Source organism: Ctenocephalides felis, unplaced genomic scaffold (assembly GCF_003426905.1).
Source record: "Ctenocephalides felis isolate EL2017-DRISC unplaced genomic scaffold, ASM342690v1 CF-g0.4_SCAFFOLD_01886, whole genome shotgun sequence".
NCBI classification, from domain to species: Eukaryota; Metazoa; Arthropoda; class Insecta; order Siphonaptera; family Pulicidae; genus Ctenocephalides; species Ctenocephalides felis.
In genome coordinates, this window is record NW_020538040.1 from 154,255,890 (window position 1) to 154,327,978 (window position 72,089).

General features: G+C 29.4%; 1 protein-coding gene across 1 annotated transcript; it reads right to left on the bottom strand.

The window, feature by feature from the left end:
- Positions 1 to 31,377: 31,377 nt before the first annotated feature.
- On the bottom strand, positions 31,378 to 33,071 carry LOC113374555 (homeotic protein antennapedia-like). Its single transcript, XM_026614530.1, has 2 exons — positions 32,324 to 33,071; positions 31,378 to 31,708 (listed from the first exon to the last, which is right to left on the bottom strand). Exons 1-2 carry the CDS (start codon positions 33,069 to 33,071, stop codon positions 31,461 to 31,463), a joined length of 996 nt encoding a protein of 331 aa, XP_026470315.1. The 3' UTR covers positions 31,378 to 31,460.
- Positions 33,072 to 72,089: the final 39,018 nt, after the last annotated feature.

Below are 72,089 nucleotides of genomic sequence, written 5' to 3' on the forward strand. Positions count from 1 at the left end.
CTGGAAATGTAAGAAATTTATATTGGTATTTTATCACTATCATTAATTTATTATTTTTCATGTTAGCTACATTTTATTTTCACACCTTTTCTGACATTGTTTTATCATACCTTGGTTTAAATTAATAATACGTTTAGTATGGACAGTCCTTCAGATTTTTTTATTTTAGTAGTCAGCCTAAATTAGGTAACTAACCTTTCTTATACTAATGTTTATAGAATAAATATAACAAAAATTTATAGAAAATACTATAATTTTCATTTACTCACCAATCATAAGACAACAACTCACGGTTCGTATTTCTATATTTTACCTATATTTATAGGCACATTTATTATTGAAAAACGAATAATGCGCTTCTAAATTTTTCTCTACCACATAGGACATCTTTTATAATATTAAACAAATTGTAATTTTAAATTATTATTTTTAATATCATAATGTCAATTAAATGCTGGATAAGTGATTTAAGAGAATCGAAGTTTGTTTGCTTAATTGATCCAGATGTTTATCTTTAAGAATTTATTATTATTACTTTCTACATTTTTTGTGTTTACTTATTGATTACTGCATAATAATTAATTCTTCATAATATTAATAAATTTGCAATGGTTGTGTGTTTTATATACAAATAAGGAATATACGAAAAAATGTGTTGATCACAAATAGGTTGATCACAATAATATAGGTATTATTAAATTTAATCGTTGCAAATCATCATTATAACTTAATATGACGTTTATATATTTCTTCATTGAAATGTTGATTTTTAAGAAAATCTGGAATCAAAAGCTATGAATTTTGAATCAGAAATTCCAGAGGTGATACCTACCTCGGACAACCTGATGTCAAGCAGTAGTGACATCAGCTTTTACTTAGCAATATATAGCATAACAATATTTTCTCTTATAAATTTTGCCTCTCCGGCATTGCTGCATCGATAGAAAGTGTCATCAGTACTATAGAAATTGTAATAACAATTTTATCACATAGATACAGGGAAACCGTTTAGGTTGCGTTTGGCTTACCCTTTGAAAAATCAGCATAAGAGTTTATATGACAATTAGAAATATATACCATATCAATATGTTTTCACGTGAATTATTTCTCTCCGGCATTGCTGCATCGATAGAAAGTGTCATCAGTACTATAGAAATTCTATTAACAAATTCATCACATAGATAGAAAAACCGTTTGGGTTGCCATATGGCTTACCGTTTAGAAAATCAGCATAAGAGTTTATATAACAATTAGAAATATATATCATATCATTATGTTTACACGTGAATTAAGCCTCTCCGGCATTGCTGCATCGATAGAAAGTGTCATTCCTTTAACTTTGCAAAAATCTTAACCGGTGCAAAATCATTGTTTCCGTGACCTTGTTTCCTGGTGGCTTATCAAAACACAAAAGTCAAAACCCTTCACCTTGGTCCTTTCGTAATTGCTTTCCGAATACAATAACTTTAACCTGTTCGTGTTACTCTAGATTTATGTCGAATATTTAAAATTCGTACACAGGTACCGTTTGTTGTGATTTACGAGACCACCGAAGCATATAAAATTTTTACACCGTATTTAAAATAGTGCAGTAAAGTAAAGGTTTAACATAAAGGTCTCGCCACCGCACAATGCACAACTCTGAACCATTAATTTTACAGCCTTGCTTATCCTCCGCGCATGATGATGGGAGAAAAATATATAAATTCGCAACACTTCGTTAAATAGGTATCATTAAATTTAATCGTAGTCATTTTTAACTCTTTAAAGCGCTGCAAGAATGCAAAAACGACCCTGTTTGCAAATATGCGGATGTTATATTGTTCAAGGACGAAGCTTCGAACAGGTATCATTTTTCTTAGATATGCAAATACAGTTTTCATTTCGCTAAGATGAGTCGGACGAATATTGTCACCCCGTGCCTGAAGTACTGAGTGTATGTCATTTTTGTTTTTGAAGTAAAAGTATCAAGTTCTAGTTTTAATAAATCAATATATTTACTAAATGCCCTTAACTGGACTAGTAGTGAATAATAAAAAAGTTCCAGTTTTGTTCATCTTCTTAAAACAGATAGAAAAATCTAAACATAAGTTATAACCACAAAATGAAAAAAGTATTAAGTGTTAAGTGATATTTATTTTAGTGTTACTTTCGTGTTCTAAAACATTTTATGTGTTGTGTAAATAATTAGTGTAAAATACAAGAAACAAACCCTAGAGTTACAATAGAGTAAAAGACAATAATTCTATATTGTCATAGCTTTCAAAATTTATTGCATAACATTGCTGTATTTTTTAGTTTTTAAATACCAATTAGAACTTATGAGCTACATTGATGTAGTATCCTAGGATTATTAGAATGCAAACCTATTATAACTTAAGATTATTAGAAAGCAATCCAGTGTTTGTCCATTTCCTTTAACAATTATTATTAAATATATTGTAATGATATGTGCATGCAGCAATGCACCGCAATTTCACTTGAAATCCTACTACTGCTTGATATCAGGTTGTCAGTCACAAAAATTGGACCAGGATTTTTTTGGTTTGGGGTCAAAGCTCGTTACCACATTAATAAATAATATTTAAATTTTAACCATTTTTCTGCGACTTAAAAAAAAAACAATGCATCCCTATAAAAATCATTAACTAGGAATAATCAGTATTTGCTGTTATAATAAAGTTCGTGAAACAGATAAATAGATTTTCCTGAAGAGTTTATTAAATAAGATAATTTTCTTCGTCTAACCTTTATGGATTAGGTTGACTTGTTTGACTTGCCTCATCATTGTCAAATATTTTATATTTCTTTGTTACGTTTTTACTCAATTTTATAGAAACGTTCGTTCGAAGTTTGTTTTTCTAGAAAATTATTCATTGAATTATAAAATTCGTTAATTAAAACTAATGAAATATAATACGTTTTAAATATTTTTATCACTACGTGTTTTAAGTATTTCATAAATTACATTTTAAATTAATTATTCAATTACATTTAGTACATTTGTACTTAATTGCATGAAACTATTTAAAATTTAAATATATAACTGCTTTTCTTAACATAAACTGGAAAATTATTCCTTCAATATTATATTTAAAAATTATTAGTTCTATTCAATTAAAATCTACCAATTTAAATTTTTGAAATTAAAGAAAATTGATTAAATTTGCGGTTTATTATTATACTTAGCGTCAAGGGTAATATTTTATATTTTTAAATTTGTAGCAAAAGCTCAATTTTTGAATCAAACAATTTTTTAACTAAGACTTAGATGATATAGAGATGTATATAACTCGAATATCATCAATATTACTTTAGTTTTTCAAGCGTTTTGGAGTCTTGCTTTAAGTATTGCATATATTACATATGAATTAAATATTAAATTACATTTAGTATATTTGTACTTAATTGCATAAAAATATTCAAAATTTAATTTTAAAACTGCATTTCTGTACATAAACTGCAAAATTCAAATTACTTCATTACAATATTAAAAAATTATCAGTTTCATTCAATTAAAATCAATCAATTTAAATTTATGAAACCTAAAGGAATTTGAGAAAATTGATTGAATTAATGGTTTGTTGTCATTAATAAGAGTTAAAGAGAATATTTATGTTTGGATTTGTATCAACAGCTCGATTTTTGAATCAAATAATTTTATTTAATTGATTTTTGATATTTGTTCAACTAAAACTTAGCAAAAATACAATACATATTCATAAAGTAGAGTTTATAGATTATTTTGATAAATAACAAAATTGAAAGCATAAATTCTAATAAAATGAAATCCGAAAATACGAAACACAGTTAGCTGAAATCATTCTAATATCGCATGATTTGTTTAAAGCTACTTCAAAAGCTATGATATACATATATTTACAAAAGCAACATAAAATTATGAATAACGCGTTGTAAAAGTTTTTTGCAATTCTAACGCATATTAGAAAACTTTGATAATTCTATTACATTATCTATAACTTGAGCCTAGTTCCTAATGATTACTAAATGACTTCAAAACTTTTTTTATCCATCAACCGCAGACATACGACTTCATTAAGACCTTAAGTAATTCATCAAAACTTTGATGAATAGATAGCACAAGAAAGACTCGTATCTCATCGGCAAAACAAAGGAAAATTAAATCGATGGAAAAAATCTTACAAATATCTTATGTATGGAACTGTTAGGGTATGGTATGATGGTTACCAACTGTGGTTTTCGCAAATGCACATCATTGATTCATTTGTTCTGACGAAATGATTAATTACTATTTCTGGGAACGCCTCGCCTTACCTAGAGCAGTAGCTTTCTTATCATCCGCTAATCAAACCGTCGACAGAGGCGTCGTCGTGTTGAAATCAATACTATTTTAGGGGATGGGGGTTGTCTTATATGATTTTGTTATCAGAAAACTAATCTTTAACGCTGTAGGCAATTTCTTGAAGAGTTGCTTTAATTAAGATTTGAGATGCTTAAATATTACATTAATTACAAATCGAGAAGGTATTTAATTAGTGCAAGCTGTACATGGTTATTTATACAGGTTGTATCAGACCTTGACATCAGCCAATCTTTGTAGTAAAATTGATTAAATGTCCTGAAAAAAATAAAAAAAAGTTTTTACGTGATTTGGAATATATGAGCTTTCAAGTGCAACCTAGAGCTTTAGTAAAATTATGGCCAATTAAATTTTCAATAATTTATTAATCAACGAAAATTCTGTTTTACCATCTATCATAATTAAATCTTAGATATAAATTCTGACTTCAAAAAAAATTCAATAACTAGTAGTGTATGGCTTAAAATTGCTGGAAATTCTAGTACCGTAATGAAATATCCAATTGTTTTGTTCAACACAAGCAGAAAGTTTCTTGAATCATTCAAATCGGATGCTTAGTTCTCTCAAAAATTGTCATTTTTGCTCTGTATCTCCGAAGTGGCTGGATTTGCCTTTTTCAAAAACGAATATCCACTTTTCCCCATCATTACGAATTGAATGTTTTTTGAATCATTCAAATCGGATGCTGCGTTCTCTCTAAAACTTGATTTCTATTTTCTGCCTTCTTTGCTCCGTATCTCTGAAACGGCTGAACCTGCTTTTCACTAAAACTAATCAGCACATCTCCTTATCAATATGAATCATATGTTTTTTGAATTTTTCAAATCGGTTCATCCATACGCCCGAAACTTCAACAATTAATAATAATAAAAATCTAATCATTTTTAACATTCACACTTCTCTGTTTCACATATCACGTATGTAACTTATCATATTTTTCAGACACATAATAAAGTTTTCATGGAATTTTATTTTGCTGATGATGCTTCATTTAATATTAAATAGTTAATCGATATTTTGAAATGTGGTATAAATATAAAGGATATATAATAAATAAAAATATGATTAAGGAAACAATTAGGCTAATTTGAGTTCAAAAATTAGCAAACACTGTGATGTACATAAAATTACTATATTGTCCATTGCGGTCAAATTGCAGATGATTAATTGTATGCTATATTTATTAATATTACTATATTTATATTCTATATGAGTCTTATTTTAGCATCTAGTAATAAACATATCAAGTTCTTCATACATATATAAACTAAAATAAATAAGCAATTTATAAATCAACTTTTAACATATTTCTTTACACGCGTGCGACGCTACGCTTTTATATATCAAAAATAATAACAAGTAATCATAAGCAAACCAGACGTGAAAATATTGTCGTGTATTTATAATTCAAAAAAGACAGGAATGTGTTTTATATAAATTATATCTTGAAAGGTCTAATAAATTGTTCACGCTATCATAGTAATTTGTGCGTACGTGTCCGAATAGATATATAATTTCTGTTACGTTGCTTGATGATTTGCTAACTGTTGGATTTTAAACCTTATTTGAACTCTTTGAAAAATGTAGCTTTGCTGTTTTAAATAAAAATACTGAGAAACATAAAATTTCTATGTTTTAGTGTAATTATTCAAATTTTTTACTTATATTATAAACAAGTGCGTACATAAAACACAATAATTCAATGAAACAAACGATAATTATGTTTAACGATTAATTTTATATATCAAAATTGTAAAATAATGTTTGAGCTATGTATTTTAAAAAAAATTGGTTAAATGCTTCCTAACCACAATCAACGACAATGCGACGCACGGTATACATATACTAAATAAAAATCCAACAACTGTTCAATTATAAAATTTCATTACATTTTTTTTATAAATATTAATTAATTATATTAATTATTATTAAATATTATATTAATTTAGCGACATAGATAAGAAAATCCTTACTAAAAGTGCACTATATTTTAGCTTTTATTTAATTATGTATTTATTTGAAAGCATTATTCATAAAAATAACCAAATTTATAATATCTTGAAATTTGTGCCCAATAATTGTATGTTTCTTACAAATCTTTTTTTCGTCGAAATGTTCTACGAAGTTGTTCATCGTTTGAGATACAATTAAAATACATGGAATTTAAAACATAATAAACTCAGTGTATAAAACCTGGTTGTTGTCTATATAATAATAAAAGTGAAAGAAAAAATTCTATTGTCACTGGAATAAATTTGCTATTTATACTGAATTGAACAATTGGGAATCGTAGGCTTATTTTTGTAGCATTCCAAAATCATAGGCTCGTTTTCTTCAACTTTATTAGCATTCAATAATTTATTTCTGTGAATTTAATAAAATTTACTAATAAAATACTAAATACCGTTAAAAAATCAATCTGAAAAAAGTCCAATATTTCAGAACAAAACTTTATACTATATAGATATTAAAAAATAATTTAATTTAAAGAAAATGTGAATATTGCTGTGACTTCCACTACCAAAGCAAGCAAAAATAATTTCACGAATGTTGTTTATTATTCCACCAATACGAATTTTCTAGAAAAAGTGTGGTGTTACAACTTACCCCGTATTTGAGGTTAGTTGTAATATCTATTTTTCAAGTAGTAACGATGAAAAAACGAGAATAATACCTGTGATAATTTATTCTTTACTTATTTTTAAGAAAATTGACTTGTTCTTAAGTAATTATTCTTTTCATACATCAACGCAAACTATAATAAATACAAATGAAATATGTCTTCTGTTATATAAATTTTTATCATAAAGGAGCGTGAACTACAATTAAAATTATAATACAAATAAAAGACAGTGTCTACTGTAATACAATGCGCACAATTTACAAACTATCTATTCCATCTAATTTTCATCATTTGAATCTGTAAATAATTCTTTTATGTTATAACTAGCCCCAAAGATTTGTTTCAACTAAGCTCATGTGAGTTTTTTTTACAATAATTAAGATAAATAGTTAATTTATACATTTTAGCAATCACAAAAATTGTTACACATTATAGAACATCGATAAATTTGAAACGAAATAAGATGTATAAAATTTAAAGTTAGTTATTATAATAATGCAAACCGAAATTTTGTGATAGATCAATTCTATATTACCTATCAAAAAGGACGAATCTGCACAGTTCTGTTTATTGAGTTGGCTTGCGAGAGAGTAGCTAGGTACTGGCAATATTACGCAGGATGGCTTGCATCTTTATTTGAGAAACAAAAATATAGTTTATTATATTTTTGTAATATAATAATATAGTTATATAATAATGTAGTTTAAGATCATTTTGGAAAACGCCTGTTACTAGTTACCCCCATTACTGATAACCTCTAGCTTCAAAGATATATACAATTGATAAATTATTACAATTTACCATGTAATCGGCATTAATTGCAATAAAATTACTACTACTCTATCACCATAGATAAGAATTTATTTTACCAAAAATAATATTATTTAAGATCCTATTGGTAAACGCCTGTTACTAGTTACCCCTGTTACTGATAATCCCTAGCTTCAAAGATATATACAATTAATAGATCATTCAAATTTTCTATGTAATCGGTATTAATTACAATATTACTGCTATCGCGATAGATAAGAATTTAGAATCCAGGACCAGTTTTCTTTGGTTTTCGTAATTTTAAAAAATTTGAAGTGGATAAAATATATTCATATAAGAAAACTTATTACAGCCCTGCCGATTTTTTTCATAATACTAGACAATTTATCTAATTTCAACTCCAGCACTGCATGTCGAACTCTATAAATGATTCCCTTGTTGTTCAGCGCACTGTGAAACAAAAAGACTAAACGAGAACAATACGGATAACATCATCCGTTTGAAAAGCTCGCGCACGGCTCCGGCTCACGCCATCATTAAATTTAGTATTTAAAATAATAACTCAATCAAACTCATGTATCGGGAATACCTTCGAATCTGTTATAAAGATCGCGTTCCTATTACATCAGCCATCGCCCGATGGACGATAAAGGGCAGCGAACGGAGGAACAACCGAAACAAGAAAAATAACAAACATCCAAAAGGTAAAAAAAAGTAGAAAAGGAAGAAAAAAGATCGAAGAAAAAAAGGAATCGAGGCGATTGGCCAATGACGGAGTAAGGGTAACCGGTTGTTGCTCGGCTTATGACTTGTTTAACTTGGATCTCGTTCTCGATGCACCGCGGCTTCTTCATCGACACGGACATGGCTGCTCGATTCTCGAAATACTACATTTTACCTAGGAATATAGTAGACCTTTGTCGTTCGAAAATTGTATGATTTATATGCATTATAATCTCAAGAAAACAACAATGTTAAAATTTTACGGGAGAAAATTAAAAAATTTAGTGCTTCGTGAAAACGGAAAGCATTTACGGAAATTTAAAGCATTAATACATCAAAAATAATTTTATATTGTAAATATGAGTTTATATTTTTCATATTGAAAATATCAATAACCATTTCATCAAACAAAGAAAATATTAACCCTTAGCGAACGAATGCTCGCGATATTGTAAGTGTTCTAAAATAATCCAAGAATTTTGGGCTTTTCTTTCTATAATTTTCAATATTTTGTTGGTCAACAAACAATATTAGACGAATTCCATTCTATTCAATTGTAATAATAAATAGATATTAATTATGCAACTTATCTCGCTTTGGAAATTAATCACTTATTTTTTTCAAAAACCATCGACCTACTAAGACAAATATAAAAAATAAAAGTTGTTGGGCAGGGCGAGGCACAAAGGTATAATTTGACTTTAAGTAATTATACTGTCTTAAACGAACTAAACTCACAAAACATAACACGTACCAAACAAACAACTATCAAACTATATTCAGTAAAATTTCCATATACGAGGTCTGTTCAAAAAGTACCCGGAATTTTCGTTTTTTCAAAAAAATATTTATTTATTCGTCTACATTAATGTGGTCCCCTTCAAAGTAGTCCCCCCCAGATATAATACACTTATGCCAGCGTTTTTTCCAATTTTCGAAGCACCCTTGATATTCACTTTTTGATATGTCCTTGAGCACTCTCAGCGATTTTCTTCAATCGAGGAAAACCGCCGTCCTTTCATGGGTCTCTTCAACTTTGGGAATAGGAAAAAGTCACACGGAGCCATATCTGGTGAATTTTTGCACTTTGCAACACTTTATTTCATTTTTTACGCAAAATTTAATACAAATTCTTTGACTTTTCAATTCTTCCATTGTAAAAATCGCCGAGCTCAGAAAAACACGTCGAACCTTAGCGACTACCACAGACAAAGTAAACAGTGAATATAGCTGAAAATTTCATCATACTTTAGGGGCATGTATACCAACACAATAAAAAAAAATTTTGACAATCAGACACTCCAGACCCGCGAAATTTAATTATTAGTAATTCCGGGTACTTTTTGAACACACCTCGTATCCTAATTATAGAAATCTGTTACATTTTCTCAAATTTGTCATCTGTCATTGATCACCAATGCAAAATATAAATTTAATGGGTTTATTTTTTTACAGAAATAACACTGTGAATAAACTTGATCTGGTATTTTGTCAAAAATATTCGTCAGCAGAGTTGAAAAAAAAATTTAGTTTGTCTTGTAAAATGAAGGCTCAGGTGGTCTTTTTTTACCCCCCACATGTAATCTTATATAAGGCTTATATAAAAAAAACTGTTATTCTAAAGTAAACTCAAGTAACATCATTCGGTATATGAATTGAGAAAATAGTAAGAGTAGGCATTTTATAGCAGACAATATCTGTTTCATAGAAATATTATTATGCGTATAACGAAGTAATGAATTTGAAAATAATATCTGCATCAAAATATGATTATACGATACAAAGCTCAACAGTGCATATAAATATATCGAAGAAGCAAAAACTAATTTAATTTAATAAAATAGTATTTGGCCTATAATGCAAATATGCTAATTAAACTTAGTTGTAATTCCTGCTAATTATTTAAGACGTCCAAATTCTATGTAATTAACAGTTAAAAATAATAAAAATATATCTATTGCCACTGACTTAAACTTATTGGCCATTTATACTGAACAATCCAAAATTATAGGCTCGTTCTCGTAACTTGCCCGAAACTATTGAATATATATTATTTTACTAATTTTCTTTTTAAATATCGAAAATTAATTGCTAAGAATATTATTAAAATTACCAATTCAATTGTAATATTTATAAGAAAATTCGTCTGATAACAAAGTAAGATATATACTATGCTTATTTTTAGTATTCCATACTTCTTTTCCTAACTAACATCATGCATATCACAAAATTGAATTACTTGATAATATATCAATACACATGAAAATAGTTATAATAATACAATTAAGAAGTGTTTGTGTTGCAGTAATAAAGCGTCTGGCCTTGCAACCACAAGAAAAATTAAATGAATTTTCTGGTTCAAATTATTGCTCAAAACCTGGTATCCGAAAGTGGATATATTCATTTTCTTCTGTAAATCTAGATAAAAAATATGTTTCCAAGTGAAATAGCTTTTCTGTGCATTGCTGCAAAATGAAACAATCAAAAAAACTAATTTGAAGTATGTTATATGTAATACAATTACAACAAGAATAGATGAACACTGGATTGTCTTCTAATAGACAGTTGTTAATTAAAGCTAACGAAACAATTGCTAAATATCTTTTTTAAAAATTGAGATTTCAATTTATATGGAAAAAAAATTATGTACTCTATATGTAATATACGTAATATACTCTCTACGTAATAATATAAGTATATTAATCTTAAAGTGTAATTTTTAGATTTTCAAAACAAATGTGCTTTAATTTTTTGTCTGTGTATTTTTTTATAAACAGCGGTAAAACAATATTCCAAATTTTTAAACTAACTAACCATTTGGTATAAAATGTCAATAGTATTTATACTTTACACATTCCATTCTAATGAACCTGTAAAATTCGTACGTTCATCACTGCTTTGCACCGTAAGTTTTCATCAAATATAATAATGACAATTAATCTTCGATGATTACGACTCCCGGCTATGAAGACTCGAACGACACGAAAATGTATATTAATTGCGACGTAATATTTTTTTCCTCTGAAATCGTAAAAACAAAAAACAGAAGGTTCAGTGAAATAAAATTAAGCGTTGTCATATAGTATTCTTGCGACAGGGACTCCGCGGTTTTACTTAATTTATTAGAATGATTATGATGAATATCATAAGTTTATTTTTCATTAGAATATACCATTTTAGTTTTCTTGAGCGCGTTTATTTTAATTTATCTTGGCGTATTATGTAAAAGATGCACGTTTCAATTGACGCTAATTTTATGTAACCGTTATATAATTTTTTATTTAAGCCATTAATACATACTAAAAGTAATGAGGTACAAAATAACAATTCATGTCAAGCTTAAAGTTTAAATATTGTATTAAAAATGAATAAACTCTAACCTTCTAGCTTATCGAATCCCACATAAGCTCCGTATTCAGCGTTTTCAAAAAGCTTTATAACTTTTTATTGTTTCCTGATTGAGCTTTAGATTCTCCTCTAGATGTTGGATTGATTTTCATCATAATTTAATTTCTCTTCATAAGTTATTTTGAAAATAAAAATGACAAAACCAAGATTTTCATGTCGGTGTTAAATTTTCGGGTGTTGTGTTAACTCAAATTGCATTATGCTTTCACAAAAAATTAACTTTATTGGGATTGCCAATATCAAAGCACTGATGATGGTTATAAATAATATTTATTTTTATTAAATATTATTTTATTTATTAAATATAGTTAATAAAAAAAGTTAATATAAAGTTATTATAAAGATAATTAAACAAACTTTAATAAAATAAATTAATTTGAAGCAATCAAAATTTATATTTCAATTTTGCTGAAATGTTTTTTTCTAATAATGATTTACCATGAGTATGCCCAAAAAAAATGTATATATGTTCATCAATTTTTCATTATATAATTATGAATGTTTAATATGATATACATACACATATATATGATATATGATATATGATATAAATAAACACTTATAAATATTTCTTTCCATTAGGAAAATTGTATTTTGCTATTGTTTATTTCCATATAGATTCTCTACATCACTATTTCTTATAATTAGCACAATGTTAGAATGCAATACCTATTGATTGCAGAAAAATCATTTCTTACTTTCACCAACTCTCCAGAATACCCTCAAAAATTGTATATTTTTATTTTTTATATATTTTTATTATTATATACCATTAAGTGTATTGTAAGAGCAAATACTAAAAGAGAAGTAATTTTCAAAATGAATTCGATTTTCTGAGAAAAGCTTCTTGATCAGTTATTAGTAGTTACTTGTTATTTTATATGAAGTATAATAACTGAAATTAACCATTATGTATAAACGTTTTCATTCATTCTGTTATTAAGACAAAATTTTCCAACAAAATTTATGATAGATTACTATAATAAATGAGTAACCGTTGCTCTATTTACAAACGTGTTAAATTAAACAAAAAAAGCTAAGCTAAACTAGAAAAAGCTTTGTATGCTTTTGAATTACTTTTAATTGTTGTATAATACGTTTTATTTATTATTGGTAATATTAATTCAATAAATTATTATTAGCCTGTAATTATTGTAATTTCTTACAAATATTAGATGACTTGTAACAAACTCATCAATGAGTAGTTTATATTTAGTTCATGATTTAGATGTTTTAAATTTATTTGAACTATCATTAGTGATAAATCTAATATTATAAAAATTATTGCTAATAAAGTGCCTTATAACAGCTCTTTATGCATTGCTTGAAAAATATATTGTTTTTTATATTGTTGTTCAATTATTTTATAAAATAATTTAATACATTGCTTATTTATGCTAAATGTTACTATTTCCATATTTCAGAATTTACTATACTACTGCAAAACATAGGTAAATAAGTAATGCGTATATTCAGCCTAAGTCGTTGATTTAGTAAATATACTTACATTTTAGAATTCTATTGTCCATAGATAAAATTTGCTTATTGCTTTTATTAATGAAATTTTTTAGATCAATGTAATACGTCTGGGTATATAATATATATATATATCAGAAATAAGATTTTGTATTAGCAGTTATCCACAATTAGGAGTATTTAGTATTCCTTCATTCAAAATTAAGTCATAATTTCTTAGAACAGAGTAAGTAATAAAACTTTGCCAGAAATGACAATTTATTCGATGTTCTCTAAAAAAAAAAGCGAATGCTAAATTTATGCAATCCTATTATCTCTGATTTATTATGTTTGATATTAGATAGCCATTGTGTAAATTATTGTAATAAATGAAATAATCGATTATTTAAACAAAAATGAACAAAATGTAGTTAGTATTCTTAGTTTGTTTTCTTATATATTATAAAATGTATAGAGGCTGTTAATAGGAAAAATAGAACTTGCATAAAAAGCTAGTATAAAATAAAAATGTTGTAAATAGCTAGGTGCTCTAAGTAATAAAATGCAATAAGAAAAAAAAAACAAGCATTTAATATAATAAATCCAATAGGTTATCTCTCACATAGATATTTATATTTCTTTTTATGAATATAATTTATTCTCTTCTGTTACAATTTTCTTGAGCAATAATTGGAGAACGGTTGTATAAAAATACTTATTTTATGAATAACTTATTATTATTGTTTTTATGTCAATTATTCTAAGTATATGTAAAAATTTAGTTATACTTACAATTTCATATAATTTGCTCAATATTTCAGCGTGCCATCACATACATCACATAAGTTTATCTATTCAATTGATTATTATTTCATACATGTTTTATATAAAAATTATTGTACAAACTCTAAAAAAATATAGTTTGGAAAATATATTAATTTTTAATATAGAATTTTAGATTTTTTAAATGAGGAACTTGCAGTACCGTCGGATTCTATTCACTAAACATTGTAGTATTTTGTGGGTGGTAATACTTTTTACAAAACATTATAACAAATTCTTGCAATTTACGATAATATTAATAAATATTAAAAGAAAATTCATAAAAACAACCGATTTTATTACATATCATCTTATCCCAGAGAATGAATACTGAGTGATTTTTTAAAAAAAATAATGCAGCAACTCAAAATGGATTTACATTTTAATCAATTTTAATGGTTTTTTCCTCACAGTAATAATAGATAATTTATCTAAAAAATTATAACAAAATCGCAATTAACAAAGGCCACTTAAATTTTCCGACGGCTGCAGAAATCATTTTATAGGTTGCAAAAATAAATTACTTAAGAATTTTCGTAAAATGATGTAAAATATTTTGAATAAATTCATGAGAAACCTTATAATTTATTCTTTAAAAAAAGATTTATATTTCAGAAATGTACATTTTTTCAGTAAAATGTGCAACAAAAAGCATTTATACATTACTGAACATATACTTCACTGTGAGTGAAATTTTTATAGATCAGAAAATACATTAAAAAATTCATTTTCATAAAATTATTTTTTTTTAATAAAAAATTAAATCCGCATTGTGCTTATCCATCAAGTATCAATAGGTTACATATTCAGGGTAATCCTTAGAATTTAAAATTGATTGGAGTAATAAATGGTAATTATACTGAAAATATATTAAATAACGATATATTCTTTTATTATCAAGAATCGTACGCTTTGAATATTTTCATTACGATAAAATCTACAAAAGATGAGTAGAATTTTGCCAAAATGATGTAATTGTAGCAATTATGCATTGATTGAAATACCAGAAAATTACTCAAAATTTATATTATTAATTTTGGACCTATTTGAATAAATATAAACAAACAATAATAATTAACAAAAATCAAAGTTTTTTATTTGCTGAAATAACAATCAAGACATAGTTTATCTTATAAGCTATTATGAAATAAACAAAAAATGTATGTTCAAATAAAATAAAAAATAACAATAATAATTCAGAATAAAAATCAATAATTCAGAAAAACAAATATTAGATTATAAAATAAAAAGTAACATGTATTACATTAAAATTATGTGAAACAAAAGATACTAGATTAAATTTTCATATGTAGTAATTACACATTGCCTGGAATCTTAGAATATTATTTAAATTTCTATTATTAATTTCTGACAAATTCGTATAAATATATACCATTATAAGTAACTAAAATCAAAGTTATTTTTATATTTATCTTATTTACTTAAATAAGAATCAAGATACTGTTTGATATTATAAGCTTTATTGTAAAAAAGAATGTATAAATAAGAAAATGAAATAATTTACTTTTCACTTCAAAGAAAGAAGTCTACGGTTTAATTTTAAAATAAAGTAACAGTATTATACTAATGAAACAACTATTGATTTAACAAACCAAAAATTATATTAGAATCATGGAGTTTTTCTTTTATAAACCAAACTATTATATCAAACTAATTATTCAATGTTTTTATATAGACAAATTTCAATTTATATAGAAATAAAATGAAATCAAAATAATAAAAATAATGTAAAATATTGAATATGAAAAAAATATGATTAAATCAGATCACAATAATAATTTAGTTAGCACTCAAGAGAGAGATGTCTAGGGCTTTGTAATAAAAAATAGCTTTATATTTTAAGGAAATAAAGAAAATTTACATGAGGAAATTATGTCAATAAAACAAAAGTAGATGTAAAGTACACAAATAATTAGATTTTCTTTTAAAAAAGCGCTATAGAATATCTAACTAATTACTAAATGTCTTTATATGGACAGATTTTTTCTAAAAATCAAAAATGTATGTTTATATAAGTTTGAACAAAAATAATTAATTTAGCACTCTACAAAGAGGGGTCTAGACTCTAGACCCCTCTAGACTCTAGAGTTTTAAAATGTAATTATGTTAAAATTCTATGGAATAAAAACTATTAATTTGACAAAACAAAAATTAGATTATGATACACAAATAAAAGGTTCCTTTTAAAAATCACTGTAAAATTTCAAAGTAATTTCTCAATATTTTTCTATAAACAGATTGTAATTTTCATGAACATAAAAATAAACCATAGCATTAAATTTTCATATAATTAGCGAAATATTTAAAAAAAAATGTTATACTCTACCTTCACTTTATTACTGAAGTTCCGATGAGTTCTCGATCTGGAACGCACTATACCTGTGGAACATCTATCATCTAAAACGAGTATACTGAATCATCCGTCCTACCTTTTCATACATTCTGCGTCGACTTGATATGACTTAGAGAAAGTAGGATGAAAGTATTCGATCAAATCCGTACTTAAAAGCATAACCTTGCACACTGGCGGAAACGATGCTCTCCTATACGTTTGTAAAACTTTCCTCTGATTTTTCTCATCTTACATGAGACGACGGCCAAAAATCCGACGCCGGGATGCAGCGTTCCGCAAATGTTCATTAGACAAATCTGTGGGACGGTTCCGTTTGACAGGTTGACAAGTATTAAGTGGCAGGAGGGGCTACAGACACGATAGAGGGCCGTCTCGTGCATGGCCTGGCCCTTTTTATAATGGCATCCCAAATGCGAACTATTTCATTGCCAAATATTATTGCACGCTGATGATTTTCCAATCAGGATTTTAGTACGTTTCGAATTTGTACCAGGGTCATTCGACGGGAAATGTGATATTTTCGTTTCGTTTGAAATTGTAGCGTTGTATTGTATTTCAATTTGGGTAATCGATATCTGGGATTGGGTTTCCTAAATTTCCTAGTAAACACATTACGTGTGTATGTATGAATGAATATGTTTATCTAAACATGCGCGATCGCACGCTGTAAAAAAAAACATGTTTATATATATAAAATATTTTAGTAACACTAATTATGACTATATGTAGAACATTTTTGAAAAAATCTTTTTTTTTAATGATTACTCATGAAATAGATTATTTACCGATTCTTTTCATGTATTTTTTTTTAAATTGTTGGTTTTTGTTTTTTATACACATTGTAGTACTAATTACGATTATATTATATATAAATCAATGTCAAAAATTTATTTTTTTAAATCATTAATTATGAAATAGATTATTTACTTTTTTTATAAAAATCTTCGGTTTTTATTATTCATACACACGGTAGTACTTATTATGGTTATATTATTTATAAAGCAAAGTAAAAATAATATTTTTTAAAATATAATTAATTATGACTTGGATTATTTACCAATATTTTTGATCTAAAACTCCAAAAATCTGTTCCGGTTTTTATTTTAGTTACACATGGTAGTATACTATGATTATATTATATATAGAATAAGGTCAAAAATTCAATTTTTCAAAACTCCTTAATCATGATATAGATTATTTACCAATACATTTGATATAATTCTCAAAATCTTAGTTTTTCATTTTTTTACATACGGTAGTGCTGAGTATGATTATATTTTAAATAGAGAAATGTCAACAATTTATTTCTTTTAAATCATTAATTATGTCATAAGATTATTGACACGTTTAATATAATTTTCAAAAAATCTTTGGTTTTTAATTATTAAATTGCATTTAATAATTATTAATAGTAAGAAAAGATCAATTTAAACTTATTTTCAAATTTATGTATAATCAATTATATTTTTAACTATACTAGACTGTATATCATTTGAAAAAAAATATTTTTATATATATATATATATATATATATATATATATATATATATGTTTTCATATAAGATTATGTATTGGTGTAAAAGCAGTTTCATATCTATATATGTTTTTATACATATGTTTATATAAATCATCTGTGAAAGATATATTTGTATATAAATACATCCATGACAGATTTATTAATATTTGCATACAGCTTCCTATGAATTTATATATAATAAGTAGAAAATTATAATTACTTCTAGAATTTTAGCAATTAAATGTATTTTATGTATCATAAAACCAAAAGTTTTGTTGCATTATTTTGCTTATATTACCCTATTTATTTGAACTTTTTTTTATTAAAAAAAAGTCAATTACCAATTGTGAATTGAATTTAATTATAAATTCAGTTATTCTAAATTTAAATAAAATTTCTTAAAATGAGTAAGCAAACAATCGTTTTTATTCTATATATTTCTTAAGATACCAAAAAAACTAAATTAAACATAAAGTATTTTTTTGGATCAAAGCAAGCCAAATAAAGAAAAAAAATAGAAATGAATAACAAAAAGCTTGTGAATAAAAAATAACAATATAGAAAAAATAAAATAGAAAATTAAAAATATAAATTAAATTCTATTAAAAAAAAAATTTTTTTACACTATAATCAAATCAGAACCCAAAAACTGAAGCGTTTAGATGTATTGATTTTTCCAAAATATTAACTGAATATTCAAAAATAGTATTTAGTTATGAATATGTATGATGCCTTTTCAAAATAAAAAAATTAATAGAACGTCAGACCTTTCAGACCCTATAATTTTTTTTAATTTAATTGCAAAAACGATTACTTATAAATTTATGAGACATTTTTCATCTTTCTATCTAAGAATATTATTATCAACGAAAGTATTTGTATCTGTGAATATCTAATTAACATATTAGGATCATATTCCAATTAATATTAAATATCATTATTTTTATAAACAGATATTGTTCGATTATATTTGATAAAAAATATTAAAAATTGAAAGCGTTCTAGTACTTCACAAAAAACAATGTTATACAAGTAGCGAATGCAATGATAACTACGTGGAGCTTTTAGACTGTGCAAAACTGCCTATTTATAAAAATATAGATAATGTATTAAAATCCAAAGACTTTGAATACCCGAATATTTTTTATGAATTCATAAAAATGCATAGAAACATTATTTCATCTTATAGGTCAAAGCTTGTGAAAATATTAAAAAAATAAATCTACCGTCCAGGTGCTAATCAATCATATATATTTGTTCATGGAACTTACAACGGGTGAGCGAGATAAAGGTATTGCAATAGGTTCCTCTTATCATGAAAATAGAGGCCAAGCCATAAATCAATAACTCTTCTTGATGTTAGCAGTTTTCATACATAGTTACTACAATATTCTATCAGGAAAACAATAAAATATTATTTTTTGAATCAAAACTTATTGAAAATTGAACGATTGATTAAAATGATAGAAAATTGATAATTTAATTTAATGTCAGATTAAATACTGTATTATTACAATTTAATTGGTAATAAATAGATATAAATATTCATTAAAATGTACATGTGTACGTAGATACATGTATATGTCATTTTTAAGAACACTTTTCGTAGGCCTATAATTTTTTAAAATGTTCTTTAAGACCATAAACTCTATCAAATAAGATATGTATTATCTATATAAATCATGAATCTCTACGTAAACAAGAGTTTCATAGAAACATAGAAGCTCTATCAAGTAAAAGATGTGTGTTCTCTATATGAACCATGATTCCTTATATAAATTAGAAGTTTCATAAAAACATAAATTACATACAGGAGTTATTTTTATTTGTTGGAATGTCAATCAGAAATTAAAAATCCTACAAGCTGTTCTAATAATTCTTCTAAAGTACGTGGCTTTTTAGAAGGCAACCCAACGGTTGGCGTACTGATTACGATATTTTATCATTGGAAGTTCTTTAAAACTGATTATTATTAATTCTATAAAAACAAATTTACATCTATATGTTCAAGAACTTAAAAGTTCTGCTAATAACGTTTCTTGTTGTATAGTATTGAATAATAAGAATACTTAAAAAAAAATATTTTGAAGTAAAAACCGGTGTCAAGTAGTTAATTAATCATCAATATAATAAATTCTTCAATACGTAGATCACTAGACATTAATTACTTTTTCTCATAACATTATATTAATGTATGTGACAACTTGTTTATGCAATAAGAAAACGATGTGAGAAAACTCGAACTATTACAGATATTTCACTATTTAAGTAAAAATGTAAAAAAATTACAACCTATACCTAATAATTACAATTGCAAATATATAGGGTATCAGCCATCCAGCGTTTTTTTTTCTTTTTCATTTTCTTCTTTTTTTCAATGGCCAGCTGAGGCAATTTTTAATTGAAAATTTCAAAATCATTTGAAATTATTTTCCACTATTACCCGGAAGATTTGTACTTTGAAATAAAAAAAGAAATTTCAGAAAATAAATAGATAGTAGATTTTTTTCAATAATATTTTCAAAAAAAATAAATTGGCGGACCCTCTCTATATGATTCGAATTCATAAATATACCAGTCACTTTTGAAATCGAATAAGATTTCACTAACATTGCAAATGTAAACTTAAAATGCTTTTTAAAAATCAAATAAAAATTAAATGTAGTAAAAATTTCTAATAATTTAAAATACATTACAATAAACAAAATTAAATATAATGTATTTTTTTTACTGTTGGAAAAAGATTGAGTGCCTCAGAGTTGCCCGGTCGATAAATTGTGAACGCGATTAATAAGTTTTGCCGTCGCTGCCGCAGGGTTAACTAAGACTGGTTTTTCTGTGTTCTTCAACATTCAATAAGTCTTCTTCAAAATTCAATAGAATTTTAACCATGTTGGTAAAAATAATATAAAATCCTAATAAAATAAAATTTTACAAAAATCATTTTAAGAAAAAAATAAAAATAATCATATCTTCTAAAGGTACTTATTACATAATAAAAACTTTTTTTTAAATATATTTTGTTAAAGATAAACAATTCAAAAATATTGTCCATGGTATCACATTAGAATCCTAGCGTTGCTATTCCGGTTTTGTTCCAACAACATAGTGCATTCCAATTAGACTTCCAATAAGAAAAGTCCGACAAGATTCTGTTTTCGTATCAAAATCTCGTTAGAAAAATTATTTTTATTTTTAATATCCACGTAAATTACAAACTGTCTGTTTATACAAGATCTTTAGTAAATGATTGCAATATATATCACTTTTTTCACAGATGGATATTAGAAAGCAAGCAAATTGTTGTTCTTCCTAGATGTAATTATATTTTTATTTTATGCAAATTATTATTTTAGACTCAACATTTTTCTCAAAACTACCCTTCAGCTATTTTCATTTGTAAACACATTTTTGAATTATATTTTCCATTGAAAGTGGATATTACTGCTGCTTTATATCTGGTTGGCAAGCAAAGCTGGATTTGAACTTGGAAACTCGGATACAATTTGATCATGTACGTCATTGCAAAACTAATTTTAAAAAAGTATTAATTAAATCTAATTATTTATCAAAAAAATTATTCAAAATATTTATTATCTAGTATCTAGTTATAGGAATAGTTTTTATAATTTTTAATCAAAAAGGATATGAATATGCATGGATGATGAAATTAATAATAAGAACGGTGTCATAAATAAAATATTTATATTATATTATTATAAGAAATTAAATATATATTATATTATTTATGAGAAAAGTTTGTTTCGAAAAATGCAACCACGATTCTAATAAGACGCGTGATGTTTTGACAAAATAAAATGCTATTTAATTTTTTTTACTAGTTCTTTTACTAGTTGAAAAAATTCAACTATGCATTTCTCATCCTCCTATATATATTTTAGTGTCAATTTGTATATCTTTATAGTCAATATATTTACTGATTATTCTTTATTATAAGTGGTTTGTTAACAGTATCAAAAAAACGCGTTGACAAAACGTTTCTGTACTAAATGTTCCATAAATAAATCTAGTTGTCATATCAGAAAAATATTGAATAAGTGAAAAATCTCAATTCAAGTCTTCCCACTTGGTACATTTACTCTTAATGGTAGAAACTCAATTATTTTTATATCGAAAATTATAGTTGCATCCGAAATATCTCTCAGAACATTGAAGATTATATTGATGATTTATAATGACTCTGATTCACAAGTGGTTGCTGGGATATGAAACTAAATGTTTGTGTATTTTATGAGCCAAGGTCGCCAACAAATCTTCCGCGCTGATTTTTATGGCTTTTACTGAATTATTGGGGGAATCCTCTCTCACACGTTCAAACCAAGTCGTGTTATGAACAGGGATGGTAGAGGAACTGGTGAAGGGTACTGATTGAAATAACGAGAAGATACCTTGTTATTTGAAGTTAATTAATTTTTGTCCAAGTTTATTCTAAATCATCACAAAAATTCACAGAACAATTACACGTGATGCCCTCTTATTTGTTCTCGAGCTTCATCCAGAAATATTGACAATATCTAAAAATACTTGCAAAATAAGTCTATTTTACAATATGTCATTAAAATTGCATTTAACGCGGAGATCTAGTAAAATTACTGCGAGTAATGATACAAAATCTTGAAAAGGGCAATGTCTGCCTTGTCGATAGTTCATTATTTTTCATGGTTTTATACGATATTTAGTATGTTAAAAATTGCCAATGCTAAAATAAACTTTTGTCTATTTCTCCAAATGAGAGAAAGCATTTGTTTAGAAAGTTTTTTTTAACTAACATTGTTAATTTAATTTCAGTATTTTGCAGTATAAAGCTTATCGGAGAAATTACATTTTTCTGATGATGTTTTTCGGATGAGAAAATCATTTTTCATATGTAGTTCATGATATAGTCTTTGGCATAAAATTAGTAACAATGTTAGAAGAAACTATTATTACTTTTCAAATAGAAGAAAGCATATTTTTTGAAAACTACTTAACTATTTTTTTATTTTTACGGCGTTTTACAGAATAAAGCTGAGAAAATTGAAATAAGCCTCAAACATGACACAGATTTTTAAAAACGGACGGTAGAAATTATGCATAACTTATGATATTGTACTTTCAATAAAATATACTCATTGCGAGAAGAATCTATTGTTTATTTTTAAATGAGAGAAAACATGTGTTTGAAAAATTTGTTAAATGAAAAATTAACGTTATTATACATCTTAGAATTTTTTATTTATATTTAACTATTTAGTTAAAGTCATACAAAATATCAAAGAATAACATTATTAATAAATAAATTTTCTCACTATATGCAAACTATAATCCAAAAATTTCTTTTGAACATATTTGAAATGGTATTGTTCTATCATTCTATTCTTGAAATTACATCAGTAATTCACATCAGTATTTAAATATAAATGCCTTTGATGATTCTTTAAAAATAAATTAAATATAAAATATGGAACACCGTTTTTTTCGTCATTTTTGGATTAATTTTCCTTACACATTTAGACCTTTTATGAATATTAAACAAATTAAGAAAAACTCTTATAGGGTGAAAGAGATGCGGAATAAGAAGGAAAAACAAATAAGATATTAAAAATACATCGACTCTAAACAAAATGTTGCATGAACTTCCCATAATTTTCCTAAGGTTACTTCTCAAAGCCGATTCGACTTCCTAGGCAAAAGATGAATAATGTAATAAATATTTTAATAAATTTCGATATTTTATTTTATAAAATATATCTATATCTTTGACATCACTGCTCAAGATGCTGCTGCATCGTGCGCCTGTATGCGTTTTATGACTCTGTTGTACGTGACGTTCGAAAGGACCACGAATGAAAAGATGCACCAGAAACGTATTCGGGTCGATTTCTTGAATCTTTTAAGACAAATTATTGCGAAAATATATTTGCCTTAACGCACAGAAAAATACACAGCGTTTTGACAGTTTTAACTGCAAACTTCTATAAAGAAAGAATAGTAACTTTTACCAATTATTCGTTAATGCCGTACCTAACTGTCAACATCGAAATTTTGATTTTATAAATAAATAGTAACATAATGGAAGTTTTAGGAAAACACTATGTACCATATCTGCAATATGTAACGAATTTCTGTAATAGTGATGCAAATTAATTTGAAAATATATTATCTATATCTTGATGTAAAAACCGATGTCACTACTGCTTGACATCAGGCTTCCCGCAGCCCGAATCGAACCTGAGGTCTATGATTCAAATTATGTAGCTCTAACCACTAACCTACGGGCGAGTTTTTTAAGAAAATCAAGAAAATTTGTTGGTTTATTTATTTTCATTTATCTGTACCACATCGAAAAGTTCATCTTGTATTTTAACTTGTTTTTTTGTATTTTTATATAAATATCTTTAGAAAGACCTTGAGTAATTATTGTCATTTGTTAAATTCACAATGGCTTTAAGAAGAAAACCCAATCGTTTGCCTTTCAGTTGCATACTTATATAAAATGGTATTAAAAACTTTCAAAGGGTTTGTGATTGCTGTGCAGTTGAGGTAGAAAACCTAACATAGAAAACGCGAAACGTCAATTTTATCATAATTGCCACTTATATGTCTTCGTAATGTGGCATAATAACATATGAGTGAAGTTACATTTTATGTGTAGAACGCCTGACTGCACAGCAACCACATTGCATTTTGACAGTTTTTAGTCCCATTTTATATAAAAACGCAGCTTAACATAGCCTTGCCATAACATTGTCTATTTTACGACAGAATTTATGACAGAATTGGCTGAAGAATTTCGATCTTTTATAAAATGAGACAATGGATTTTAGGGGCCAATTCTCGGAATAAAATAGTTATGTTACGGGTCTCTCATGTTGAATAATCGTATGAGTTGGTAGTCAAGAACTGCCCAAAAGCTATGTCTTTGTTGTTCAATCAATCATATAAAACATAAAACCTAACCTCCAAATGGCACAACAATAAATACTCTACGGACCATAGCCTAGCCACAACATTGGTCTATTTTACGGCAGCATCGCCAACGAGATTGTTAATTTAATATGGCTTTTATGGTAACGCAGTGATTTGCCTTTTACTTGTGCACTACATATTTAAATTATGGCTCTAATTCAAGAAAAATAATTAATAACAAATTAATCTCCGCACCCGTTGATAATTTTTTTTATCACCACGTGTTGTATGTGAACCGTTTCGAGTTAAGGAATGCGCGCTGGGTTTCTTCGCAGCCCAGCGCGTAACATCCTGTCTCTTGGGTGCCTTCTCTCAAGCAGCAGATAATCGATATATCATCCCGTCAAAAGTGTAGCCGAGGCGTGGTCATACACCGACTGTATTATCCAATAATAATAGTCTGTAAAGTGGCCATCTTTGCTCGCTTTTCTATAAAAAAAAAACGCTGATCTAAATCACAAAAACGTACCCGGGCGAAAGCGACAGCGGTCCAGTGATACAACACTTATTCGATTTAGGTTAGATTCCTATTTGAATGCAGTTTCTCTTGAAGAATGAAACTGGACAGTGATACAAGTTCAAAATCGGAGATGCCGAAGCAAATGTAAAATTGTACATAATATGAGAAAGATTTTACCAAATTATTTTCCATATTTTTTCTTCATAACGATATTTAAATTGTTTCTCAAATGTTTAAAAAAAAATACATTACACATCTTAAATTCTGATAATATGGAGGACCTTCGAAGTACAACAACTTTAAATGAACAGAATAGAAGAATCACTTATTGAAGTGATTCTCTAACTAAGAATGTAATATTTATCAGATCAATTTATATGTGTGTTTGAAAGTGTGTGTGTGTGTATGTGTGCGAGAGAATGACATAGGCCAAATAGCTCATAGAATTGTCATGTATTCTGATTGCTATTGAAAATAAAATTAAAAAAAAAATCTTAAATTCAATCAATGAGATTGAGAAGTAGCTCAGCTAACACTTGTTCTGAAAATCTATTATTTTTGTTAATTTAATTTTTTATGTGCAAAGATTTCATCATACCATCGTAATTATCGCCGCATAATACTTGCACAACTACAAACTTATATGGAAAATCGTATAGACACTGCTAAATGAAAAGTTTAAAAAGTAATAAAATAAAAAATAATAAAATAAATCTAGAAACTCTCGTCGATATTTCTCTATAAAACTATAAAAATATATATTCAATATAGTCGCATCCAAGAGAGCAGTTGCACGTGTCTATCAATGCCAAAGCAGGGTTTCGCAACATTTGCGCAATCAAAAACTATGCTCATATTTTACATATTTTCTAAAACCAATTCGGGGGATATATTGCAAGATTCGGATTTTTACTAATATCTTTCAGCGATTTTTTTATTGATAATATCACACATTATGATGTACTTTTTTTTTTAATAGATGTGTGCAAAAAATTTATTTTTACCGGGCCGTACTTCAGTCACTCAAAACATTTTTTTGTAAAAAATACGAGAATAATACACTGAATATAGCTCTTAATTCAAAATCAATTTGTACTCTCTATCAAACTAAATTCGATATTTAGAATTAGCACATTGAAATAAATTTTATCCAGAACATACTAGGATAAAAATTTAAATGTTGCTTTCCAAGACATTCTTTTTCATATTTTTATAACTAAAAATTTTTAAAGTAATTTTGTCAGAATAATGATTTTTCTTCAGTTACATTTTTACATGTAAAATTTTTATTTATTGAAATTTTGCGAATTATAAATTCTTTCTATCATCTTTTTAGAGTCAAAGTTTTTTTTAAAGTGCAATTTCCAAATCATGATTTTTCCGTAAATTTCTTAAATGTCAGTTTTTTATTGAATTTTTCAGACATCACATTTTTACAACTCAAAAAAATAATGCAAAGCAAAAAAATAATTTATCATATTTTTACAAGCAAAATATGTTTAGAGGGATATATTGAAAAGTATTTTCCGTATCACAAGTAAAAATTTTTTTAAGTAAGTTTTTTAGAAGCAAGATTTCTCCTATATGATATACCCATATAAGCACGATTTTTTTCATCTTCATTTATATATATATATATATATATATATATATAACAAATAAAAAAACAAGATATAATGGGTATATAAAAAGACTAGTGTGATGAGATCAGAATGAAGACAAGACAAACATATTTATAAAAAAAAGAAAAATATACCTCTTACAACATGCGCATAAAAACTGTTTCTTACATATGCTGAAAAAAATTTGAACATCATGACCTTCTCGAATAATAATTAAAATTATTTCAAAAGCTCTAACCAGTAATCCCCTATAGCATCATATACAATATAATTCAATCAAACTCATTAAATTATTGTGTATTGATCTCGTTTATTCAAAAGATAATCAATCATTTATCAAGGGCCTCATATAAGTAATTTGTAACAGGTCCCACATTCGATTATCACACAGATTCAATCATATCATTCAATCTTTAATATACAACTATGAACAATGAAATAATATATGAACATGAAATCGTCCAATTTTATGTACACACTCACCGCGCAGCGATAAAACATATTGAATTAACGTGTCGACGATTCACATTTTGTTTTTTTGCGAAATTTTCAACCGTAGTCGCCCGTTTTTTACACGGTAGGTTCACTATTGTTGATTGTAGAATGTTGAAAAGTGATAATGTTGATTGAAGTTCTTGCAGATAAACACTGATATTCCCATTTAAAGTAATTTTCTTCTTTGACTGGAGGATAATGGTTTCTGTGGAGTTTTTGGCAATACCACAAGCATTTATAATTTCTACTATATCCACAAGGCAAAAATACTAATTACAGGTTTTCGATGGCATTTTTAATAAAATAGAATAGAAATAAATCATTGTCCATCAACAGGTCGATGGTATGATTTACCCAGGGTGGGGTAACAAAAATCCAAGTATTTTTGCATTGCGAAAAAGTATCAGAATTATCATAACGATGTTTACCATTTTTATAATTATCATTATATGAATTTAATGTTTTAGTAAAACATCGTTATAGGTCAAATATATTTTAACTACATGACCTATATTGCCAAAAACACACAGGAACAGTTAGTCCCGCTAACCCAGTTAATATATACATACAAATCATATACTAAAAATTAGACGTCGCATATAAATATTTTAATTGCAAATATCACAATTCCTATTGTAGGATATTCTTTATAATCAACTATATCTCGATATAAATTATATGAAAATAGTACAGTTCTTTTCTTCAAGCAAATAATAATGTTGAATATGAAATCAAAATATAATTTACTGAAAGCAGCAATTTTCAATTTTACAATTATATTTTATTTATAGCTTTATCATACGACATATCATATATTTATATATAAATTTAAATCGACAAGACAAAAAATTATAGTCATAATAAATGTATATATTTCTTAACTATATGTATTCTATTATGTACTATCTTTACGAACAAAAGTTTTGTTTTTTTAAAAGTCATCAGATTCTATAATATTTACAATGTCCTCTTTGATTTTTATTTAATCGGATTTACAAATGTTAATTCTATGGGTTGTATTCACAATTTGTTACACAGAGTGCAATGCAAGTTTTAAAATTTAATGGATCAATTCTGCCTTAAAATAGACCAATGTCATGGCAAAGCTATGTTACACTGCGTTTTCATATAAAATGGTACTAAAACTTCATATAAATGGTACTAAAAACTGTCAAAATGCTATGTGGTAACGAAAACGCACAAACATCAAAAGAATCTGATCATAAGTGCATCTTCCTGATGTATCATTATAAGATATGAATGAAGTTAGATTTTATATGTAAAACGCACATAGCATTTTGTTAGTTTTTAGTACCATTTTATATGAAAAACGCAGCGTAACATCGCCTTGCCATAACATTGGTCTATTTTACGACATAATTGGCCGGTAACTCCAACTGCATTTGTTGGAAATTCTTTGTTTCGATTTGCTAATTTTAGTCTTCTCGTATTCAGAATCACACGTCTATTGTTAAATAATATTTACTTAAATTAACTCTAACCACCATTAAACTATACATAATTATATTAAATATAATAAATACGAGCAAACTAAAATCGGCAAATCGAAATCAGAACAATGCCATGTGGAATATTTTGATCAAATATTTTTCAAAAATATGTACTTTGAACAATTTAATATACAAAAGTGGTGCATCTTTGATCTAGAAATTAAATTATGCGCTTTTTATTAAAAATCTAGGATGATGAGTACCCTACGCTAATCCAAACAAAATATTTTTTGTGTTTGTATGGTAAATCTAAACTCGTCTATGTCGAAACGATACCGCCGCTAAAACAGTTTTGTTGAAATAATTTAGCAAAATTAATAAATATTTACAATAATAATTGCTAATATGTGCAATTTTGTCTTTGTCCTTTGTTATAAAATAACTTCCGTGAACCAATCATCAACAGTTAATAGTACGATTTATATTAAAGGAATGTACTAATTTTAGTATGAAATATGTTACGCATTAATAATAGCTCGACATATACAAATCAGCTTTGTCTTTGTGAATCAAATTTTTAAGCTAGATTAAGCTACAGGTAAATCTAAATATACAAACTCAAATCTATAATTAACAATTATTTAAATTTTAGTACGTTCAACAAAACTGTTAGTAGTATCAGAAAACATTTTATTAAATTAAATAATGCTCACAAATGTATTCGTCTTAACGCCTAATAAAGAAGAAATCCGCATGTACACACATAAACGTACACATTTAGAACCATGCGTATATGCCTCAAGAGTATCACTTTTAAATTTTAATTGAATTAACAAGTTACATACATATACATATTACATATTACATATACATGATTTAAGGGGACAATTATACGATAAAATAGATCGTAACATAGCGTTGTTATGGCAACGCAATGTTGCGCTCCTTACTTCATATTAATTAGTAGTAAAAACTGTAAAAATTCTATGTATTTGCTGTGCAGTCAGGTAAAACCTAACCTAGAAAATACATAAACCTTGAAAAAATAATATTGTCAGAACTGCATTTTTCTGATGTGATTTATATAAAGAAAGAAGCATAACATAGCATTGCCATAACAAAGAAATGTTACGGTCAATTTTCTCTGAGAATAGGCCCCTGAATTTCTGCAAAATATGCCAATAAAAAATAAGTTTGTAATGTTTAAAATCTTTCAATTAGAAAAATGAGCGATATCTCGAATCATGTACGTACGGTTCAACCTGTTCACTAATATATTATATTTTCCTTTTTATTCATTATAAATATTAATATTTTGTTACAGTAAAGATCTAAAGGTTTATAAATATTTTGGGTATTATATATCTAAATATTCAATTAATATATTTTATAATTTATTTTCTACAATTTATGTTATAATTTAATATTAAAATACGTATACTTTACATTTTTGTGTGTGATCCTTAACTTGAAAATAATCATTCGGGCGGTTTTATTTTACGTATTTCGTTTAATTTTCCATTTTTTTTATTTTCATTTTGAAACCTGAACAGTTAGGTATTCGTATGGAAAAGCCAATAATTACTATATAATATAATGTGTACTTTTTACGTATATTGGTATGATACAACTATTACAAAAATACATTTATCAAATCTGAATTATGTTCCACATGTCCACATACGGTTTTGTAAAACAACTTATCAAGTTATAACTACTTATATAACTTTGGTAACATAGTCGTTGTGGGCATAAGCTTTAGAGCAGCTCTGGTTAGATTCCAATCTCAAACAGCTTGCGAAGAAAAGCATAGTCCGTCAAACGCACCTTTGGTTGACTCCTGATTACTATTACAACGCACTGAACTTCACCATTCACCACCGATGCACCTTCGCGATTGCAACCGCCGCTTTAAGCACAGTTATTAAAAACAGCACAACGCGAATTAAAAATTTCATAACGAGAAAATCAATTTAAACGTCGTATACATTGCACTCTCATCACTGGCCTGTTAGTTACGCAGCTAAATTTCTTCACATCTAGTCCATTTGTTCAGTCAATCGATTAAATATTATTTATCTATATTATATATTATCGCTAAATTCTATTTCACACGCCGTTTAACCGGCACACAGTTCTAAGATTTTTTAAATAAATAAACTATACATATGAGTTCCACTCGAATCGTCACCGGGAGATACATTATTATATTACAAAGTTATATTCATTGTGAAACAAAAATCTAATTCGTGTGCAAGCATGTCTTGGAATTAAGATTGTAGAAATATTAAATTATATAGGTAAAATATTTTGAAATTAGGTATTTAAGAGGTCATTGTGGTTTTATATTTTTGCTAAAAATGTTATTCCGCGTATTGATCTGTCGTAATAAGTTTTGTTTTGTAACACGTTGACACGCAGAATACTGTTTATTGTGGAGATGAGGGTGGCGTAATATCGTCGCCTCCGTCACCTGATCCTGGCTCGCCCTTGGTCTTGTTTTCCTTCTTCCATTTCATCCTTCTGTTTTGGAACCAAATCTTAATCTGCCTTTCGAGACACAGGGCGTGCGCGATTTCGATGCGTCGCCGTCGCGTCAGGTATTTATTGAAGTGGAACTCTTTCTCCAATTCCAGCGTCTGGTAACGCGTGTACGTTTGGCGCCCTCGTTTTCTTTCTGAAATGGAACAAATTCGTGCAAATTATAAAATAACATGCCTAAATAAATACCGGGTACGCCCGTAAGTTTACATAATACAATCGTATGAAATGTTGAGAATCAGCACAAGAAATAAGATCCACGAGAAATGCGCTAGCGAAGCCAAGACCGTTGACGGCTCTTTCATCTATATTGATGTATCCGTTGTATTTACATTCCGATTCGACTCTACCCATGCTTAAAAATATGCGTCCGCGCCGTTGAAATAAATCAAGCCATGTTACGGTCAGATAGAAATAATTACTTACCTTCTCGAGCTTAGGGATAGATCAATTATAACGCCATTCTTGATCTTACTAATTAGATTCTAAACATCAAAAATGGTGATTTTCAGGTAGATAAATTATATTCAATCATTTAGAAGATTCCCCGGGTCTCATTGGATAGGATTTTACATTCTCTTCAATTTAGGCAAAAATTTCATTTTGAACATTTTACACCGCAAATATTTGTATAATGTACGTAATTAAATATTTTGGGTTGTAATTATCGTAATTATAAGCGCTGTTATTCTAAGAACTTCTTAAATATGGGATATGATATAAAAATCTATATTTAAAAAAAATCACTCACCGAATTGACTGCGCATCCAAGGATACAACGGACTAGGGAGGGAGGCTGCAGTATTACTGGGCGGTTGCTGCTGCGCTGCTTGATGCATAGGTTGCTGATGCGTTTGATGCTGTGGACTGAGTCCTTGTACGCCGCCGTACATCATATGTTGCTGAGGCGGCGGCTGGTGCATGGGCGGTTGCTGTTGCATGTGATGTGCTTGCTGTTGCATATGATGCGCTTGATGCGCTTGGTGTTGCTGCTGTTGCATATGATGCGCTTGATGTTGTTGTTCTAGCGGAGGACTACCATGGCTTCCCAGTACACCACCTTGGGCTACTGCAGCCGCTTGCAATTTACAGCTTGCATATACAACAGGCGTTTGATGACCATTTGCATGACCCATTTGACCAGGACTATCGGGTCGGTATCCTCCGCCGCCGTCCACCATCTGCTGCTGTTGCGCTCCATAGTACGCCGCACTCCGAATGTCCATGCGATCGTAGGGCGGAAAGCGCGGGTAAGGCATGCCTTGGGCTGGCTGCTGTCCAGCACCAGACGGCGGTCCATAGTGGTGAGCGGGAATACCCTGCCGTAATCCGACAGCCGTGGGATCGCAGTTATTCGGATCGCCACCGGCTATGTCTCCTCCACCAACTTGGGCAGTTGCTCCGTAGTGTTGATGATGCGGCGCGTGCTCCACTAACGGCACGACGCCGCCGCCGTTCCGCAAATCCGGCATGTATGAGTTCGCGAAGTACGAACTCATACTGTCGCAGTTGTTAGTGCCCATGGCCACCACTGTTGTATCCTCCTCGGGCTCCCGCGGAACCCAATTCGATTCTAGGGACAGCGTCCTTGATTGTTGTAACACCGCCCTCCGGAGAAATGCACCAAACGCACAAAAAACACAGCTTTTACTTCACACTAGCAATATCACTTCAACTTATCACTTTTTTGCAATAACTTCTTCGAACTGATTGTATCGGTATACCACTAACCTGCAACAAAAGAAAATAGAGGTTAATTTTCTATCATAAAAGAATCTTCAAAAAGTAAATAGTAAAATATACATAAAGTGTTAAAAACATTTTCCGTTTCAATAAGATTAAGAATAACAAAAATATTTGAGAATATATTTAAGAACATAGATTTGCCATAAATAGACACTTCAATTAATTTATGACCATATATAGCACTAAGGCCTGATTCACTGATTCCCATAGTTAGTAATATAGTAAACATTATTCAATTCAATGTCTCCCGAGTTCCTTCAACATAGCATCGTCGGTGTTTACAAAGGTGTAGTTGTATTAATGACGCCCTAAATCAGTAACACATGTCATTATACAATTAGCTGGAATCGCTACAATGTTAATAACAAGACCGGTAATCAAGTTTGCTACATTCATACATGTAATGTAGGAACAACTATTGTACATCAGTTCAAGACGCATTTCATGAGAACTTCAAAGTGATATATTAAGCTAATAAATAGATGCAATTTTGTTTAATAATACTCAATTGCTATAATCATACTCGTTATTGAATACCTATAATAAAAGATATTTAATGTTACTTTATAATATGATGATTGAAAGTAAGGAGCGAATTGTTGGATAAAATAGCAATTATATTAAAAATTTAATTTAATAAGACAATTATTGTACGTGTTTTGAAGGAGATAAGGTAAAACATCGATCATTGCAAATCCGAGAAAATTCTTTTTTCTCGGTATAGGGGAAAAGCACTTTCAAAAAGTTGGATAAAAACAATAAACACTGGATAACCGTTCTCGTGATGTATACATATCAAGATTACATATGATTATCCTAAAAGTGGTCAATATTTCAGATGTAGGATGTTTATTGAATGATAGTATTCGGTCATATCATCACAATCATCAGGAGGGTTGTTTTTGCATTGGTTATAGGGTCCTATAAGCTTGGAAACATACGATTTTTATATGGTTGATAAAATAATCATAATGTCGAGCTTGTGAGTTGCACTATATTTTGCCATTTGTTATATAGGCACTTATATTCCTAATAACGTTTCAAAATGTTTTCAAGCCCTGCCCCAGATATTCATCGAGAAAGAATCATTCCACTAGGTCTGCAACAGGGAACAAATAATAACAAATGTCCATTACTCACACACAGAAATCGGGAACGCGCGGTATGTGTGATCGACCCACCACCCCATTGTCGAATATCAATATTGCGCTGGCACGTCACTGTAAATTTTACCCTGAAGTGAAACCGCTATTGATTACTAAACATTGATGAATGGTTTCCATCATTCGCGATTACACCGCGTTGCTGCTATCGCTCGGAACGGCGAACATTTGTGTTTATATAATGAACGTTTAGTCAGATTGCACATTTTTCGGGAAGTGCATATAAACCAATATCAGGGCAACATGGATTGATGAATTTCGAATAGAGAGTTATTAATTTTTGATGCTGCCATTTATAGCTCCGCTTTTACTATGAAATTTATTATTACAATTTCTGTAATAGTGATACGTTTTTATTGGTTCAGCAATGTCGGGTAAGTGCTATATTTACTTAAAAACATTGTTATACATATTTGCAAGTGAAAACGAATGTCACTACTGCTTGACATCAAGCTGCTCGGAACGGATATCGAGTCTGGGTTCAGATTCAAATCCCATAGCTCTAACCACTCACAAACGGGAAAGCTAAAATTTAAACTACTAAAGCTAAGCTTTAATTTAAACTACTAGGAAAAAACATTCAGAATTATAAAATCTTATAAAAAATTCGATTACATATCTAGATAGTATATTGACCAATTATTTGCAAATAATAACAAAATGTTACAACATAAATACAATTTCTATATAAAAAGCTTTCTTCAGCCAATAATTTATTGATTTAAATTTAATTGGCTATATCGTGGGTAAGTGGTTAGAGCTATGAGATTAGAATCACAGGTACCAGGTTTGATACCCGCCTCGAGCAGCCTGATGTCAAGTAGTGGCATCGATTTTCATCTGGAACTTCAGATATCAATATTTTTTCAAGTGAAAATAGCTTTTTTCGTCCATACTGCATCAATAATTCATAACTATTACAAAAATTGTAATAATAAAATTCATCATATGGGGATGGGACAACTGTTTTGGTGCCATCTATAAAACAAAAATCGACGTAAAATACATGCTGATCGCTGTTCAAATAATAATAAAATAAAAAAGCGTATTACATAATTAATTTTACGACATATTGATCAATTTTTGGCAAATAGTAAACAAAATAATAGTTTCTATTTGATAACACATTAATCGTCGCGATAATATCAGAAAATTTTTCACATTACTATATAACTTTATTGGATAATTTAGTTAAAACTGCATCAAGAAAATTTTATGTATCAAACAAAAAAAGCGAAATCCTGGAAAAACACTATTTTTATCTCATACTTTAAGACTGACAAGGCTCTATATTAAAAAAAATCTCTTTCTACCAAATCGCGTGTCAGACATAATTGTCTGATGGCTCATGTAAAACTTCTTAGCGTCAGACACACATGATTGACATAGCGATTAAGGTGTCCATAATTATGAATATTAAGGGTACTGCAGTTTAAATTTAATTGACCGACAAAACTATGTTACGCTGCGTTTTCTATATAAAATGGTACTAAAAACTTCAAAATTTTAAGTGGTTGCTGTGCAGCCAGGCGTTATTCTATACGTTAATTCTTAATATAGAAATGAAAAAGTTTTTAAGAATTAAATGACAAATAATAATTTAATAGTTATTTACAAAATATTAATCATACACAATATACAATTCCTAGTATTGCACAAACTATAGGTAAAATAATTGAGACAACATTCCAAATGTTAATTTCGAAATTGTTTGCTCTTGGATTACATTGTCAATGCCGACGAATGATTCAGACCGAATGATTCGGACACGGTAAACAATAATGCATGATATATCTATTAGAAGCGGCCGCATAAAGACAATATATCAAAAACGTTTGCCCAACGCACATGCGGTTAAGCAAATACAATGCAATTCAAACACAACGAACGCATGTCAAACAGTGCTCCCGAAGTCGCTCGCCATCTAACAGAATCAGCGTACACCATAACTAAGAACTGAGTGCGTCCGAGGTGAAACGCGCTCGCGTATACGACAGGCAGCCGGCTACGAATTTGCTTTCAACAACTTACAGATGGCTCTAGAAATTTAATTTACATCGTTGGAACTATCAAGTTCGTGGATTAGAGCAGGGGCTCCCAAGCTTTTCGTGAAGAGCTGGATAATAATAATAAATAAAATTCAATTTAATACGATTTACATTCAACAACTTGACCTGACCTGAATAATTGTAATAAACATTCAGATAAAACTTATTTCAGTACTTATTCAACATTCAATAGATTTCAGATCGCTCTAGGAATTTTATTTACATTGTTAAAACTATCAAGTACGTGTTTTAGTGTACCCAAAGCTTTTCGTATGGAGCTGAATAATAATAATAAAATGAATTCAGATAAAACTTATTTTAGTACGAATTTACATTCAACAACTTCCACATAGTTCTAGAAATATAATTCACACCACTGGAACTATCGAGTACGTGCTTTAAATTGTATATTTGTTATAACATTTTGTTATTGTTTGCAAATAATTGGGCAATATATTAAGATAATGATATCCAGATATGATAATCGTTTTTTTTTATAAGATCTTATAATTCTGAATGTTTTTTTCTAGCAGTTTAAATTTAATTCGCTTTCTCGTTTGGAAGTGGTTAGAGCTATGGGATTTGAATCAGAAGCGAGGCATGATATCCGTCTCGAGCAGCTTGATGTCAAGCAGTAGTGACAGTGCAGATTATTAATGGCAGAGCCGACTCTGTCGATTTATATATCTTATAATATGTTTGAGTTGCATATGTTTGAGTTTTTCCAAGCACTTGCAAAAGAGTTGGATGCAAGTATTATAACAATAGATAAAACTCATTTTGGTTACGGATTTACATGTAACGATTTCTAGGAATTTAGAAATTGTATATATACCGTCGAAACTAACAAGATCAAAACAATAGAGCTCAGATACCCAAACGTTTAGAAAGAGCCGGGTTCAAATATTAAATAAAAGATACAACTCGTTTTAGTAGTTTATTTTTTTATATTTAGCATAAGAATATGTTAAATATTTATTTACTTGATATTTTTTATTTAAATTTAATGTTTGGTATATAATTTACTAATAAACTATTATTTTTTATTTTTTACTAGAAATAATTGATAATGACACATTTTTATAAACAAAAACAAGCCTTATTTCGGATTATGTATTTTCGAGTTATTCGTACTATTATTTATATATGTATGAAAAAATTACAAGTAAACACTGTATCATAATTCTAAAAATTATTCAAATATGATTTTTGGTTCGAAATAATTTAATTAGTTTTTTCTATTTAAGTTTCAACAACCACATGACATTATAATCTATAAGTTCAAAGTGAGAGTAAATGAATAATTAATCAAATAATTTTGGAATTCGATTTATAAATAATTTTTATCATGTCATCAAGAAAAACTTGACGCATTATCTACATCACTATTTGCAAAAATTGCAAACAAAAAACTGAGTTCGAATACAATAAATAATGTGAAACATATGGGAACTTCCCAACCTTGAAATTTCAGAAGCGCATAAATAACATAATTAGTATTATTATTTAATTATTATATAATCAGTGTTTAGAATGGCTAACTTTCAATGTCGTATGACAATTTTGCATTATATGCTAAATATTTTACAATAGACAAAAAATAGTAAATAATATATAAATCGACAGAGTCGGCTCTGCCATTAATAATTGCATTGTCACATATTATTAATTAAATTGTTCAGTTAAGCAACTTCTTTGAATTTGTTTTATTAACCCTCTCATTACGAATGTCGTCCATAGACGACATCTCCTCGACTGTCTCTGAATATGAGTGTCGCCGCACATACGCATGACGTGCTGTGTGTGCGGATGTCGTTCATGGACGATATGTTCTATGTAAAACTATTAGTAATTCTAATTTTTATGGTAATTTATAATTTATTAGTAGCCCAATTTTAATTTGTCAGCACATTTTCATTTGTAATGATAGAAATATCTTAAAATATATTAAATATTAAATATAATATTAAATATAGACCTGGTCAGTTCAATGGCTCTACTAATGGACACGCCGTTCCATACAGCAGCGACACTAAGCGTGCCTCAAACATTCTCGTAGCGAAAGGGTTAAAAAAATCAGTCAAGATATAATGAAATTTTATAAGCTATTGTTACATGAAAAGCAAAAAAAGTTAGAATAGAAAAATAATAATTTAGAGTTTCCTCTTAAAGAGATATGTTATTTGTTTCCTACCCCTGTAAATAATAATCTTTTCAATCCCACAATATAACAATACATAATTCAATAAACCCGACTGGCCTCAACCGCGGTCTATCAGTAACAACCAGCCTATCTCAAACTCAAACGTTACACAGTCTGGATATCTTGACATTGAACATAGTATACTGCAATCTTATCAGAATTTGTTATGTGAGCGTTTTCTTTAAGTACGAAATGGACAGGCAGATAATGGTGGCCTTGCGGAGTGGGGAACAAAGACCGAGGGTAGCGCAGCCGACAAACGGGATGATTGAAAGGTGGGTGGAGCACCCGATTTAGGCTGAGAGCCATTTCTTAGCCGACGCTTAGGGTCGACTGATCGGCAAACGAAATACGCGCGTCGGCCATAACTCAAACTACAATATATGGATATGTGTATTATTGACGATGCATCATTTTTGTGGCGTGTACAGTTATGAAAAAATTACCGGGATTTTTTTCTCTTATTAGTAGATTGTTGGGTGTTGATTTTGTAATGCTATGAATTACTAATATAATTTCAAAATGTGTTCAAAACATCATGTTGCTTTCGACGATTTCTTTTTATTATATACATAAATTATAGACATAGGATAATATTTTTAATTTTATCATTTTTTATCCGTAATTTATTTTTTACATTATTTGTATATTATTTTAAATTTTAGGGTGTTGATTTTTTAATAATATAAATTATTAATATAATTTCAAGTGATGCATCTTGAATATGTTGTTTTCGAATTTTTTTTTTTATTATAAACACAAATAATAGTTGTGGTATAATATTTTTAATTTTATATTTTTATTGGTAATTTATTTTTTATATTATCACAAAATTATTTTTAATTTTATATTATTTAATTTGTGATTTATTTCTTATACTATTATTCTTTATTTTATTTGTATTTATTTTTTATTGTGTTGCTTTCGACCAATTCTTTTTACTATATGCACAAATTATAGACATAGCATAATATTTTTAATTTTATAATTTTTTGTATGTAATTTATTTTTTACATTATTTGTATATTATTTTTAATTTTAGAGTTTTGATTTTTTAATAATATAAATTATTAATATAATTTCAAATTATGTGTTAATACGTCTTGATTATGTTGTTTTCGAATGTTTTTATTATAAACATAAATTAGAGTTGTGGTATAATATTTTAAATTTTATATTTTTTATTGGTAATTTGTTTTTTGTATTATTATTAAATTATTTTTTTATTTTATATTATTTCATTTTTGATTTATTTCTTATGCTATTATTATTTATTTTGTGTTTATTTATTATTTGCATTTCATTCCTAAATGCGCAAAATAATAAAATTTCAAAACTTTTTAGAAAGATCTAAAATATTTGAGTACGATTTACATTACACAAACTTCAACTGTTAATTTAGATTGCCAATATTAAAAAAATATCTCTATATAATAAAGAAAAAATATATTAAAAATACAAGGTGCAAGTCGATACGTGCGTATTAGTATTATGCAAATATAAATGTAATTGCCGATTATACACAGATAAATAGAGGAAGGGCGGGGCACAAAGATCCAATTTGACTTTGAGCAATTATATTGTGAAAAAATCAATTATATCACAACGAATAACACATATAAAACAAACAACTATCTCAGTTCAGTGGAACTCCCAGCTAATATAGAATGTGTTTTTTCCTGTTTCTCAAAAACTTATCACCTGTTTTTTTACCCCATGGGACGACCAGAATGCAAACAGGCTAGATGTCTTATTTTTAATTTGAAAGAGATTTTACGAAATAATAGCTACGCCATTCAATCAGTGCAAAATATAAATTTCATGTGTACATTTTTACAGAGAACACTGTATATAACCTTGATCTAGTACTGCGTCATAAATACTTATCAGCAGATTTTGAATGACTATTTATTTAATTAAACTCTTGCAAAATTGTTTTTTCTTTCAACTTCATCTACTTTTTATTTACTATTGCTTTTTGTTTATACCTCTGCTAGGGTAAAAATTCTTTTTACCCGCGGACTTTTAAGCCCCGCTATACCCTATAAATATTTAGATAAAACCAATTTCAATATTTGAAAATATTTAGTTTCTTTTATGATAAATATAAATCATTATACTATTTAGAATGTCTTCTGGCATTCCATTTACATTTTACCCATCTAGCATGGTTTTGTCATTTGTTCATTCTCTTATTACAGCGGAAATTTTTTGCTGAAGCGCCACTTACTTCTTATGTGCTCTGTATTATGAAAATCACACTGTCAGACTTTTATTATTCCTCGTTTTCAACTGTCTGAATTTTACGAAAACCGGAATGATATGATAACCTTGGATAAAATTAAGTTTTTATTTATTGTTGAGTTTATGCGCATTCTTATAACTTCCAACTCAATGAAATGTTGTAACGGAAATTTAATTAAATATTTATAAGATTTAAATTGAATATAGAAGTTGCAAATTGCTTGAATAAAAAAGTAGAATGATTGTTACTTGGATTAATTTAGTAATATGCATGTAATATACTTGAATAATGTTCATGAATAATATAATAGTCCTTTTTCTGCAATTTAATTATACCGCAGAAGTAACATATATGATCAATTATAATAGCGGATATTAATCCATTTAAGAACAGAAGTGAAGGAAATGAATTAAAGCACAAACTTCCTATTTGTTTGTAATACGGGTTCGTATTTTTTTATTCGATATAAAGCATCCATCTACATTTCTTATTTTTAATTTTTTGCATATATTAGATGTAACTACTAATTATATAGCGGATTGCAATAAACCTAAATTACGGTAAAGATATTTTTTTCACTCTTTAACATCATTGAATTTTATGAGAATTTTTTTTTATTCCATTTCGTACACTCATTACTAATTTACTAATTTATTAGTAAAGCAATCAAAACCCAACAAGTCAAATAAGCTATTGTAATGACATCCTTAAAAATGTGTATTTATAGATGGTAACCCAATGGTTGTCCTATATCTTTTCAATTTATTATTACCAATTCTAATACTGATAGTCGTTTATAAGATGCAAGAATACCGGGGAGGGAATATTGCCACTTGAAAAACATATCATCTTTATTTCGAAGTAAAAACCAATGTCACTACTACTTGATATCAGGAGGTTATCAAACCTGGATTAAAAGCTTATACCTCTAATTAAACCTTAAGAATAATATACTACATATTAAATTTACTTCGTTACTTCTAACGATCAATATATTTTGGATACTGTGGAGTTTGTTGATGTGGACATAGCAAAAGCAACAAAATCATTATCAATAATTACTCCAAATATTTTTTAATATATAGACAGTATATATAGATAGTAACTCAACGGTTGTCCTCTCTCTCTCTCTTTGATGAATTTATTATTACAAATTTCAACACTGATGACTTATTATGGGATACAGCAGTGCCAGAAAAAGAACATTTCCACTGGGAAACATTATCTATGCTTTTAAGTGAAAGCCGATGGCCCTACTGCTTGACATAAAGCTGTCCCAAGCAGTTTACGAGCCCGAAAATTCTAAAAAATAAGTCCTACAAAAGTAAACTATAAGATCACTTCTGCTGCTAAGGTCAATATAGGTGGCAGTGGTTTGGATCAATATAGACTTGATAACACAGTGTCCGCTGATGTGGACATAGCCTAACAACAAAATAATTATCAATAATTGCTCCAAATAGCTTTCGAACGCACAAGACGAAATGATACACTAGAATACTAGTAATCTTGGCGGATGTGTGTTTGAAAACACATACACTGGGATAGATAACTAAACCGATCAAGAGATAACACAGGAGACCTAGCCCTCCTTTGCGACTCGCGACGCTTGGCTACTCGTGCGTCCCATGTTTAGAAGCTTCTTTGAGATACGCACACACACATGTACATATGTGTGTACGTTCTTTGTCAGATCCGTGCTTTGTTTTGTTCGTTTCGACGTTATTTTGATACATACAACAGTATGAAAGTAATAAAAACAAAAATTGAACACAATGATTATACTAGTTAAAATTACAATGACTGACTTTACAAGATCACCAGCTACAACAAAGCAATTGTTGGGAGTACCTAAACCATAAATAGCCACTAGAGTTACTGTGTTTATTATTATTTAATTAAATAATTATTTGTTTACTATATGTTTTACAAGCCTAGTCTCACTAGACTCCTAATTACTACTAATTAAACCCCGATCTCCTTCCAGCCAAAACTTACCAATAGTTTTTCCTTAGTTTTTAACTTCCCGTAGGGTAAGTTTTAGTAACCGCAAAAAATCGAAAATGAAAATTTTTATATATCTTTACGTTTCAGAGGTTTCTGAACATTTTGGCATACCTTAGAATAAATGGATGTATGTGTGTGTGTATGTGTGTGTGTGTGCGGATACAAATGTTCGTCGACGGTTTCGGGAACACCGATCAACCGATTTGAATAATTCAAAAAACATTCGATTCGTATTGATAAGGAGACGTGCTGATTAGTTTTTGGCAAAGGCGGGTCAAGCCGTCCCGATATGGGGTAAAAAGTGCCAAAAACGGTTACTCAGTTTTTGAGAGAACGGAGCGTCCGATTTTAATAATACAAAAAAACATTTTACTTGTATTGGCAAGATGAAGAACAGATTAAATTTTTGGAAAGGCAGGTTCAGCGGTTATGGACTCTCAATAAAAATAAGTTAAAAAAATGTCATTTGGCGGTCAAAAATGTTTATTGGACATGCATCAAATTATTAGATATTTTATGGAGATTTTAATAATGTGTACACATTTTGTGTAAATTTTTTTGGGTTTCGTACCAAGATTTTTAATTACGGTACGAAAAGTTCCAGCAATTTTCCTTAAGGCACGATGCCATGCACCCCACTAGCTTTATTAGTACTTCACTTACTACTACGTCGGTTTTACAGATGGCAACTCAAACATTGGTCTCATCTCTGCCTGATAAACTTAATTATTACAATTTCTTTAAATAGGGCGAATAAAATTTCCTCATAGTACTAAAGAAAAAAAATCTAATTTAATAAAAATCAATTTCTACAAAAAAGTGAAACCACATCTAATCAGATTTATTTATATTTCAGATGTTAACGACTTGAGGACACGGGTTTCTTAATAGTTCCAATGCTGCGTGTAGTAAATGATGGCTTTCTATACGCTAGGACGAAATTTGCAAATGGCGCTGGATAAAAAATAGATATTTGTGGTGAGTTAATATAATGTTAAAAATATTGTTGCAAGTATTTCTATGTGATAAGACGTAGTTTCTCTGCATGAGACAAAAATTTATGTAAACAGGTGGGCCAATTCTGCTGTAAAATATACTATTGTTATGGCAAGGCTATGTTACGCTGTTTCTTTTTCATATAAAATGGTACTTAAAACTGTCAAAATGCTATGTGGTTGCTATGCAGTCAGGTGTTTTAGATATAAAAGCTAACCTAGAAAACGCACAAACGTCAAGAAAGAATCTCATCATAACGGCATCTTTGTGATATGCCATAATAACACATGCGAGAAGTTGGATTTTATGTGTAAAACGCCTGACTGCACAGCAAATACATAGCATATTGGCAGTTTTTAGTATCATTTTGCATGGAAAAAGCAGCTTATCACAGCCTTGCCATAACATTGGTATATTTTACAGCATAATTGGCTCAAGAATTTCATTCATTCTATATAATGATACTATGGATTTTAAGGCCAATTTTCGAGACAAAACGGATATGTTATGTTACGGGTCTCTTATGTTGGATAATTGTGTGAGTTGTAGGGTGGTCCTTAAATGGACATTTTCGAATTTTCTTGCTCCCAAAGGGCCTCAAATGGTTCCAAATTGATAAAAAACAATTCTCTGAAAGTTTTAGCTCTTTATGTTGTCTTTTAGATAGAGCGCAATTCAATCAAAGTTTTGTATAGAAATAGCATGAAAAATTTTTCAAAAATTTTGCAGGGCGTCGAATTTTCAACTAAAAATGACACGAATTTTCACTTTTAATTCATTTGTCGCTAAGTTACATACAAAAATTTTTGTTTTAATTTTCAAAATTTTTTCCATGCTATTTCCATACGAAGTTTGATTGAGTTGCGCACTATCTAAAAGTTAATATTAAGAGCTGAAACTTTCAGAGAATTGTTTTTTATCAATTTGGAACCATTTGAGCCCTTGGGAGTAAGGAAATTCGAATATGTCCATATTAAGGACCACCCTAGTGAGTTAATAGTCATGAACTGTCAAAAAGCTTCATCTTTGTTGTTCAATCAAGCATTTAAAACATAAAATCTAACCTCCAAATGGCACAAATGCCAAATAACAACGTTATTATAAGTGCAACATTCTGTGGCCACTTTGATAACACGTGCGTGAAGTCAAACTATTGTTAATATTTTGACGATTGTGCCATTTGGAGGTTAGGTTTTATGGGTGAAACGCTCTATAGCCTAGCAAAGACATAGCTTTTTGACAGTTCGTGACTACCAACTCATAAGATTATTCAACATAAGATACCCGTTACAACATTTTTATTTTATCCCGAGATTTGGCCCACTAACTTTTATTTAACAAAATTGTTTATATCAAAGTAGCAAAAAATGTAATGAGAGCAAATCAAAATAACATTACAAAATCATGAAACTAAAATCATAAATCCGATCATTACGACGAAGTGTGAAAACATGATCGCCAAACAAAATTTCGATTCATAAATCAATACACCTCATTGTCAGAACGCGTATGTAACGGCCTTCGTTAGTGTGTGCAAATAGGTACAGCCGTCTGTATACGTTTGCTTGCATTTGTGTCGGTGAGTTTGTGTGACAGTACAGGATATCCGTGCTATAAATCACGGATATGGAATCGTACGCGAATCCCGCGGGGTTGCGCGGTATGGAAAAGACATTAACGAACGGAAGATGAGACGTCGCCCGTCGGACTTGCGAACTCTCCACCGCTGTGGAGCGCCGAGCTTCAGCTCGAAATTCGGCGCGTACGTATCGCCCGAGGGCTGGAAATTAGATCTGAAGTGTCTACGTGTTGCATTAATAATTAAAATATGAAATTTTATTATATATTGTTCAAAATACAAATTATATATTATTTTAGAATAATAAATCACTGTAGTTTCAATTATGGATTCCTAATTTGAATATATTTTTTTTAGAATTATATATTGACAAAACTATGAGTTACTAGCCGTACCCGATCACGAGGTGCTGTTTTATAATATTAATCTGAACAGAAATGCGATTCTGTTACACCTAGTTATCAAGATGAAAAATAGCGCTCGTATATTTCGTGATTGATTGTTGAGCTGTATTTGATGCATCAACGAGAGAAATATCCCACTCAGCATCCTAATATTTTTTTAACACTTAGTTATTGAAAAATTTATATCAGTTACTAGCTATGTTATAGGTGTCAATAAATATCTAACTCTGTTACATCTAGTCATCAAGATGAAAAATTGCGCTCGTATCTTTCCTGATTGATTGTTGAGCTGTATTTGATACATCAACGAGGAAAATATACCACTCAGCATCCCCAGTATTTTTTAACAATTAGTTATTGATAAAACTATATCAGTTACTAGCTATGTTATACAGGTAAATAAAAATCTAAACAAAAATCCGATTCTGTTACATCTAGTTCTCAAGGTGGAAAATATCGCACGTATTTTTCGTGATGTTGAGCTGTATTAGGGGGCGTTCCTTAATCACGTGAGCGAATTTTTAAGGATTTTTAGACCCCCCTTCCCTTGGTGATACATGGTGATATTCAAAATTATAAACCCCCCCCTCTCCACCAAACATCACGTGTATTTTAGGTACGTAAAAAAACTGTAATTTTTTTAAAAAAAAAATTGAAAATGTTTGAACTTTTTAAAAAAAAAAATAGTTAAAAAATAAAAACACGTGATAACTTACTATACCCCTCCACCCCCCCACGTTATATTTCGTAATTTTTTGTCAAAATTCCCCTCCCCCTAAAAACCTCACGTGACTAATGGACGCCCCCTTAGATGCATCATCGAGTTAAATATTCCATTCAACATCCTAATATTTTTTTTAACAATTAGTCATTGACAAAACTATTTAAATTACTAGCTGTGCCCGATCACGTTTTGCTGTGTTACACATGTAAATACAAATCTAATCAAAAATGAGATTTTGTTACATTAAGATAACGCGTTTCTTGAGCTGTATTAGATCTATCATCGAGTTAAATATCCCATTCAGCATCCCAATACATTTTTTTCAACAATTAGTTATTGACAAAACTATATAGGTTAAATCTATATAAATCTTAATTAAAATTGTGAAAATTGAAAGCATTTTCATTACGAATGTTATTGTTTGGATAATTTCTTGAATTACAAATGGGTTGCTTAAGTCGTACCCCTTAAGAAAATAATACTATATTACTTAATGCAATTAAATTAGAAGAAAATCATCGAGGTTCATTGAATTTATATTTAGTTGGATTTTGATTAGAAATCACTGAAATTCTAATTTCAGTTCATAAAAGTTTTTTTTTAACAAAGATTTTTTTTAGCAACATTACCCATAGCTGGACATCTAGAACCTGTACGTTTATATTTAAAGTCAAATACCGATATCAATTATTTCAAATCTATGACCAATAACTTTAAATTTTTAAATGCTTTATCTACATTTCCGTTAATTGTGGTGAGGCCAGATATTCTACTATAATTTTTTCTTTGTTTTCACCACATGTAACACAAAAACCATTGTATGCAATAAATATTTGAAACCATCGAAATTATCTTGCAGGACAATAATTCTGGAAAAATGTATATTTTAGCTTCACACTGCACATTTTGAGTCAGCCGAACGGAATCGCTTATCGCGCTAGTTGGTAACTGTTCTCGTATAAAATGAAACCAGAAAAAACGGTATTAACGGGAGCTGAAATTATTTTCATGAGAGAGAAACTTATCTGAAAATTATAACGCTTATAATAAAATAGAAAATAAAAATTGAAGATATAAGAAAGTACTTTGTAAAATAAAAATCTGAGAAACTGTAAAATTTACATAGAGATCAGCTATAGAAAAATTTAGCGAATACATAAAAAAAAAAATCCAATGTGTTCAAAATTTTAATAGAATTTTAGAGCTTTTAAATATGATAAATTACGGTACAGGAAGCTCCAGAAATTTGCCTTAAGTCACGATGCCATGCACCACTAGTTTTATCTTCAGTTCATTTACCAACCTAAAGTAGAGCACTCATTTAAAAACGATAACTCTGAACTTATTACAAACCAGAAAATTATTCACAGTACCTAAATATTCACATGGCCTCTAACTGTGTTACCGGTTATCAATGAACAAAAAAAAAAATCAAATGTGTTCAAAATTCTAATAGACTTTTAGAGCTTTCAAAACCATTAAACTACGGTACAGTAAGTTCCAACAATTTTCCTTGAGGCACGATGCCATGCACCACTAGTTTTATATTTAGTTCATTTACCAATCTAAAGTAGAGCACCGACTCATTTAAAACGATAACTCTAAACTTATTACAAACCAGAAAATTATTCACAGTACCTAAATATTCACATGGCCTTTAACTGTGTTACCGGTTATCAATGAACAAAAAGCACTACAATGAAAATGGATTATGTCGACGTATACAATGACTGCATAATATAAGCTAAAGACGATTAAAACGCAGCACCGGCGCTCGTATCAGTAGCCATTCGGAACAGAAACAAACAGAAATTTTGTTCAACAATATAAAAACGATAGGTTTATCAGATCGAAAGCACTAAATTCTCCTGTTACCGACGACAGTGACAAAATATAAATGAGCCAGGAAATGTTGAATGCTTTAGAAGATAATTCGTTTACAACTGCCGAATGCAGCCACTGGGGTGGTCGTAAATGTGAAGGGCTAATCGAAGGATCAATTCTACTGTAAAGAATTCATTTAAATAAATTGAGGAAATTTTCACTCACGAACGGTCTGATTTCATTTCAATAATAATAATCATACTTTACTAATTAAATTAAATTCAAACTGTTTATTGCTAATGCTTATTCTTGAAACGCTTAAAATCTTGTATGCCATCTCTCGCCCTGGATTTCTTTTATATTGAACAATTACAGTTTTACTTTCCTGATAATTTAAAATTTAATATTCTTGCTTGATTATAATAAAAGTGCAAATATAATAGTATCTTGATTTCTTATAATAAAAAGATTGAAATTGGATTTTCTTTATTTTAGTATAGAATTTAAGTGTATTTGAATAATCTGACCATTAACCAATTAATTATGATTGAAAATATAGTAGTCAGGGAAAAATTAAATTATCCGTTTTTAATTAAATTTTTATGTAATATATTCTTATGTAACAAATAGGTAACATGTCGATATAACATTTGTCAATTTCAAAAAAAACATCTTTTTCATCCGATATCTTACCAGCGCTTGACAAAGATATAACACTGTGCGCACTGTTCGATGTGAGCGCCACAGTTAACTAGTTAAGGGCATTCGTGTAATTTGACTATTATCAGAATTTTTATGAGAAGTATTTTAGAAGAAAGAAATTTATTTTTGAATATATAACAGAGGCACTTAATAGTATATGTTCGGACGTATTTTCATTTTATTATATTGGCCATGAAGGTGACAACCTTCAGGGCATTAAGCTATACACGGAATGGTTGTTACCCCTGGTAGAAGGAGTAGCGAAGTGTTTTAATTGAACTAGTTGTTCACTTCTAAAAGTTTAATACAGTCCACAGCTACAATAGTTAAATTATAACCCAACAACCTGAATTATCGAAGGAGAGAGAACATAAATACAGTGTACTTACTGTAAATTTTTAAAAATGTGTCTATTAATAGCAATATGAATTTAATAAAAAATATGTTCAAGATGATGATTTTAGTTCTATTTACAATGGAGACAATTTAAATAATATAGACGTAAATATACCGCGTTCATGTGCATGGAAGCGCGATATCCGACGGCAAAATACAATTCACAAGCGCTTGTTATACTGAACCGAAGTTAGACCTCTGAATTATGTATTTTTCTCTTGTTAAGTATTTTACAAACAGTAATTCCGATTCAGCAGGTGCACATGATAAAAAAAATATGGTTTTGTAATCAATTGAAAATGAAATGAAATATATAATGATTAAAAAAAAAACTAAGGTGCTGTGGTGTATCTCTATGGGAGATGTAAAATTTATCACTCTTTTCGAACGTGAACGTAGCTACTCCATTCATTTGTAAGCAATGTTATAAATATTTTTGATATTGCTATTGTAATAAATATTAAAAAAAAACAACAAATGATAGGGTAAAGCGGGACTAAAAGGTCCGCGGGTAAAATGGTTCACCACCGATACCTCAAGAACAAGTAAAGTTAAGAATTTTTTAACAATATTTGAAAGTAGAGGGAAAAAGACGTATGACCAGCCATCACCTTGAACCCGACTTCGCTATCGTGAAATAAAGGGCAACGTTTGAAAATCCGTAACAAAAGTATTTTATTTTGTTGTTGTTTTCTTGGTTGTGAGCACTGTTGTTTACAAACTTAATACTGCACAAAAACTTAATATAATTTTTAAGTATACGTTATTTAATTGCTTTATGAGATGTGTTATTAATTTTAAATCAGATTCAACCGTTTTTTTATATAATCTCTATCAAATTTTAGTTGGTGGGGTAGGACCAACTGAACCTTCACCCTGGCAAAGGTAAATAATGAAATATTGGAAATAATAAAATGAATTAAGCTTAAAAAAGTAATTTTACTAGAGATAAATTGAATAAATATTTATTCCAATACTGCTGATGAATGACCAGTCTGACAAAATACCAGATCAAGGTTATATACTCTTTAAAAAAATGTATCTATGAAATTCATATTCTGCATTGATAAATAATATTTCGTAAAATCCCTTTAGAATAAGACATTGGATCTTGTTTTCTCTGGCCGCCCAATTTACCCAGTTAATGTTATAAAAAGACAAGGAGAAAATTTTTTGAAAAACATCAAAAGACACATTTCTAAAATAATTAGGTGGGAGTTTTAATGAACATAGTCATATAGATTTTCATATTATATAGAGCAATAACATTTGCATTACGCAACTTATTACATTAAACATTATTTTTGGTTTTTACTGTTTACATATCCAAAATGTTGTATTTTGTGTTATAATGCATTGAAAGCGTAACAAATTAGTCCTTTACATACTCTATTTGAAATGAGATCAATATAAATTGCACAATATTATTTCCAAACTTTCCAAAAAACCTTATAAAATAACTTCTTCCGTTACAACACACGTAATAATAGTAAACAACAATTCTTTTTAAAGAAAAGAAATTCGTCCAAACAAAAACTTACAGAATATGCGTGTAAAATGCGTGAAGCAACTATTATACAAAGCAGCAAAAATAAACCGGGTCGCAGAAAACAGTGCACGTCGTCTATGTAGTTTTTGTTGTTACTGAAAATCTACGAGATCAACTTTCACATTTTTACCTTGAATACAAAGTTATTACGAAGATTTTTTCCATAGCAGCTTGACATATAATTTTTTTCAACATCGGTCGCTCTAGTTGGGTTAGGTAGGTAGGTAAAGGTAGGTAGCAAGTCGTAAATATCATAGTGACATAGAACGTTTCAAAATGTAAAGATTTTTGGTTAATGTTTTAAATTCTTCTAGATTAAAAGTGACATTCTTCACAATCGCTCATGCAAGTATCAACACACTTTTGAACATTTGAATTTCCAGCATAGGTACAAGTTACAACCTAGTATTATATCTTGCGGCCTCAAGTCTTGGTTACATTGGTTATTGTTCAATCCATCAAACAAGGTTGTTACAACAACCACGTATTTTACATAACCCATACACGATGAAAATACTAGCGAAAGTGTAAATAGTTCCAGACATCGTCCTAGTTCTTCAATGCTATAGATAGATTAGATCAGACAGGATCGTTTTAATTACGGCGCAATATAAACCGTAAATGTCAATATAATTACTTCGACTTTCAGTCATGTCAACCTTGTCACGTAAAAATAAGTGTTCTGTGGGAAGTATGCCAAAGACGTTAATGCACTTGCAATACACACTTCCAAAAATTCACAGATTTTTTGCGTTGCATTCGAAATAGTTACGGTCAAAATGCTTAGAAAACTTTCTCTTTTTACTGCATCTATAGGGGTCGTCATACATTTCCGGGTTTTTGTACAACAGGTGGAGTATCGATTTCTAAAAATTGCTATATTCAGAATTTTAAAAAAATATGCTTTGGCATTTGTCAGACTTTCCAAAAATGATGCGCTTTCCAAAAATAACTCCTAGGGAACGAAGTGATCGTTCCATGAAGAATATGTAACTAGGGAATAGAAACAAGTTGCTCAAGTAGAAATATGAATAGCTTTAAAAAACAATAATAATTTTTGGTTATATGAATTAATTAATATGATTTTTGGTATTAAATGATTTCTTCAAAATTAATTAAACATACGAAAAAATTGTTAATGTTAATGTTAGTTAAATAAAAATTTTCTGGTCTTATTTACAAGCCGAAGTTATTATCGTGGTTTCTTGTGATTTGATCATTTTTTCTGATTTAATAATGCAAGATTATCTTCAAAGATCTATACACTATAAATGGTTAGTTATAGTAATAGCAAAAAAAAATCGAAAACAAAAATTTTTGCATGTCTTTGCGTTTCAAAGGTTTTTTTTTTGAACATTTTAGCACACCTTAGAAAAAATGTGTGTGTGAATGTATGTATGTATGTTTGGATACAATTTTTCGTCTACGATATTGGGAACACGGATCAACCGATTTGAATGATTCAAAAAACATTCGATTCGTATTGACGGTGGGATGTGCTGATTAGTTTTTGGCGCTGGTAGGTCCATCCGTTTTGGAGATACTAAAAATACAATTATATAAAAAATTGTATATACAATAATAGCAGTTTTTGACAGTGCGGCCTCCGATTAGAGTGATTTCAAAAGCATATTGCTACGGTCGACGGTGCAAGGAAATGATCAGATTTTATTTTGTTTTTATTCTTGTAGATAAACATAGATAAATGTCACCGACCAAATTTAACCACTTATATCATATTAGATTTATGAAACACGACGAAAAATTTTACAGTATTTATAATTAATTTAAAATATTTAAAACAATTTTTACTACTTATTGAAGCATTTTTATGGATGATTGATTGTTATTTCGCGAATGTTTAATTACTGTGCGGGAAGTTCCAGCAATTTGCCTTAAAGCACAATGCCATGCATATACGTATTTAATGCTGCTCAATTTGTTTTTTATACAAATTTTATTTGAAAATGCATTAATTTAATCGCAAGAACTATAACAATCTGACAGAATTTCCTAATAACTAGAAAAAATACACAATAGAAGAAATAATTATTTTTTACTATATGAGTTTCAAAATAATATTATACATATTCGAAGTGATTCAAAATAATCAATTGCTTTGTTATAAAAAAAATATATAAAAATGTCTAAAACAAGTATGAAAAAGACATCACAAATGTGATTGACCATAAAATGAAGAGCAGTACAGTACTTATAAGAGAGAAGGTAACATCGACGGAAACAGTAAATCATATAAAGCATCATCCGACAGAGAGCAAAGCAATAAATATCAGTACCTTTCTGAAACCGCAATTTCTAATGAAACATGCTTGTTTAATAGTTTTGAAACAAATCCAACAATTACGTCATAAAGTATCACTTAGACTTGGGATACATTTTCTAAACGTCTTCATATCACACATCCTTCCTCACAGTGCGAACTCTTCCAAACACGTGCTCGGAGCAAGTAGTTGGCAAACGCTCAATAAGTAACTAGCATAATTTATGACGTAGTTATAACAGAACATTTTGATATGGGTGCTTGACGGCGACATGCACACAACTTCCGCGATATGGAACTTTAAAAATGTCCAGCCTATATTTAAATGAGCTTGTTGAATTATAATGGAAATTCACTTAGTTACACGAGCCTATAATCATGTGCTAACTGCTAACATATATCGCTGTCGAGGAAAAAATAATATGGGACTAACTTGCACACTGACGCATCAGTTCTGTTCGATTGTAATATATGAGCTTATGTTTGCATAAATCTGATAACTATGATATTTAATAAATTAAAACAATTGCACACTATTGATAAGAATATCGGCGGGAATAGTAAATAATTCATAAGCTTGTCAACGAGTTATAGCTTCATTTGTACGCTTTGGATATAAAACCAGTAAAAACCGACTTGTTTTATTGAAGATAGGGTCATATTTGTGGCTTCAGTAAAAGTAAAAGCTTTGGTCTCAAACTGCTTGAGCCAAGCTGTAGTGATATTAGCTTTCATTCACACTTCTAGATCGAAAAATAAAATAATAATAAAATAATTCCATCTCAAAGATCACTTAGTTGCCATCTAATATCACCTAGCTAACTTATACAGAATTACATCACAACAGCTTATAAAATGCTAGAAATAGTTCTAATTGCTATTTAAACATATATGTATATGCAAGGTGTCTCAGAACTTAACGTCAAACCGAAACGAGGTGATAGTATTGACCTTAACTGTCTTAAACAAAATTAGAAAAAAATGTCTTACGTTGTTTGGAAATTCTGAGCTTTCCAGTGCAACCTAAAACTTTTGTGAAATGACTATTTTTCGCGGTTGTTGTGATAAATTTTTAATAATTCTGTTTATTTAAACTTTGGAACCGTAACCGTGAATAACATTTCTAGGTCCACAGTAAAAAATCATAACAATATTGCCCCAAATTTTCAAAAATTAAGACTTTTTGTTGAACTATGAATTAGAAATTTTTAAAATTGGTCCACTACCAAGAGACCCTACATTAAAAAATTTACCAAAGTATGTTAGCAAGTTTTATCAAAAGTTGGCGCATTTATTCAGTATTGTAAAGTAGCAAAATACTCAATTTTATTATTGAAAATTTTTCAGTAAAAAATAAAATAAATTCAAATTCAGAGCAATAATAATAATGTGATTATATCTCCAATCGCGTGAAGGAACAAAAATTGTCTCACGTCAATGCCGTAAAATTATATTCGTAACAAAGTGTAATAAAAATGATATAAAAATGCTAATACGACATTTGTTTCAGCTCAGGCCAGAACTATTTTGAGATATATGGTTGTTCCCAATGTTGTGTATGAAAAATCGATAATTCACTTCTCACTTTCATATAATATTTTTGATGAGAAATATAAGTTTATAAGTAATAATATAAAATTATGATCTTACAAACCTTTATGACATAACTTTTTAAATAATACACACAATAACATGTACTTCACCATTACGCGCTTCAAAAAATCTTTTTTTTTTCAATTTTAAATAACTACAATTGCTGATGCGATTTGATTGACGGCCAAAAACAAACTGAATGAATAAAAAGTATCTGCTAATATGCATTAATTATTCCCAAATAGAATTATTAAATTAACGCATAATAAAGACTTTAATTGATCATATTTTAAAAATTAATCAGTGTATGAAGTCCTTTATCCGTAATACGACATCTCTGTTCAGAATTTATAATCCGAGACAGAAAAGATTCGATTTTATTCAAAACCGTGACTAATTTATTTAAAGCAAATCACATGAAGTTGGATGAAAAAATTTGGGTTAATAAAATGTTTGACGCAAATATAACGGTAAATGTAAAACATTAATTTTTTATGATAGACAGAATTCATAAACCTCGTACACCCACGTACACATTTTTTTTGAAAACGTGCACAGGATAATAAAATTGATTCAAATTAAGTAATGTGTAACATTTTTAGTTTTTGTCTTGAATGTACAGCGCAATATGCAGATTTTTAATGATTCATTTCAAACAATTATTGATTATCATTGTGTAATGACAAAAAAATTAATCAACATATTTTTCATAATACAAATTATATTATGTTTTTGAAACTACTGCCTCATTGGTTATTGCATATTAAAATTATGATTTATTTGAAATGTTGCTGAACTTGATATGCCGGTTTTTAACACTATGTTAAGCGAAATCAGTGCATTATATGATTTTGCGAGCAAGTTTTTATTTATTAAAATAAGACGATACACGAGATTGAGGGAAAGGTGAGAAATTTTGTCAAAATCCCGTAGAAACTTTACATTTTAAATTTTTAATTTTTTTATTTTTTTGTAGAAATGTAATTTAAAATGAAACAATTGGCTCATCGGCTTATACGTCAAATGTCAAATAGTTTTGGCAGATTATATTCAATCAAATTTAATAGGGTGATTTAGATGCATATTATTTAATTGTAGTAAGTAGTTTTATTCGTAGTTTTATTTATACGCAAACATTACTAGTATTGCAATGGGTCGCAAGTGTTATTAGAACTCAAAATATCAACATTATTTTGAAATGTTTAAAATGGCAATTTTGGGATCATCTGGAAATTATTTACAAATACTTTATATGATAAAACGTTTGCTGGGTCAGCTAGAATATATATATATATAAAAATTCTTAAAAATTATTTTTAGGCAATTGATTGGGTTTTATATTTTTATAACTCGACTGTACTACATTTTGAAGAAAATTCATACAAAAGACAAATATGAGAAGTATTTTATTTAATCATTCATAACAATAGAACAATAAATAAAAGTCCTGAACTGAACATGCTGTGCGACACAAATATCCTTCATCTAGATAGTATTTCCTAACTTCTTTCAAAACAACAAATAATTCGCAATTAGTTCTACACTTATTAAAATCTTTTTTTTTGTAAAATTCTTTTCTTCATTATGTCTCCAACTAGTTTACAAATACCACATATATCGCACACTTATTCCTTTGTGATAATTTAAAATAAGTATAATAGTGATCTTAGGAATTAATTAATTTAGAATTATACAATTTATCTATTGAATTTTTTTTTATTCCTAATTTATTTTTTCATTCATAATAATTTACCTACTTCATGTAAATGGGACTACAACATATGTGTATACTTTTTATATTATACCCTATGCATAGTTTTTTTTTCTCCAATCGGTATTGCGTAATAAAACAATATAATGAAACATTATTAATAGTTATATAAAGAATAACGAGTTCATTTGATATTTATCAGAGTTTCACGGCTATCGCAAGGGCGCGCAGCATACGGCGAGCTGGATAAGAATCGGCACATCTGCTCTGCAACAGTTGCTACCATCGCGCCGAGAAAACGTTTCTCGTTGAATAAGGATCTCGTAATAAAATGATGGCTGCTCTGTTTATTTTAGATAAAAATGATATAAAAAAATTCACGAAAGTACTATTTAAATACTGTTCGGACGTATTTTCGTTTTATTATATTGGCCATGAAGGTGACAATCTTCATGACATTGAGCTTTTGCACGGGATGGTTGCTACCTTTGGTAGAGGGGGCAGCGGAGTGCTTTGATAGAACTAATTGTTCACTTTTAAAAGTAAAGTCCGCGAAACAACATGTATAGTAAATGATAAATAAATATATCTTCTTTCACTTATATCTTAGTAACAAATCAGTGATTGTAATAAGAACTGCAACAAATACGTATATAATATACAAACCTGAGTTCATCAAAAGAGAGTTTTAATAAATTTCATAACTACGTAACATAGTTATAAATACATTGTTTAATGTTCGAAAATTTATATTAAAAATGTAACGTTGTTTGATACTGAATTCTGGTCCTAAACATTTTATAAGACATTCATTAGATGGAAATATTATATAATATCAATTACTATAGCTTTTTGTAATTTAAATTGACTTCATGGATATTCATTATAATTTTTAAATATGGTTGATTCTATATCTATATGCTCTGCAAGGAGGACCTCATGCTCATCGTTTATTTTGTATGTAATACTTGATAACGTTAACAAAGAAGTACTATTTAATAAAAACATTCTCAATTTCGTAAAATATGTGGTTCTATATTAGTCCATCATATCAAATGAGCAGTTCTCACTAGCATTATTGACAATTAAAAAGTCTCTTGGCAGGTTAAGCATGAAGAATTCTTATTGAAGATACTTCATTAAAAATTAATTGAGCCATGAAGCGTTTATCAAAACCATTGGAATAAATGACTCACTTATCAACAGCGAATATTTATGCAAAAATTTAATGTAAATTATTGCTATTGCATATGATATATATATATATATATATATATATATATATATATATATATATATATATATATATATACTTATTTTTTGTAAGGAAAACCTCGTATTAGCTTTATGACTTGTCCTCCACTCCACACCATTGTAAATTTGCAGTTAACGAGCGGTTTCATTTAATCAATACTGCGCCATAAAAATAAACGTTTTTTAAACGCAGACAAAAGGGCTCCTTAAATTAAAAGTACGAACAGGCCCACCATAAAACTGAATGATGACCGTAATAAAATTCTACCTTCTGGACTTTTTTCTATGCAGTATAGGTATACTATGTAAAACTAACTTTATACCAGTGTTAAATGCTACTAACGGTCCAATTATAGGGAAAAAAACTGGTTGAAAAGTGCAGGATTATGTGTAGTCAGAAAAAATGTAACTTATTTATTTGCTTTAATACTTTTGTTGAAGCGCAGCAAATGCGTTGAAATATCGATCATAATCGTTGAAAAATTTAGTTTTTTGTAAATATATTCATTGAGTTGATAATTCATATTTTTGCAAAATTCAATACTCATACATAACAATAATTTGTCTTAATCGTACGCATTTAGTACGCGCGGTTTATTTCTCAAGATTTTAATTATTTTTTATAATGAAACCACTGTTCATAGGCTTATAATATTTTAAGGTGTTCGGTTTGACTATCAACTCTATCATCATGTAAAGTTTCATCCAACTCCCTCAAGAGTAAACTTGAGGTTCACCTTGTTAGATAAACATTTCAATTATATTAGTATTTACGAGTAATTTTGAATCTGGTTAATATTGGAAATAATTTATGAATAGTATCCTCATTTTTTCATATCTGAACAATGTAGTTATATTTATAATTAAATTTTTGTATATTATGGAGATCCATAAACTTCCTCAAACCGATGTGAACCGATTAGTTACATTCTATTTATCAATCAATTCGGTTTTAATTACTAACAATTATATTTTGCATTAAAAATAAATTCCCAAATATAATATAAACAAATCGTTAAGGAAGTCCTAAAAAGATCCTGGAAAGTTCGGCCGAGTCCTGTTGCGCCGCGTTGTCTATTACTGCCATAAAGCCACTTAGGAAAATGGTGTGCGTCATTAACAGAAACTTCGGGAGTTAATGTGGTGATTCAGGTTAAACAGTCATTATACCGTCTGCATACGCCCGTTTTCCGAGCTGATTGAGAAAGATGTTCACGAGAAGAGCAGCTTTAGGTACCGTAATAAATGGACTGGGAGTTGTGGTTATAATAGATTGTTTTACTAATCCTAAACACAATAGAGCTGTAAGATGAAAGGAACGTTGGAAAACACAGTTCTATTCCTCAAGAACCGTTCAATTCCTTCCAAAAGAGTTGTTCAGAAAATTGAATATTATTTTCAAAATAATGATCAAATAGTAAGCTGAAGACTTGACCAGATCCAAAAAATGGGTATACAAAATTCGGTGACAAGAGAAGAAAGTATACATTGTTAATGCAATACAAGTAGAAAGTTCAAGTGACCATTGCACATACCTGCGATCTACTTTGAAGCAAAATATTTACACTTCTGCAAACATAGAATAATGTCCCATTGCCCGTAGTGACACCGTCATTTGTGGATTTTCACTTCTGGCACGAGTATAGATTTTACAAACTTAAAAGCTTTATGTTTACCCGAGCTAAATGTTACGCTAATTTTGAATTGTTTTCGTCTGGTTTTCTGTTTGAATGATCAATAATAAATCCCAAACAATAAATGAATCATTCTATTGTAGAAATTGAAAATAAGAAACAAAATACATCTAACCGGACCAATCCGATGCAAATCACAATTTATATATACAAAGTCTTTCCCGTGGTTTAGCTGTTAGAGTTATGGGCTTCCAATCATGAGTTGCAGGTTCTCTATCCGTCTCGGACAGCCTGATGTCAAGCAGTATTGAAATTGAATATAACTTCAAAATATAGACAGTAATATGTTTCTAAGTAAAAATAACCCTTCCCCGTTGTAGCTGCACTCAACAAAATGTTACCAGTATTAGAATTTCTAATAATAATGAAGTAAAGATAGGACAACATTTGGGTTGCCATATATAAAGCGGCGTCATTAAGAAGTCACCATACAGCTCAGTTAAGTTCATATTGCCGAAAAATTAAAAAATGTGTTGTGATAAATCATACTAACATCAATTGTCCCTGTATATTGCAAAATGGCAAATATTTCCTATCCAAGTAAGACGCAATTTTTTATCGTCTGGTTTCGCCCATATTGAAAGGGCCGCGCCATTTTGGATCCAGCAAATGCTTTACTGGATATTGTTCGATTTAACAATAGCGCCCTTGGCCCTCGAATATTATTTGCAAGGGTAACAAAATCTACTAAGCTTCCACGCGCCCCTTCGACGATGAGTAATCGGGGAAGCAACAATGAACCGTGGTTAACGTTGTGCAATAAAGCCGACGATGTACTTCCGATATGATTCATATTTTTTTAGATATTTATTTTCTCATTTAATTTAACCATCCTTAATTCTAAAATTGATTTTAAAACATTACATAATGGTAAATGAATAGTTATTAAAAATAGATATAGGCGGGTTCTTTAGTAAGCAGATCTTCGAATGAATTGTTATTTTAGATGCATCCTAACATGCGAATCGCAAATAAAGTTCACATATGATGTGATTGCACACGATCTAAATTGAATAACTGGAAACTGCACAAACAATTTACGCTATTGAAAACAGTGTTCAACTTTAATGAATTTATTTATGTTCGTTCTTGCATTACATAAATCCGAGTAATTACTGAATTGCACGTGTAAAAGCAAACAATACACAAAACACATATGATTTTAAATGTGCGTAAACATGCAACATATCATGTACCTGTGCATCATTAAGTTACCAAACAAGGCCAAAAGCGTTAAAATAGAATGATAGTTTAAAATCTTAATGCGCCATTTATTTGTTTAAGCAAAATCTTTTAACCTTGACTATGTAACCTGGAACAAGTTGTCGTTATGATATAGATTATTTATTGACAAACTGTTTTTAATAAGTTTGTTCTCTTTTTTGGAAACTATATATCACGCTACTATGATAAGCGGACGTTCCAATGTCTGTGTCAGGTCACGGGTAAAACCTCTTTATCAGTAGTTTTTTGTTATTATAAGTTTTTTCTCTATTTACATTTGTCACACTGGTTCAACTACTTTGTATATCCGATTAGCATAAAATTATAAAAACAAACACTCTTTGATGTAGAAATAATTTAAAACCAAGCACTTTTATATGCTTCCTACTTTTATTGCTCTTACATCAGTAAATAGTTGATACTACGTTGAATTTGAATTATTTATGCAATGTAATTGCATTAACGTAAATTTTTCCATCAAATACTCGATAATGGTTAAAAGTAAAAACAGACACAAGCTGACCAGCTTTGCTAAGAGCAGGATAAATCAAATTCGTAACAGAATAATGTAAAAAAAATCGCGATGACCTATTTTAAGTACTCATTCATTCCTATTTCACTAATAAGTAAAAAATCCATTATCTTTTTTACCACTATAATCATTGTAAAGAGCTGAATCACTGGACATAGTTCTTATATTAATTTTTTTCTACTTGTTGAATAATTGATTTAATATCTTATGTAGATGAATGATTAAGCAATAAAAAAATGAGCGATTCATTTATTGCATATATAAAGTTCATATAATAAAAATAATTAGGTATTAATTAGACTGTAATGCAATAATTATTACAAGCAAATACTCGAATTAACACACAATTTTTATTTTTATGTATTTATTTAGCTATATAAATGGAATTTTAATTATTCAGGTATACTTCAAAGATGAGACTTGTCAATCTATATTTATTTTGTAACATATGTTTAATAATAAAATGTTGTGCCTGGAATTCGTTAAAATTCATGAAACGTACTAACATCGACGTGAAAATGTTAAAACATTTACATAAATCATCAATATGCTGTAGGCAAAAGTATGTTGTAATAATTTCTTGATCTTCCTGATCTCCATAAATACAGAAATTATAATATTAGCGGTATGATATTTATAAACAACAAAGTACTTTATTTACTAATTAATGCAATTATCGCACGTTCACATTGTTTTATACGCCCGGTCCAAATTTAATTGTTTTATTAAACGTTTATGTGAATATGAGTTAAAAGCATAGTGTTTAGATTGGCATTAATAAAATAGTGATAATATTTATGACCGTCCATTGTGCGAGCAACACCCGTATATATTGCGATATATGGACATATATAGCAATGCGAGTGCCGCTCGGCTCGTGTATTCCAAACATTTCGAACATTTCACAACGAGATTTAATTGAATCCGTTCGGAATGCTGATTTGATATTGTCCGCTTCGGACGGGAGCCTTGCGAAATAAATAATTGTATAAAGGTGTTACTAACGCTGAACTACTATGGAAAGTTGGAAAGAAAACCGCCACTTAATTTTATTAGAGCCACTGCCAACACCCGACATCAGACAGCTTTGATGTCAAATTTCCACTTAAGGTTATAGATTTCAATATATTTTTCAAGTTCAAATCGCCTTTCGTAGGCATAGCTGCAAAATCAAATTCTTCAAACTATAAGATGTAAGAGCTAATATAAAACCCCACACATAGGAGAATGGTAAACCGGTGGGTTGCCCCTCATGGAACATTAGGCTAAGTCTCCAACATGCAGATTATAGGACATGTAAGATTAAAGTAGTTCTTATTGCTGTTGAAACTATTAATAGGTTGTCTATTAATATTTACAACTGTCCAGTTGAGGACATTTAGCAAATTTGTCGATTTACAATTCTGAGCCGTAATAGGGACATTGTATATTCAGTAAGTGTTTTGACATAATTATAAGGCTTTTTTGAATGGATGACAACCCAGTTGTATTTGCGACGTACTTATGAAATTTATTAAAACTCTCCTTCGATAATTCAGGTTGTTGGGTTATAATTTAACCCTTGAAGCTGTGGACTGTATTAAACACTAATTTGTTTGTATATGATGTATTTATTGCAGTTCTTATTACAATTACTGATTTGTCACTAAGTTATAATGAAATAAGATAAATTATTTATTATACATGTTTTTTTACGGACTTTACTTTTAGAAGTAAACAACTAGTTCAATTAAAACACTCCGCTACCCCCTCTATCAGGAGTAGCAACCATTCCGTGTAAAGCTTAATGCCCTGAAGGTTGTCACCTTCATGGCCAATATGATAAAACAAAAATACGTCCGAACACCAGTAGTTACCCCATCCAGTTGTGATAAATATACTATACTATAAGTATTTGTTGACATTTTATAATTTAATTTGCAACTATACCCACGAGAGTCGATTTTCACTTGAGGTTGTATTTGAGATCTATAAGCTCAAGCACAATAAATTTAAATATTTCATAAAATTTCTAAATTAAATTTAAATCAACATCTGCAAAAAAATCATCGTTTTGTATAATGTTTTACCCGTACGTTTGTCCCTCGGCCTCCTACTCTATGTAGGCAGGTTACATACATATACGAGTTCGTTTTCAGCTGTTTTGTACGAGTAGAGGTTTTATTTCAATGTACCCTTCTTTCGTGATACTACGTGCCAGCGATTGAAAAACCGTGGTAATCGAAAAAATAATAGTTACATATAGCTAGAGCCAATGTAGAAATACATTTTGGGCAGGGTTGTGTACATGATACAACCATGCACAAAATAATTGTCACAACCGTACCCAACACGCACTTTCGAAAACTAATCATCGTTATGACTGAGCTGAAATTATTAACGCAAAAACTAATTACTCGTAATTACCTACTAATGTTCAACTTATGGCAAAATAACAAATGAAGTGATCTATCTGTATACAAGTGTCAGTTATCAATAAAAGAAATCAAATAAAGAAACCTTTTTTCAACTCTTTAAGAGCAATGCGGTCTAAAGATCATGTTAAGGTAGAACTAACTTAATGCAATAATGGAAACTTGTTCGTTCGAACATACTTTATCTTTTTCCCTTCGGACCATATCTATCGAAATCAGTATAGTTTAGCTTTTATGACGACCCAGTCTCCCCTAATGCAATACTCTTTGTATTGTCAAACAAAATTTTCAAGTCATAAGATAAGCATATTTCACAAAGTTACATTATTTACACAGCTTCTTCTAATAGTGTTTTTCTCCAGTTAATCATACTATTTCTTTAGCAACCTACTTGCTTATTGAATCAACAGTGTATAATTTCCATTCAACTTGTTAGTAATCGCAATAAATGACCAATAATCTATTACGTATACAATATTATATAGAGGTATTTCAACGATTTTTTGCTTATTGATTGCCGGTTATTATTCAATGCACAAATCATCACTTGATAATGAATTACCAGTTCGCACGAGGTATCCATCAATTACATTGACCGATAGTGTTTATCTAATCGATTCGATAATTAGACATTGCAAGCATATTATATATAAATCTGCGACTGCGAGTAATTCATTTTGTTTTGTTAATAACAAAACTTGTATCGTTTCTGTGTAATGGATATTCTATAGGCAGTTTAAATTTGAGGACGACCGATCTAAACAAGGTTAACCCTTTCCACTCTTACAGTGACCGCAACGAGCGCAAAGGGTTAACCTTTGAATTGATCAACGCTTGAAAACTTGTTAACTAAATATTCCTTATAGTAGTAATGTTATAAGAAATTCTGTGATTCTCCTATTAAACTAGTACTCATAGATCTTTTATATTTTTGATAATAGAGATAAGTGATAATTTATCACATTAATTGAAAATTATCGTTATTAATACACTAGAACAAAAGATTTTACATCCGCAAAATAACTGCAACATATTTATTTCATTAAAAAAAATTCTTTACTAATAGTTCTATCTTTCTCATTTATACAGATTTTTTTACGTATAAAGTACTACCTTCAGACTATTTAAATCTCAATTACTACAATTAAAATCGTTCAGATTACTGTTGTGTTATTTATGTACATTCTTATAGAATGTAATTGCTAATTAGATCGTGCTGATACACTTTCAAATCAAAGCAAAAACTTTTCAATGATAATGTTCATTAATGATTAATAATTATTTTTCTAAAGTAGATGTAGACGAATAAATATATCATGGCAGATAGCTTCTTTGGAATTATAAAATGAGGTAAAATAATTGTATATATAATAGTTTAGAAACAAATCATTATAATGTTTTTCCAGATAATTTATATACTACTGGCTACTAAATTGTATGAACTACATATTATAATTGCCACTGGTTAGTAAAATTCGTTTCTCGAGTGATTTAAATTGTTTTTGTAATTAATTGAACTATTTTCGTGCTATTTACATGTACGTATATTTATGTATCTGACAACAAAACAAATACTTATCAAAAGTTTGTAATGTTATGGCGTTTTAAAAGTAGGGCATAGAGCATACTCGTCCTTGGTAACGAATGGGTTCAAATCTAGAACAGATTCGGTTTCTCTATAATTATTATTCGACCCTATGTGATTATTCGCCATGTTTTTGTGTGAAATAAAATTACTGAAAGCTAAGGTGCATGAAACAATTTAAATACATATCGAAATATAAGATAAAACTTGTTCGGTACACGTACGAGAGCGACGGTTGCACGATTATTGGGTGGCAAATGAGAAAAGTTCCTTACGGTGATTGTAGATATAAACCTGCGACCGTTATCGTTCTCCCACAACTTGCCAGACTTTTGTTTGAAATTTAGATTGTTTTGAGTGGGAGCATATGTATCCATAATATTGCGAATATAGTATAATAAAAATCAAACACAGGTATTAAAAAACTCGCTTAGGCTTATTAACTTCCCGTAGGGTAAGTTGTAGCTATCGCAAAAAATCGAAAATGAAATTGTTTGCATATTTTTACGTTTCACGGGTATGTATGCGGGTGTGTATGTTTGGATACAATTTTCCGTCCACGAATTTGAGAACATGGATCAACCGATTTGAATGCTTCGAAAAATAATCGATTCGTATTAACGGAGAGACGAGCTGTTTTTGGCAAAGTCAGGCAAAAAGCGCGAAAACAACCAGTTTTTAAAAATGACACATCCGATTAGAATGATTCAAAAAACATTCGAACCGTATTTATTGAGTGAATATTTGTTTATATTTTTATGAAGAGAGGTCTCAAGATTTTGGAGATACGGTGCAAAAAGTCCGAAGAATGAGAGAACGGTGCATTCGATTAGAGTGATTCAAAAAGCGTATTGCTTATGTCGACGATGTTTGTTCATGATATGTTTCATAGATAAAGGTAGTCGCCCAAATATAAGCACTTAAGACTATGAAATTTAAAGTATTTATAATTATTATAAAATATTTAAAATTTATTGGTGATTATTTCTATTTCGCGAATGTTTAATTACTGTACGAGACGTTTTAGCAATTTGCCTTAAGGCACTATGCCACGCACTACGAGTAGTAAATTAAATCACACGTGCAAAATTCACGGTCTGTATTAAAATGCCATTTATTGTAAGAAGTAGATTTCCGATTAGATATCATACCATACATCTACTTTCTCGAAAAAGGGACAAAAGGCGCTGACGAATGAGAAAAATGATTTTGTGATATATACACGTGCGCGCGAAATCGCTCGATTACAATCGAATAACGACACCCTTAATAGCGTACATGGAAAACACACGGTTTTGGTGTTTTCGGGAATAGCGTGATCGCGGACCGTTAAGCGGCGGCGGCCAGCCCGTTGCCACGAACGCGGGCGGTAGGAGTGTAGGCGCTGGGTGGCCGGACATGACATAAAAGTTGGGCTAGGAAATCCGCCAGGATCCCGAATTCCTAGCATCCTTTTGTTGTGGCCGAACGAGAAGGTGCAGTCAAAAGGACGCACCCTCGAAAATGAGCACATACGCAATGATACCACATCGTCGGCCATGCATATTAACTATTAATCATACGAATTTGCATAAGGGTCGCCGAACGATATCTCATATTATTGGATTAGATGTTTTTTAGATGAATGTATAATAATAGTCTAGAGAAGTTTTTTCACAATCTAACAAGTAAAACCGCAGGTTAACTCTTCTGTGATTTTGATGAAACTTCGCTGGAGATAAACTTTATAGTCAAACCAAACAGTTTAAAATATTATAGGCCTATGAAAAGTGATTTAATTATAAACAATAGATAAATTTTTGAAAAATAGGCTGCGCGCAATACGTACGCCTACAGTGTGCCATATCAATGAAACCAATCAAGACGCTTGCTTTTACTTTTTGTACTCGGATTCCCTTTTTTTTGAAAATGCAAATATGGGGTTAATATATTCTTAAATATGTTTTTGCGCATCTTTTCTTCTGATTAATTTCCTATCTATGCTTAATTTGGTAATAATTCCATCGTGCCATAATGGTGTTAGTACAGCTCTTCGCATATGATATAAAGCATGTTTACATTCGCCTTAATTTTAATGTAAAAGTTCAAGCGCAGTACTCAATAATTTACAATAAACATGCAGGTATTTTAGAACATCGCACGGTATAGTTTATTGTGTATTTCTAATACAGTCCTTCGAATCAATATCTATAGAATGCTAAAGCAATTTAAAGAACACATGCAAATAAGTATGTATGCGCTCTTTAAATAAATAATTCAAAAGTATTATGGGGCAAGTTTTAGGATAAAATTGGAATGTTAGGGTGATACTATGTCACTTGAAAATATATATCAAAATTTGTTTTCAATTGAAAATTTGCCAATCTTAGGCACTGCGGTGTGAAATGAAAATGGGAAAAACTCCTAACACTACTTCTTCCCTGAATTGAGTCGATGTTTAACTCAGCTCCCGGACCTGCCTTAGAGCCGTAGTACTCATTATTAATACTATATCACGGGTCTATCTTCGTATGAGTTGGTAGTAAGGAACTGTCCTAAAGCTATGTATTTGCTGTGCGATCAGACATTTTACACATATAATGTAACACAATTCGCAAAAAAACGTCAAATAATAATTTTATCATAAAGGCATCTTTCTGATGTCTCATTGATAACACATGCGTGAAGTTAGGTTTTATGTGTAAAACGCCTAATCGCACAGTAAATACATATCTTTTTGACAATTTTTACTACCAATTCATACAAAGATAGTATCGTAACATAACGTTGCCATAACATTGTTATTTTATCATTACAAAAATTTTCTTTCAATCTTCAATTAAACTGTTTCCTACTTACATAGCGTGAAGCGTTATTTAGGTCAAGACTCATTATAATACATTAAAAATGATATTAAGTCCTGGGAACTCGATCCGAAAACCATCAATGAAACGAGCAATAAATCACTAAAATAATTTTTCCTTGAATAATAATTCCAGTGGCACGAACGCACACCGGAAAACTTGGCTACGCAATATCGTAAAAAAATTGTGAACGGATAGTAAAATATATAATATAATAACGGAATACATTTATGTGTATGAAAAAATACGCGTGCGAGTTGAGTCACGCGCTCGACCTCGCGAACCCATCGCATGTGAACGCGTCACGCCCAGCGAAATAGAGAAAAGACCTACCAAGAGAATCGGCGAACAGCATTATAAACCCATAGACAGAAATTGTATGGGACATCACTGAATGAGGAACGCATTATCTGATGGCCGTGCGGGATTTTTAATTACAGACTCAATACAAAAGCGTCCACCCCCTATAACTGACCGACCGGAGGAGAGTTCACTGTCACTGTGCGGGTCGTGAAAATTAAATTCAATTTGTTGCATTCACCAAGCGTTAAAAATATGCTTTTACAGGGATTGTTGGTGGACTGTTTAAATAACTTTGTTCATGAAAGCAAATCGCAGTTATTTTGTGTTTTTTGGATTATTTGTTAAAATTACACTCGCCTTTTCATTTTTTAAATTTATATTTATATATAATATAAACTCTACATGCTATATTATTTGTACCATTTGCATTTTAATCACGATATTTTAAAATTTTATTGTATTACTTTGATATATATAGCTCGAGGTATTATCAATTATAATCTATAATGAGTGTACAATAGCTGCTCCAGCATGGAACGCGACAACAAAGACTAATCTACAGACTGCACAAAACAAAGCTCTACGACTAGCACTTAACAAATCAAGAGGATCACTGACAAGACACTATTACTTTGCGAAATACATACATAAACAGATAGACGTACTGTCGGTTCGAACAAATAAAGAAGCTTACTGGGAACTTTTATCTCGGGTGCAAAAAACATGGAATCACTAAAATCAGGGCCCTTGGCCAATATAGCCGGGAAATAGTTTGGTATGGCAAACAAGTCATGCCAAACTGTATCCTGATTTGACACTGGTTCCTAATTTAATTTAATGAAATAAATCAAAATATTGTAGGTCCAAACATGTTATATTTACATGAGACATTACAAATATCAATTTATATTTTTATATAAATTGATAAGAAATAATCCAGTACGCTTTTGTAAAATTTTGAGTTCTGTAGAAGAACCTCAGCTTAAATTCCACTGTAGATGACATATGAGATATGCCAAAACGTATGAAAATAACAAGGATTAAATTTTTATAATGTATGCATTAGCGACATTGGTCGTCACTGGAAGATATAGATAACAATATGTTTCCAAGTGAAAAAAGCCCTTACTTATCATTGGTGCATCAATAAAAAAAATCATAACTATTATAGAAATTGCAATAATAAAATTTTATCACTTAGAGATAGGACAACTTTTTGGGTTGCTTACTATAAAACCGACGTCGTTAGTTAAGTCAAATCATTACAACAACATTTAGGACCTTCAAATCCTGATCTAAATTAAGAAGAAAAAAAGCTATGATTACTTTTCTAACGTCGTTTGCCCTGGATTTTTGTATCTTCTCAAGGCATTTAATTGTCACGCGGTATTCTTTATCAATTCTTGGCTGTTAATCTATACCAATTGTCTAATAAACGTAAGCGGCCGCTGAGTAAACGAACCAATGAACGTTGATTGTTTAAGAATGACTGCGCACCAACTCAATACTAAATGTTTGTTATTGCCTAATATTCGTACAGCCTTGTACATTAGTTATCCACTTGATGAGATGCGTTGGATAAAGGTCAGTTTTCATAACAACAATAATCCATACATATATTTACACACTATACATCACTATTACCATATCGTAAATGCATCTTTTTGATTGCAAACAAATAATTCGTTGTATAAATTTTAATGCCCACTTCCCAAGAATATGATGTTGACAAATTCAATAACAAATTTCATCTTTTTATCTATTAAATTAATTAAATTATTGAGTAATACAAACGTTAGTTCTTTTTCTTTTTATCCTTTATGTCTCACAGACACATGACTATATACAAACTTCAGAGAGAAGTCTTTTGCTGACAAGGAAAACCACAGGTTTCTCTTCTGGGATCTTGACAAAATTTCGCATGATGATCCGGTCAATAGTCAAACCGAACAGCTTAAAATATTAAAGGCCTATGAGAAGTAGTTTAATTATAAAGAAGAAAAATGCATAGTATTTGATATATCGGAAAATCACTAACTACTTTGTACAAATGTACAAAATGGATATTATAATAATAATTTTTTACATATTGTGCCGAATTAAAAAGAAATGCCTTATTTGGTGACTCTTCAGTTTGGAGCGATACTGCTCTTGATATATTTTAGTATCGTGATTTCTAAACCAGAGAGATCACCTAGTTGTCACTTACCCGCTCTCTGAGTTACCTCTAATTACCTGCAGGAGTTAAGGCAATACTATCCAAAATTTAAATATGTTTAAAAAAGTATTTTCAGTTTATGCTTACAAGTAAAATAAAATAAAATTTCAGTATAATGTTATTTATAATAAATCTTCTTTCTTCTAAAATTTTTCTAGTGAACAGAAAATATATTGATGTTTTACCGTATATAAGACTTTGGTTCTGCGCCTACGATCAGATTCCCTTTCGCGTATAACAATTACACAAATTTTATAGAATTTTCTATTGCCGGCCATATTTATATTTCTATCGCGTCGATAAGCAGCATTTATGCATATGTGAAATTATGCTTCTGGGCTTACAAATAATACTTTCCGGAACGTAACATGATAACCGCCACACGCGATTGGTGTTTTACCTAGTCATTATTAAGAACGATAATCACAATGAGGTGGTTTCTACAAATTGCAAAATTCATGCGAAAATGAAGGAATGAAAGTAATGTATATTTCCTCTGCAGTAGGGAGAAATATTTTTGCTTTTAATTTTCATAATGTAGACTTCTATCTAGTTAAAGGCTTTATTGGCACTTAATAATAACATAACTTTAAAATGTCCGAGTCGTCAAGCGAATGTTGTCGTCCGGGTCGACAAGCGGATGTTTCAATACGATTTTCGTACAATTGCTTTGAAAGTATATATATACAGAAATTGTATGAGGATTTTAATGAATATAAGAATAACGCGTAGAGGATATAGATTAAAAGAGCTTGCTAAATTACAAAATATCAATACGTTCTGAATTTTAAAATTACACCACTGATGTTTTTATGACTTTTAAAGAAACAGTGATAGCAGCACCCACAACATAGAGACGTGTGCGGCTGTTTGGTCTCTTGGGCGTTCTTTCACTATAATTCAGTGTAATAAATTACTCAGACCGCTGGTCGCTCACCTGTTTTACATTCGCGCGCTCTTTTGCGCCGATCGAACCGTGACTTCGAAGCGAACGAGAAGATTTCCCGACTATGTAGCTACATCTTAGGTTTGGTATATTGACACTGGAAAGCTAGAGTTGCTTTGTATCCAGGTCAGACAGTTTGATATTAGGAAGACCTTCGAGAAGATTCATTTGTTTATCTGTGCATGGAGATGCGATGGAATAGCTTTCACAGGCGACGGACGAATATATGAAATTTCGAATGGAAATGTGTATTTGATGAAAATTTGGCCAATGAACTAGAATATTATTAGGGAATATTAAGTTTAATTTTGTCATATCCTCCATTCGTCTTTG

What these genes read in the sequence shown, in the direction of transcription:
- LOC113374555 (XM_026614530.1), bottom strand. Translation starts at nt 33,071, where the DNA reads ATGAGTTCGTACTTCGCGAACTCATACATGCCGGATTTGCGGAACGGC. An exon ending in TTGGATGCGCAGTCAATTCG is followed by an intron (nt 31,709 to 32,323) that starts GTGAGTGATTTT and finishes GTTCCATTTCAG; the next exon opens with AAAGAAAACGAGGGCGCCAA.